Source organism: Schistocerca gregaria, chromosome 9 (assembly GCF_023897955.1).
Source record: "Schistocerca gregaria isolate iqSchGreg1 chromosome 9, iqSchGreg1.2, whole genome shotgun sequence".
In the NCBI taxonomy this organism is placed as follows: domain Eukaryota; kingdom Metazoa; phylum Arthropoda; class Insecta; order Orthoptera; family Acrididae; genus Schistocerca; species Schistocerca gregaria.
Genome location: NC_064928.1, coordinates 243,327,342 through 243,388,138, shown reverse-complemented (window position 1 = coordinate 243,388,138; position 60,797 = coordinate 243,327,342). Strand labels below are relative to the sequence as shown.

Genomic DNA, 60,797 nt, shown 5'->3' with positions numbered 1-60,797 from the left:
GGCACCACAACAATGACAGTGACATTAAATGACCGCTCAGTAGTGGTCTGCATATTGGGTAGCTGATTTTTATGAGAATGGATTTCAGAAGTTGGTCAGTTGAGAAGTGCCTTAAAGTTGGTGGAAATTACACTGAAAGGCACCTTAATACACGTAGGTTTTCAAGAAATAATAAAACTGTTAAAAATGCACTTGGGTGTGCTTAATATGTGGAAACAGTACTTGTTTAAAGACAATGTGTCACACATTGGTACAGAGATCGAGGCTCCTCTTGTCCACTCCACTTGCTGCTATCTCTCCTACACAACTCTGCCACACACTTCCAGTTCCTATATCCTATCAGTTTATCGTAATGTTAATGCCTCACACTGCTTACACTATGTACTTTGTACCACTGTTACTTTCGCCCAGCTACCCACCAGACAAAAGGACCGACATGTAATTGCTGACTCACCACAGCCCTCAAAAGACAGCATCAGTAAACTGAGGTCACGGGGCAAAACCTGGGAATGTCTCTGATATTTTTGTCTGACTGAAAGATGAGGAACTGCTCAATTACACTTTTGAGAGCTTCACAAAATTTTGTTTTTCTGCCATTTGTATCGGTCCAAAATTTGGGATTGGTTGAACCTACTGACATTGCATGTCAACTCAAGCTACAATGTAATGTAGTCGACACCAACAATATTTATTTTGCTTCTATATTATTTCTTGGAAATTGGGCCATGGTGACAGACTGGTCTGTTATGTAGTCTGTGATCTAGGTTAGCACAGAAGGTAACAGTTCAGTTCTATATTAGCAAAGACAATACAGGTGAATAAAAAATCTTAACTTGTATGCATTTATAGTGCAGCTTGACCCATAGGATGAATTGAAAGGTGACAGTTTAGTTCTGTGCCAGCAGAGCAAATGAGAAAATATAGTTCCTGACACAGTGCACGACCAATTTCAATTAGTGGTTTATTTCCACCACTTTGGTGATGTCGGAGGTTGATGCTGATAAGTTGCATCAATAGGCCCAATATTTCCAAAGTACCACTATTACTTGCATGCAGTCCAAACTTTTCTCTCATTTCATTAACAATGGTGCTATTTTTACAAAGTGCAATGGAACCTCACTTATATGGCCCTCATTAATCTGAAAATCCAGTTTGTCAATTCTTTTTCCCAGTACTGTACTGCATCTGATGTTGTGGAAGTAATAGTGGCAACAAATGGTGACTACAATTATTAAATCTAGAGTCAGCCAACAGTCGTACACAACTCCTTGTACGGTATCAACTAACAAGTTAACATCTAGTTGTACAGTACAGCAGTGCCCGTGTTTATTGTGAATGTAAAATAACGTTTGTGGGGGGAAAATGATGCTCTGGGCAGGATAAATAAAGGATAATTGTTAAAAAAACACTGCTGCCAAATTTGGTGTAGTAGCTTCAACAGTGTCAGACTGGAAGAATTACCAATGATAAAACACAAAGAGGGAGAGGGAGATTCCAATTACGGGACCAATTTTGCACGAAAAATGTTTCCAATTGTGATCCTAAATTCATAGTCAGCCCAGGTTGTATACAAAAGTAGGAAGATTGACATTAGTTGTCAGTGACTGATAAAAACCGATTATCTTAGGCAGTAGCTGCTGAAAGTTTTCAAAAGGATTTGAAGATTTTGTGCCAAGTGCAACAAAAATTTTAAATGAAAAAGGTCTTCATCTCAATGTCACAATATTGACTGACAATTTTCTGTCAGATCCAGATGTAGAAGAATTGGTCAATGGCAGGATCCAAGTAAAATTACTATTGCGCAATGTAACGGCACTCTCATAATCTATTGACCGAATAGTTATGGAAAATAAAGCTGCCGAATAAGCTCGTTGATGAAAATGGTGTGATAACACTATTGAAATTTATAAATTTCCCAGACATCATTTATATGACTGCCTCTGCGCAGGATCACATTGCTGAATAAACAATCGAAGCCTCAGAAAAATCTTTGTCCAGCTCTTTGTGAGTCCACTAACTCTGTTTGCACATTGATTGCTGAAACTTGTGATAATGTCAACACATCAGAGTTCACTTAAGCATTTGCCAACATTTCAGGAAGTTCAGACTTAAGTGTTGATCATGTAAATGACTGGCTGCAAAATGGCAGTGACCCTGGCTGTGGTACGATTTCTGCCGATGAAACTGTCATCTTTGGTTCATCTGCTGACAGTGATGATAGTGATTATGGATTAGTCCACAAAGCTGGGACTTCATTTCATGCCATTATGACACATACAGAGGCAACAACCTATCCGTACAACATAATGATTTATTTGGACTGCCAGGCAGAAACAATTCATATCTAACTAATGATGGAGAAATGCCTACATGATCACCCTGAACACACAAAAATAACTTTCTTCTCAATATACGGTCAAATTTGTGTGAAAATAATATATAATTCGTGTTTTTATGTGAAAATGAATATAACATATCTGCTAATGGTATGTAACTTGTATCAGTCTAATGTTCTTCTGAACTACCTGTATTTTCAAAAATCTGCGTGTCCAGATAATCAAGGCTCCACTGTATGCATGAAGGGGAAGATTTGTACTATATGAGAAAATTGATACTTAGAACTAAAGAAGAAAAGACAAGTTACACTTTTTCATATTATTGGGAGAGTCAGAACTACTATGAGTTATGCAGAAAAACACAGAAGCTTGCACAAATAATTTACTCGTCATTTCAAGAGATATGTTACTTCCTTTTTGACATAATGTGTAATTTTTAAAGCTGAAATGTAAACCAGGAGAAAGAATAAATGTCTTACATAAGCTAAAGAGAAAAATGTATATTTGTGTACAATTTGCTATTCGTGTAAATGTGAATACTATTTTTATGTTTCTAAGTCTGTAAGCTTGAGATATCAGCAAAAGTGAGCAATGCCATGAATATTTACCGATGGCCTTTGAGGCACTCATCTTCAGAGCTGGTTTTTGTATTCAGTCAGCATTTGTCACCTGTGGATTTAGTCTTCTTATATCTTTCGAGATAAATGACTGAGAGTTCAATTCACAGTAATATATTCTACATTATAAAGTATAAAATCAGCATGGGAGTTATTGTAAGCACATTTACAGCTAGTTGTTTTTTTTTTCCTGTGCCACACACATAACGAAATAGATTGCTGTGAATTCAGTTCCTAGTTACATCCAATTTTGTTGAACATATGCTATGGAATGCTTCTTATAATGAAGAATGAACATTGCAGACAATATTGTTTGATAAATCATCTAGAAAATGTTAGTTGCTAAAATAATATAAATTATTTCATCTGAGAAGTGCACCTGTAGTATGATTACTGAAAATTTGGAACACGACAAAGAGATTACTGCACACATTTTAATGTAACAGGAATATTATTTATTCATTTTTGGTTGGCATTTGCAGTTACAGGGATTTTAGGCCTACAAGACTGACTTCATGGAGGTGGCATAGTTCCATGCAAGATGAAGTCCTGGCCGAATGTGTGAGGCACTGCTGGGATGAAGTTACTAAAGAGCACAGAAGATTCAGAATTTGGAGGAGAAAAGAGCACAGAAGATTCAGAATTTGGAGGAGATGTTATAGATACTGTTTCTACAATCTCAAAGACAACTGTAGTAGCTGCTGGTAGGCTGGGTAACATAATGTCAAGTGGATGATACATCTAGTATGGATGCAGCATGCAGAGTAGACTGTTTGCCAGTGCTTGAAGAAGCATTACATGAAAGTCATAAAACTGACTTTGATACTGTAGTGGTTGCAAATGTGGCTTTATATGCACTGTTTTAAGTTAGCTGTGGATGCCAGTCCTTTGGGAAATGTCATCCTCCTAGGGTGAATGTGTAGTATCAGAAGCTGACAGTAATAATTTCCCCGCAGATCTTTTCAAACTGTCCCAGCACACATTTTGTGCTCCTGGTATATTGGTACGAATATTTACCCACAAAAAATTCAAAGAGGACTTAAAAATACGTAATCAATTTAGTAGCTTTATTGACTACTATCCCCAAAGAGCACATGCCGATATGTATAAAACATTTTGTCATTTAAATGGGGGGGGGGGGGGGGGGGGGGAAAGACTGGCTCTGATCTGCATTCTTTTTTAAATAGTCGTATTACAGCAACAGACCCCAGTCATGACGTTATATTGACACTGAACTTCATCTCAAATTACTGTCAATCCAGTTTCTGCAAAAGTTTTCACTGTCCTAACATTTACCTCTGGAAATAACATTCTTTTTCCTTTGCTATTATTTCCAAAGACGTAGTGTGTGGTTTCTGAGCTTATAGCACAATACACATTGACTCCTGCAATAAGTTGCCAGCATCAGACTTTCACAACCTTGTAGCATTATGATTACCAGTGAGTAGAGGATATACTGGACACAGTTTGAAGTCAACTGGATATGTTTCTCCTGTACTCGTGCTTCAACGATGATCCAACACTATTTGGCCTTGAAGTTGCAGTCCTTTTCATTTCATTCCTAAACAAAAACAACAAAAAAGCATTGAGGAAAATATGGGGAGAAAAGATACTATAGTAGATGCCACCACCACAACCACACCCATCATTTCTCACAAATTAGTGCACTACTATAGAACAACCACATCATTTATTGAAATGGAAGACAGTCACCAGGCAGGTTTTATTTCCAAAACACGCAACAGGACACGTATTATGATATCGATGAAGATGACAAAGATTTATTTGAGCTGTGATTAAATTAAGCTTTTATTTTTGATTGCTGTAACAAAGTTTTGTAATGAAAACTTCCTGGCATTAAAACTGTGTGCCTGACCGAGACTCGAACTCGGGACCTTTGCCTTTCGCAGGCAAGTGCTCTACCATCTGCGCTACCGAAACACGACTCACGCCCGGTACTCACAGCCTTACTTCTGCCAGGCTGTGAGTACTGGGCGTGTGTCGTGCTTCGGTAGATCAGATGGTAGAGCACTTGCCTGCAAAAGGCAAAGGTCCCGAGTTCGAGTCTCGGTCAGGCACACAGTTTTAATCTGCCAGGAAGTTACATATCAGCACACACTCCGCTGCAGAGTGAAAATCTCATTCTGGAAAGTTTTGTAGTGTTAGAAAGAGCAAACTATACCAATTCTGAATCACAATTTCAGACTGAGACATCAACTGCTATAATGATGACCATTAAAACATCATGCAAATTTCAAATTATGTTAGTAAAATCCTACCCCAAATCTGACAGGTCTGTGTGTAACCTAGCTTAGGTCGTTCAGAATGAAACTACAGGAAAAATGGCCAGGTTTTAATGTTATACTCTGTGACAAGAGATCCTTAGCCTACATGAGCAACTTTCTGGGACAAATAACACTGGGCAACCACCAATAATGACACACAGAAAGAAAATAAAGAGAAGCTGATGAGTTGCATGCAAAGGAAAGGAGAATACAAGAAAAGCACAACAGAAAGGACATACAGAAGGATATACAGAGGGTGGTAAATTACAAACTGTCATCTTGTCTGACAGGTTTGTGTTGTACTTTGTGAAAACTTCACCTTTTTCTTTTCCAAAAGGAATCAGTAGCGAGGTTTCCTTCAATATGTTCACACAGCCATTCTACTTCTGATAGCATTACAAAATCGTCATCTTAATCTCTGTCTTCACAATGCTCATCCAACGTAATGCACAACCCACTAGCTTGTGAGGCAGAGAGGTGAGCCGGACCGGATGGAATTCCTGCAGCAGGTTCACGACAGTGGGCCAGTAATTGGGCTGGCCCAAGTATGATTTTTAGGCAGTTTTCTGAGCCCATTTAGGAAAATACTGGTATGTCTCTCCAATTCCACCTCAGAGAATGCAATTCACAAAGAGTTAAAATACAATGACACGCTTAACACAGTATAAATGTTTCACCAAAAGATGGCGCAACTCCATTCTCTGTCAGAGGTTAGTGTCAGAAAGGGCATCTGGTTGCAAAGTTAAAACAATAAAATAAAATATGCCTTAGCCTGAAAAACTGGGCCACATATGAAGGGTATACAACCTAGTGAAAAGAGAAACAGAATATTTCTTCACATGGCACCAACCTGGATAACAGTTTTACTTCTTCCTCTACTACTATAACTACCACTGCTCCATCACCTGGACCACAGTTTTTCTTCTTCCTCTACTGACTATCACTGCTCCATCTCCTGCAATTTCGTAGTTTAAAAACAATAAGCCCCCCCCCCCCCCTCTCTCTCTCTCTCTCTCTCTCTCTCTCTCTCACACACACACACACACACACACAAATGCACAACTCGCACACATAGCCACTGTTGTATCAATGTGCTGTGGCTCCACTAATGGGGCTACAGGTAGAGTGTGTGTGTGTGTGTGTGTGTGTGTGTGTGTGTGTGTGTGTGTGTGTGTGTGTGTGTTCCCCACCTGAAGGCCTCCTTTATCTGTTGTTTCATAGTTCCTTTAAATAATTATTAATTTGTTTATGTCTCAAATTGCAGTACAAGGTCAATCACAGTACTGATAAAATGCCCAGAAGTGTTTATTTAGGGTTCTTCAGCAAACTGCTGTTTAACTGACAATCTGACATTTCACCAACATTTGTCTAAGAATTATCCTCCACTGCCATGGAGGACTAAAGTCGAGCTTACAGGCTGAGGTTATGTGTAGTTGTGGTGGCAGACATTACAGGGATGTGCCTTCCCACTCCCTCACCAGCAACTGTTGTCCTCTGTAAAACAGAAATCCGACATCTGCTCAGTCAGAGGCTTTGCCCTTTCTCATTCGCGGAGTTATAATGCTCTTAGATCATGACAACTTCTCTGATCAAATAGGTACAGGAACATCTTTATCACAGGTGAACTGATTTCTACAAATTTTATACATTTTTCTGTATAACTTGATGTGACAAATATTTGTGATGAACAAAGGAGTGGGCATCCCACAATCGTCACTGATGAAACGTTGAGAAAGATTGAACAAACAATCAGCAGCAATAGTCAACTGACTTCAGACGAGATGAATACATTTCCAGAAATCGGCAGAACTCTTCTGTTCGAAATCATTACTGGACTACTCGACTTTTGAAAACGGTGTGGGACGTGGGCACCAAAATAATACACAGATCGACACAAAGTCCACAGAACTGCAACTTTCCAGTATTTCTCATGTGCTTCGAACTGGAAGGTGAAGAATGCCTCGACTCTATTTCAAATGGCAATAAGATGTGGGTAGCCCGTTGCATTCTTAGAAAGGAAGACAATTGATGCAATAGCAACATCTCTTCTCGCCATCACCGAAACATCCTACACAGAAATTGTTTCTAGAGTCTACATCTAACAATAATGTACAACTCAATTAATTCCACATAGGTGCTCCTTCATAATGGTATTTACAGAACATGATTGGGGACTGAATTGGAGGGAGATGATGACGATGACAAAAATTAGGTACAGATTTCACATTAAATTTGACGATTCTACCTCACAGGGAAAGATCGACATCTGCCAACACCCTCCACAAGCCACTACATGGTGCATGGTACTTTGTACTACTACTAGCTATTTCCTTTACTATTCCACTCACAAATGAAGTTAGGCAAAAACACATACACCTCTGCATGTGCCCTAATTTGTCGTATCTTATCTTATCTTCATGGTACTCATGTGAAATGTTTGTTGGTGGCAGTATAGTAGTTCTGCAGTCAGCTGAAGGGACACTGTCTTACCTCCAAGAAATCCCATTTCAGTTCACAAAGTATCTCCATAACCCTTCCATACCGATCGAACCTACTGGTAACAAATACAGCAGCACATATCTGAATAAGATGGCTTCTGAACTGGGGTTTCCAAAAAACTCAAGCAATACTCGAGACTGTCTTCTTCATAGATGAGCTGCACTTCCTAAAACTCTTCAACTATTGTCCTTATGTGCTCATTCCATTTCATATCACTATGCAGTGTCACACCACGATATTTAACTGATATGACTATGCCAAGCAGCATGTTATTAATACTGTATACAAACACTACAGGATTATTTTATCAACTCGCCTGCATTAACTTACATTTTTCTACATTTGGAGCAAGCTACCACTGGTCAAACCGACTAGAAATTCCGACCAAGACACCTTCTATCTTCCTACAGTCGTTCAGTGATGACACCTTCCCTTACATCACAGCATCATTAGCAAACAGCACTCTTGCAATACCCCAGTCTCTGATGAGCATTTGTCATTGGAGATAACATTCTGTGTTCTACTACTTAAGGAGTCTTTTGAGCCATACAAATATCTGGGAACCTAAACTATACATTCAGACCTTCGTTAACAGTCCACTGTGGGGCACCGTCTCAAATGCCCAGTAGCAAAATTAAACCACTGAGAAAAGGGAAATAGTGCTGCTACAGCCTTCCGAACATTACAGCTTCCTCTGTCTGCAGAAAATCACCACGACACTGATGGCTTGATCTCTCTCAATGACAGTGTTAAAACCAAAGACTGCTTTTTCACACTTTATCTATCACTTGCATCTTATTCCTCTCCATAAAATAAAGAACAATGGCCTTCAATCACAACTGTGATTTTATTTCAAAGCAAAATATGTTTTTAGTCCTGGGATCTCATCTCCATGTACTTTGAAAGTCTACAAAGATGATCCCCTGTTTTTCAACTATTGAGATCAGCATAGAATTTAAACGTTTCAACTACTGAAACTAAGGTAATGGTAACCAAGCAGCTACAAAGTCTATATTAACAGCAAAACATTGGAGCAAGCATAATTACCAGTATCTCAGCTGCAAAGTAACATGCAAAGAAGACAAGAACAGAAAAATCAGAACAAACAGCTATCAAAGAATATGTGGGTCAACTGCAAAAATATCTGAAGGGGAAATGTTGAAAGTGCTGGAAAGATGTAAGTAAGAAGTGCGGGTTTCCACACTTTGGTACAGAGAAAGAAAGGTCTTTGGCAATTGGAAACAGCAGTAATGAAGTTACTCATATTGTGGCGGCACACCCGTGCAATCCACCATTGCAGCGTTTGTATCCGGCACCAGTGGCAGCTGGGCAAAGCGAGCGTGTTGCCATCGCCCGGAGCCAGTGACCCAGCCGGCAAATACGAATATGTTGGACCGCTTCTAGCGGGTACTCTTCCACTTGCCTCTCCTCCATCGTATGTGTTCTAGTAAAGACTTGAGGCTGTTTTGTCTCACAGGGAAACTGGTGGATCTGAACAACCTCTGTCATATGCACCAAAGATGTTGACAGCACTTCAACATATATAAAAAAGGAAGTGTAGGTAACTATTTACGCAGTCCACATTTCACGTTTCTGTTTCCAAATTGGTGAGCGTGTGCAGCAGGCACTGTTAGAACAAAGTGCATAGAGAAAACCACATGGTAACATCCAGTGCTCCTCAGGTGTCCCATTTTGTGTCGGAAAGTCAGTCTGACCGGCTGCCCACTAAGGAGTAAAGCCCGCTCTGCACTGGGGCATAACTCACACGAAAATACTAGCACGGCATTCTGTCTGCTAGCCTGGAACTGATTCAGTGATTGAGAAGCTTGTCTGCGAGTGCAAACAGTGCTGTACCTCAGGCAGTCCCCCCCTCCCTCGAACTTTTTCTCTGTGGCCCATACACTATCAGCCACAGTCACGTTGATTTTCTGGATCCTTTCTGCCATTCCAGGTGGTTAGTAATGACGGATCAGCAGTCAAAGTACCCATATGTGATGCGTACCACTTCAGGAGTCACTAATAAGCAGGCCTCAAAGTAGATTTTTGCTATCAAAGGACTGCCACAGATGATCATCTCTGATAATGACTGACAGTTTGCCTCGGTGCTGTTTTGCAATTTCTACATCTGGAACGGTTTTAGTCACCTTATGCCCACGCTATTTCACTCCCCAAATCGATGGGTGAGGCGGAATGTATGGTGCGTACTTTTAAGATGCGCCATTCACGATATCCGGTGGGGGATCACTCTGGGTGCGCACCTTCAGTCGGCAACCAGTATGGGCACTGGCTACAGTTTGGTAAATGCATGGCAGATGAATGTTTACTGTGGTCACTGGCGGGTTGACACTCTCCTGCTATCAGCAGCAACTACGCTCTCGGTGGGGCACAACCTCTACAGCCGCAACTAATGCTGTCGGAGAACCCTCCTGCAAATGTCGCCCACTCCCAGGGACCAGACACTGCAGAGGCTCCTTCCCTGGATGTGCCACTGGGCATCGGCAACATCGAGGTGGAGCCGTTGCCTGATCTGGACCCTCAACCAGTGTCTGATGGCAGCTGCCTGGATGCTGCCCGTTCGTCGGAGTACTAGCCGGACATTACCCTGCTGTCACTGTCTCTTTGGTGGAAATGTGTTTATTTTGCTGGAGAAAAGTATTATCAAAACTAGACATGATTGTCTTATTTGGGAGTTCACTTATGACAGTGAACCATGTGTTCTGTGCGGACAAATTACTCTGTAACTACAACATATGATCTGAAGATGGGCAGCTAGCCCGAAACCAGTAATTGATTGAAAATAAAGAATAGCGATCGAAGACTGAAATGCCATATATTAGAAAAGTATTATCTAAATTCCTCTTTTTTGTGCAAAAACAATTTAATAAAATAACACACATATACGAATCCTGGCAAGATGGGCACCACTTTCACCAAAAATATCTGCTTGTACCAACTGTGGCCCAGATCATAATATATTGTAGTTTGAGAGTAAGGTACCTAATGGCAAAGAAGAAAGCGTCACCTTGGATTTCTCAAAGAAAAGAAGAGGCAAGAGGAAGTGTGTGTGTGTGGAGGGGGGGGGGGGGGGGGGGCGGCTGGCAATCAAACTTTACAGACTAGTAAGCAACCAGTAGAACCACATGTATACAAACATCCAGTGACACATATAATGGAAACAGATCATAATATAATACAAGAAAAAGATGTAATGAGAAGGTAGAGGTGATAAAGAGGCTTTGCAAAATACCATAAATTTTTATAGACAGTTGCAATTGTTTCATCATATTGTTATTCTTTTATTTGCAAGTATATGCAGCCTAACTTTCATATACTTATTTTGATAAACTTCAATTATAATTTTCTTGCTTCTAATAATTTTAAACTTTCTTGCACTTTGCAAATTTATAAAATATCTCAGTTTTCCAATAAATATTCTTGAAATATACAATCTACTATTTAATAATAGTTAGACAAACAACTGATGGATAACTAGATTTTTCTCACTGAGCAAAGACAATTGTTGAGTGCTGTTAAAGAACAAATTTACTCCACATGCAGAGAGTGAGGAAGTAAGCAGACTTACGGTGTCACATCCTCAAACCAGTTTAGCGTGAAGTCAACAGAAAACAAGTTTTTGTTATTCTGAGTACCCAACAACACTAGTAAGTGAGGCAGTGCAAATAGAATAGGTATAGTGAGAACTCACCCCTGCCCCAAATGTCTGGACAGCTGATGTGGCGACATCAGCGACTGCCTGGCAGTATTTGTTCCGCACGGTGGCAGCAACATCCTGCATGTCAAAGAAGATACACTTACAACAGCAAAACTGAGATGTGTGTATGTGTCAAAAGAAAGCTGACCTGAAAAAACTGTAAAATTATGAAGAGGCAGGTTAGATGGCCACCACATAGTACTTTTAGGGAGTGAAATCCTAAATACCACCGATATACACTCAAGAAAGTACAGTACATTCGAGATACATGGTGTCTTCTCCATGAGCAACACACTGCGATTTTGCTGTTACCCTCTTGCCCGATCTTCCAATCATGTGAGGACTATAATTAATTTTCACAGCTTCAGCAGTTGCTCGTTGCTTTGAAAGAATCATCATTTTGTAGCTCTCCAAGTTCGTCGGGTAAAGTATGCCACAGTGTTCACAGTTGGAGCTTAGATCAGTTCCGATTCATTTAGGAGGACTTGTGTAGTTTTTCATGAACGATTCTAGACATCAATGTTCCTGCAAAAAGCAGTGTTCAGAACCAGTTAAAAAATGGCGGCCCAGTGGCAATGTCTTTTATTCTAAACGTTCCTACACACCTACATCTGCACAGATACTCCGCAAGCCACCCTAAAGCACATGGTGGGGAGTACCCTGTACAACTCCTTTTCTTCTCCCCTCCTGTTCCACTCGCAAATAGAGCGAGTGAAAAAGGACTGTCTGTATGCCTCTGTATGAGCCCTAATTTCCTGTACCCTGTCTTTGTGGTCCTTACGCACTATGTATGTTGGCGACAGTAGAATTGTTTGACAGTTAGCTTCAAATGCCAGTTCTCTCAATTTTCTCAATAGTGTTTCACGGAAAGAACGTCGCCTTCCCTCCACGGATTCCCATCAGAGTTCCTGAAGCATCTCCGTAACACGTGTTGTTCGAATCTACCGATAACAACTCCAGCAGCCTGCCTCTCAACTGCTTCAGTGTCTTCCTTCAATCAGATCTGGTACACATCCAAAAGACTCGAGCAGTACTCAAGAATAGATACCACTGTGTCCTATATGAGGCCTTTTTTCCGACGGTGGTTTGAAAAGTTCTCGGAATCACCATGAGAGGTCAGCACTAATGCAACGTGTTGTTCACATTATATTCATTGGACCACCTACAAACACGCGCCACATCAGTGCTCTTGGAAGAGAGCTGTGGCGGTGATGTAGCTCTGTTGTTCCCATGTAGTAATTTGAAAAAAAGAGATTCGAGCAGTGATTAAGTACTTCACAAAGAAAGGTATGAAAGCAAAAGACATTCATGCCAATTTCCAGAATACACCGGGTGATGATGATCCATGCAGTGGTTGGCCAAGATGTGTCACTGCTCCAGAAATCATTGCAAAAGTGTGCAAAATTGTCAAGGAGGATCGCCAATTGAAAGTGTGTAAGAAATTGCTCATGTTTGCCAGATGTCATCTGAAAGGATATATCACAGTTTACTGAAGATATTTGCAAGATGGATTGCCGCGACTCTACATGCTGCATCAAAAACACACGAGAATGAACATATCAGAACAATGTTTGGCCTGTTTTAGAAGAAATAGACAAGATTTTTTGTGCCAGTTTGTGACCACAGATAAAACTTGGATGCACTACTATACCCCAGAGACAAAACAAAGGTCAAAGCAGTGGAAACATGCCGACTCTTCGCCACCAAAGAAAACAAAGACAATTATTTCGGCGGGAAAGGTCATGGCATCAGTGTTCTGGGGTACGAAGGGGATTCTGTTTGTAGATTATCTCCACACTGGGCACACGATTACTGGAGAATACTATGCTAACCTCATAGACACATTGCAACAAAAGGTATGTGAAAAAAAGGCCAGGTTTAGCAAGGAAGTAAGTCATCTTCCATCAAGACAATGCGCGCTCACACATGTGCCATCGCTATGGCAAAATCTCATAAACTAAGGTAAGAATTGTTGCCACACCCACCTTATTCACCTGATATGACTCCATTAGACTTCCATCTCTTCCCAAAACTGAAAATTTTTCTTGGTGGACGAAGAGTCACTTCAAATGAAGAACTGATAGCCAGAGTTGACAACTATGTTGCAGGCCTGGAGGAAACTCATTTTTGAGATAGGATCAAGGCACTGGAATGTCGATGGACCAAGCGTATTAATCTACAAGGAGAATACATTGAAAAATTAAAAAAAGTTTCAGTGATGTAAGTGCTTTTTTCTATTCTGTTCTGAGAACTTTTCAAATAACCCTCTTATCTTGCTACTCATCCACATTAACTTACATTTTTCCACATTTACAAGGCTAGCTGCCATTCATCACATTAGCTGGAAATTTTGTTTAAGTCGTCTCGTATCTTCCTACAGTCACTCAACTTCGACACCTTACCTATAGGCCAACAGTTCAGAAGCAGCTGCAAATATGAAGCAAAAATTACTGCTACCCCAAAATATTTGTCGAGCAGGATTCACAACAGGCTGATGTCACATACACATCTCAACTTTCTGACTTGAGACCTTACAACTGAAATCTTGCAGTGTTTCGCATGTTTAGGTACTTCCTCTGGCTAGTACACAAAGGAGATTTAAGTACTGTGAATCATAGCTTGAAAAGACTGTGGGTGGAAAATCTGACACAACACTATATTTTATGAACAAGCTCGGTTCCACATTTCTGGCCCGACGAATAGCCAGACTACTGGTCCACCGAAAACCTTCGAAACTGTGCATCAAATTCCTTTGCGTGATGAAGTAATTCGAGTTCAGTGTGTAGTTTCTGGCAATCAAATTATCTGCACAACAGTTTTCCAAACCACTGCCAACACGGAGAAATGGTACTCTCAGTTAAGAGATCTTGAAAAGCAGTACTGATTTCTCTAGCAAAATGGAGCTACGTGCCACACGGCTCGTCAATTGTTTTTTCGTATTTGTGAAGCCTGCGCAGAAGAAAATACACTAAGCAAAGTTTTGTGTATGCTTGACATATCTTCTTGTGCTTTTTATCTAAGGGGACACTTAAAAGTAAAAGTGCTTGAAAACAAACCTAAAATGACAGACCAACTGAGGGAAAACATACCAGAATGGTGAACATATCAGTAATACAGTTCTGCGTGAAGAGGGTTCAATTTTGATTTCAAGAACACAAAAATGCATAAAGGTGCTATATGCCTATTTCCCCATGCACCCACTTTCTACCAGTTGCTCTGATTGCACCACCAGTAAATCAAAGGCAGTGGCAGTGTAACATCTGAAATCACATGCGTACGTACTCCCAGAAGCAATTTTTACCCTGCAAAATGGGTCTACTGTTTTGTGTCTATCTGACAGATTAAAGCTGTGTGCCAAACTGGGACTCGAACCCGGAGGCAATAGACGAGGTACTGGCGGTTCCGAAAGGTTCCGAGTTTGGGTCCTGGTTCTGGCCCACTGTTTTAATCTGTCATGACATTTTCACACGTGTTCCCCCCCAACCAGTGGCCAGTGAACTTGGTAATGCTTCACATTCACACATACAAAATTTCTCCTCTCCCTACATTTCCGCCCAACTCCTTCCAACTCAGCCCCCCCCCCCCCCCCCCATGCATCACCTCCTCCTCCTCGTTCTCTCTGCCCATCCCATCCTCCCGCTCTCTATGTCCATTTCCTCTCACCCTCTCTCTGACCTTGAGCCTCATTTCTTGTTGTTGCAAACGAAACTGCAATTGGTAGCTGAATTCACTTAAAAAGAATGGGAGCACCTGCTACTGCCCTGCCATATAGCACGTTTGGATCCTCACACCCAATACTATTTTCTCTGGAACAAATCAACGTCTTCTCTCACACTCCTGGCTTAAGCCTCCATTAACAAATGCCCCCTCCATCACCCTCAATTGGTAAAATTTCACTATTTATTCCATGATTTACAACATCTTATTAGATATGTATCTTAATATTTTCCCTCTTTTCAGTTTTCCCATCTCCTTATCTGCTTTCCTTCTAATTCTTATTTGCACTACTTATTCCACTTCTCAATCCCTTTTTTTTCACTCACTTTAGTTGCAAAGTGCTCAAACCTGACTTCCCAATCTTCCTGACGATGTGGGGGCATCTACGTCTCCCCTCATCCTAACAACAAGTGGTTCCCCCTCAAACTGGGATCCAAACGACTCCTCACTCCTTTTCGATTTTCCCTGATCTGTCTTCCTTTCCCCGGTGACAGAGGGACAGACAATTCTAAAATCTAGCTAAGTTTGTCAGAACTATTTGGAAGTATGCCTCCTGAAGATGTGCACGTCTTATCCTATGCGACTGATGAGAACAACGAAGTGTACCGAAAACCAGACATCGGGGTCCTCACCTTGGCCTGCACGCCCCGGGTACAGAGTTCAGGGGCCGTCTGGCAGCACTCGTTCTCCACAGTGCCACGCACACACTGGGTACCCACACTCGTCACGGGCTGGACGTCCGTCTGCACAGACGTCTCGGGCATCTGTCGTGACGCCGTGGCACCGACGGCAGGTGCCGGCTTCACTATTTGGCGAATGAGAGTATCGCAGATGAACAAGTTACTCCTCGTATCCTGTGAAATAGAATTCGGATCACACACTACTCAATAAAAATAATAATAATTAGTGTTATAGAGTGCACCAATCAGTCGTCCTTTTTAGATTTTATTATGCAAATCCAGATTTCGGTTAGCAGCTAGCTGTTCTCAATGTGCTATTTTTTATTCTCAATGCTGTTGTTCGGGTGTCAGTCACAGTTCCGTCAAAGAACTGTGACTGACACCCAAACAACAGCATTGAGAATAAAAAATAGCACATTGAGAATGGCTAACTACTACCTGAAATCTGGATTTGCATAATAAAATCTAAAAAGGATGACTGATTGCTGCACTCTATAATTTATGTCACATACAGTCTCTGAGTGCATCCACTTTCCGAATGGAAGGTTAACCTGATGAATAATTAGTGTGTGAGAGACACCAGGGGAGGGGGATTAAAGACGGCTATCGACATAACAAAATCACATCGACAGACGTGTTTGATACTGCACAGATTCTACGATACTGAGGAATAAGCTTGAAATCTTACTAGCTGTAGGATCTTCACTTGCTCTGTTACAACTCCGAGAGAAAACAAGTGCTAACTGTTTTGGTTTTGTTATTTTGTTTTAAACTGCAATTACTTAGTAAATTCCAAAATTAATGCACAGATCATGTTTCCCAAACCTTTATTATTCAGAAAACTCACTGTGTTTTGCTAATAACTGCTGGTGAATTTTTAAGTTACTGAAGCGACAGTAATTTAAAATTTTAACAGCATCATGTGCGTCAAAAATTTTGACAGCTCTACAAACGTTTTGCTATATCAATGATCTATGCTGCTTTTAGGTACAAAGTTTCCTGGTCACAGAAACAGGTTTAATTTTACTTAATACACAATAATTTGCAAGTTGTTATAGTTTAAAAATTTCATAGTTTCTATAAAAATTTAAAACTAAATTACGCTAAAATTATCTTATCTGCTTACTTATATTTACACATGAATCTGGATTATTAAGAGGTAGAAGGAGATGTGTGTTGTTATAATACAATATGTTTGTGTCTAAAATGTTTGCATATATTGTGTGGAACAAGCCTGTTCAAATAATTTTTGAATGACTGATATAATTCTGCTTCAACTTGGACTGTACACAGCACCACAAAACAAGGTTGGAGTGTGACAAAAGTACTACTCAAAGACAGGCAACTGTTCAGTTGATGCGAATTTTTGATACGGTATTGTCAGGAGTCTAACTGATACCAACACACGGTGTTCTGGCCTGTGCTACTTGCACATATGATAATTACTTTATTTTCTGACAGAGTCAATATTACCAACAAAATCTTAAGGATCTTCACGTATCATGCTGTTTAATTGAGGGTATGATATTGGTGAACTGGACCACCTTCTACTTACTGCATGATTTTTATTAATTAGAAAACAGTTAAGTCTCCGACAAGTCCCAACCCCTTGTCCAAGTCGTGGGAAATGGGCAACGGCATGAAGCAGGGGATTGCCAGTAGGAGTTAGGTACAGTGGGGACTGTGTGTATCCCGGGACCACTATGGTAGCTGTGAAGGTTCTGCAGGAACCCTGAAAAGTGACCTCTAATGCGGCTCTGTTGAAGCTACGACAGGCCAAGCAAGCCAGTAGTGGATTAAGATTTCTACTTTCAAAAACAGAATAGGCCTTGATGACAAACTGGCTATAAACAAGGACTAAGATTTGGAACATTAAATATACAAACATTGACTGGAAAGGTGGAGGAGATGGTAGACATGATGGAAAGAAGTAAGTTAAGACCTATTGGGGTTAGCTGAAATGAGATGGAAATGAAAAGGAAGAACAGAACTGAGGAAAGGCTACCGACTATAGTGGAGTGGAAATGAGGATGGTAGGACAAATGGACTGCGAATTGTAATGAAGACAAAGTGAAGAGAATAAGTGATAGGATGATCAAGATAAAATATCACTCAAGGGGACGACCATAGAGGCAAAACAAGCATATGCGCTGTAGGTGGGCTGCACTTCTGAGGAGAAGCAAGATTTTGAAGAGGAAATGGAGAAGCAACTGGGAAGGAAAAACGCGATAATAATGGGGGGTTTAAATGTGCATGTTGGGAGAGAAAGACAAGGCTGCGAAAGTGTGCTTGGACCAGAGGGTTGGGGCTGCCGAAATGCGAAAGGTGAAAGACTATTGGAGTTCTGTCAAAGGAATGGCTTGTCGGGAACTCTTGGTTCAGGAAACGAGAGAGCTAAAAGATTAACTGGTACAGTTAAGACTTAAAGAGAAAGTCAATAGTTGACTACTTCCTGTACAATAGTGAGATGAATAGGAACATCTCCGACATTACAGTAATACCATCAGAGGCCTTGGATAGCGACCACTATTTGCCGGTAATAAACCTGAGAGAGACTAAGGATAATAAAGGGACAGAAAACCAGGAAAGATGTACAAGGGTAGGGAAGTTGAAGGAGGAAGAAAGCAGACTACAGTACCTACAAGTAGTAAAGGAAAGCATCCCAAAGGAAGAACCAAAAACGGCAGAAGAGGAATGGGGTAGATTCAAGGGAACATTAGTAAGTGCGGTGGAAGCAATATCTGGTGCAATAATAAAACAAAGGATATAGTACAGAAGAAGAATAGAGCCTCTAAGGTGTGATTCCAGAAGAGAACGGTAGAGACAACAGAAGAGTATCAAGCAAGAAAGAAAGAAGAAAAAAGAGTGGTGGCAGAGGAGAGAAGGAAGTGGATGGAATAGTGGACCAGAATGATGGAGGAGGATAGTAAAGGTTCCAAAAAGGGATGATAAAAAGTAAGAGGAAGAACAGTACGGCAGATTACGCCCAAACGGTGATCAAAAGTGGTCAAGATGTAGAGAATAAGTAGGAACTCAAGAATATGTGGAAGGAGTATTTTGAAGATCTTCTGAACCTGAATGGAGACCTGGATGAGGAGGAACAAGTTGAGGAGGAAAAAGGCGAGGAACAGCAAATAGAAAAAGACCTTACACTGGGAGCAGGGGAAGAGGCATTGGGTAAGATGAATGGAGGGAAGTCACGAGGTCCGGAGGAGCTAAGTGTAGAGATGATGAGAGCACCTGGAGATGTGGGGATACAATGGCTATATCGAGTAATGAATATTGTGTGGAGACAGAAGATGATCCCAGAAGACTGGAAGAAGGGAATAATTGTCCCAATCTTTAAGAAGGGAAATAGAAAAGTGTGCAAGAACTATCGGGGGATAACACTTATGAGTCACTGCGCAAAGATTTTTGAGAAATTTTTGGAAGCACGAATTCAGGCAAAATTAGAAGGAGGGATGAGAGAAGAGCAGCATGGCTTCAGAACAGGAAGGTCGCTTGTGGATCTAATTTCTGCTGGAAGACAACTGAGGGAACAGCATTATGAATATGGAATATATCTACTTATGACTTTCCTGGACATTGAAAAAGCATATGATAGTGTACATAGAAGCAAAGTGTGGAAAGCCCTGGAAACAGATGAGTAGCAAAACAAATAATAAGGGAAATTTACCGTGGAAGTACGAGCTGTGTGAAAGTGGGAGGAGAGAGATCAGCTTGGATTGAACAGAAGAATGGCTTGGGGCAGGCAAGTGCACTTTCACCATTACACTTCATTGTAGTGATGGATGCTATAATGAATATAATAGCACTAGTAATTGGTGAAGGAAAGATGAAATCTATGGTGTTTGCAGATGATCTGATGATTTGGGGGAATAAAGAGGAGGAAGTACTAGAGCAGTTGGACGTATGGCAACAAACAGTACAAGAATGGGACGAAATGTAGTATAAGTGAGAGTGAGATGATTACCACAACAAAAATGAAGGAGAGAGGAACAATTGGAATAACAATTGGTGGGGAGCGATTGAGGAGAGTGGAGAGTTTCAAGTACCTAGGAAGCCTGATACAGGAAGGTGTACAAAACTACAGAGAAATACACAAGTGGGGGGATAAAAGCAGAAGCATTTTGTAAGAGTCTCAGAGGCCTGATATGGAGCACGGATGTACTACAAATCAGTAAAAAGGTTATATACCAGTCATACTATGTCCCAATCCTGACATATGCATCCAAAACCTGGGTTATGAAAGAAAGAGAGAAAAGCAGAATACAAGCTAGTGAGATGAAATTCTTGAGGAAAGGTACTGGAGTGACAAAGGTATACAGGTTAAGAAATGAGAGGATCAGAGAGTTAATGAAGGTGGAACCATTACAGGAGGAGATAGAGAAATCAAGGCTGAGATGGTACGAGCACGTTAAGTGAATGGAGGAGAAGAGGATATCCGGGAGGATATACGAGGTGAAACTGGAAGGAAAGAGACCAAGAGGAAGACCAAGAGACAGAGGACTGAAAGGAGTGGAGGAATGCATCCAGAAGAAAAGAGAAGACTGGACCGACGTGAAGACAAAGAGAGAGTGGCAAGACAGCAGAAGAACATCTACACCTACGTGATTACTCTGCTACTCACAATAAAGTGCCTGGCAGAGGATTCAATAAACCACCTTCAAGCTGTCTCTCTACCGTTCCACTCTTGAACAGCATGCGGCAAAAACGAGCAGTTAATTTTTTCTGTGCGGCCCCCGATTTCTCTGATTTTATCATGATGATAATTTCTCCTTATGTGGGTGGGTGCCAACAATGTTTTCACAATAGGAGAGGAAAACTGGTGATTGAAATTTCATGAGAAGATCCTGTTGCAATGAAAAACGCCTTTGTTTTAATGATTGCCACTCCAATTCACGTATCATGTCTGTGGCACTATCTCCCCTGTTTCACGATAATACAACACGAGCTGCCCTTCTTTCTACTTTTCCAATGTCATCCGTCAGTCCCACCTGATGCGGATCCCACACCGCACAGCAATACTCCAGAACAGGGTGCACAAGTGTGGTGTAAGCAGTCACTTTAGTAGACCTGTTGCACCTTCTAAGTGTTCTGCCAATGTATCGCAGTCTTTGGTTTGCTCTACCCACAATACTATCTATGTGATTGTTCCAATTCAGGTGATTTGTAATTGTAATCCCTGAGTATTTAGTTGAATTTACAGCCTTCCGATTTGTGTGACTTATTGCGTAATCGAAATTTAGCTGATTTCTTTTAGAACTCATGTGAATAACTTCACACTTTTCCTTATTCAGGGTCAATTGCCTCTTATCGCACCATACAGATATCTTATCTAAATCGTTTTGATCATCTGATGACTTTACGAGACGGTAAATGACAGCATCATCAGCAAAAAATTTAAGACAGCTACTCAGATTGCCTCCTATGTCATTAATATAGATCAGGAACAATAGAGGGCCTATAACACTTCCTTGGGGAACACCAGATATTACTTCTGTTTTACTCGATGACTTTCCGTCTATTACCATGAACTGTGATCTTTCTGACATGAAATCACGAATCCAGTCGCACAACTGAGGCATTACTCCATAGGCACGCAGTCTGATTATAAGACGCTTGAGAGGAATGGTGTCAAAAGCCTTCTGGAAATCTAAAAATATGGAATCAATTTGACATCCCCTGTCGACAGCACTTATTACGTCATGAGTATAAAGAACTAGTTGTGTTTCACAAGAATGATATTTTCTGAAACCGTGCTATGTGTCAATAAATCGTTTTCTTCAAGGTACTTTATAATGTTCGAAAACAGTATATGTTTCAAAACCCTACTGCAAATAGACGTTAGTGATATAGGCCTGTAATTCAGCAGATTACTCCTTCTTCCCTTTTTGGGTTTTGGTGTGAGCAATTTTCCAGTCTTTAGGTATGGATCTTTCTGTGAGCGAGTGGCTAAATATGGAGCTTTTTCATCAGCATACTCTGAGAGGAACCTGACTAGTATACAATCTCGACTGAAGGCTTTGCCTTTATTAAGTGATTTAAGCTGCATCGTTCCACCGAGGATATCTACTTCTATGTTTCTCATCTTGGTAGTTGTTCTTGATTGGAATTCAGGAATATTTGCTTCGTCTTCTTTGGTGAAGGAGTTTCGGAAAACCGTGTTTAATAACTCTGCTTTAGTGGCATTGTCATTAGTAACTTCTCAGTTATTATCACACAATGAAGATATTGATTGTGCCTTACCACTGGTGTGCTTTATGTATGACCAGAATCTCTTTCGGTTTCCTGCCAGATTTCGAGACAGAATCTCGTTGTGGAAATTATTAAAAGCATCTTGCATTGAAGTACGCGCCATATTTCAAACTTCTGTAAAACTTTGCCAATCCTGATCCATTTTGTGCACCATGGGGGATCAGTACTCACCACTTATTAATTTAAGTGGTGTATATCTCTCAACTGCTGTTGATACTATCTCTTTGAAAACGTTCCACAACTTTTCTACACTTACCTGATCAGATCGGAAGGAGTGAAGACTGTCTCTTAAAAAGGCGTTACAAGCATTTTTATCAGCTTTTCTCAATAGATATACTTTGCGTTTCTTTTTGATGGTGTTATGGTATTCAGCCTAGCAGCAACTGTCTTGTGATCACTAATCCCCATTTTCCTCACAATACACACTATTTGTCCAGGATTATTTGTTGCTAAAAGGTCAAGTATGCTTTCACAACCATTTATGCTTCGAGTGGGCTCATGAACTAATTGTTCAAAACAATTTTCTGAGGAAGCATTCAGTACAATTTTTGAACGACGTTTTATGCCTGCTGTCGGCTTTAAATGTATAATTTTTCCAGCATATTGAGGGTAGATTAAAGTCATTACTTATTTGAAATGAGACTCAAGTTTTCTTTGAACTGTTCAACAACTATATCTTCTGAGTCGAAGGGTCGGTAAAACGATCCAATCAATAGTTTAGTTCGATTGTCAAGTATAACGTCTACCCATACGATTTCACACGAAGTATCTAATTCAATTTTGCTACAAGGCAAACTACTTCTGACAACAATAAATACTCCACCACCAACTGTATTTAATCTATTTTTTCTGAACACTGTTAAATTGTTTGAAAAAAAATTCGGCTGAACGTATTTCCGACTTTAGCCAGCTTTCTGTACCTACAACTATTTGAGATTCAGTGCTTTCTATTAGGGCTTGAGGCTCTGGTTCTTTTCCAACACAGCTACGACAATTTACAACTACAATACCAATTGTTTCTACAACCTGCCCACTTTTAAACTGACGTCCCGTCCCCTCTGTGGTTCCCTGAGACCCTCTAACCTAAAAAAAATCACCCAGTCCGTTCCACACAGCCCCCGCTACCCGTGTAGCCGCCTCCTGTGTGTGGTGGACACCTGACCTATTAAGTGGAACCAGGAAACCCTCCACCCGATGGTGCAAGTCAAGGAATCTGCAGCCTAAACAGTCACAGAACTGCCTGAGCCTCTGTTTCAGATCCTTCACTCGGCTCTGCACCAAAGGACCACAGTCGGTTCTATCGATGATGCTGCAGATGGTGAGCTCAGCCTTAATCTCGGAAGCAAGACTGGCAGTCTTTAACATTTCCGCTAGCCGCCCGAAACCAGACAGAATCTGCTCTGATCCAAAGTGACACATGTCATTGGTACTGACATGAGCCACCATCTGCAGGTGGCTGCACCCTGTACTCTTCATGGCATCTGGAAGCACTCTTTCGACATCCAGAATGACCCCCCCCCCCCCCCCCCCCATAGAATGCACATGAAGTGCACACTGGCTTCCTTTCCCTCCTTGGCAGTCATGGCTTCCTTCCCCTCCTTGGCAGCCACGTTCCTAAGAGGTGCAATTACGCACCTAACATTGGAGCTCCCAACTAACAACTCCATCCGGCTCAGATACATCGTCAACCACAGATAACACTCGAAACCTGTTTGTCAAACGAACTGGGGAGGCCCCACAATTGTCCCCTCAGAAAGTTTTTCGCTGCCTGCCAGACTTTGGAATGATCTCCCACTTGACCATGGGTGAGGGGTCAACCTCAGTGCAGGCAGTACCTGGGTGGTCACGGCAGTGGACTGATCGGAGGTCACGTGGGACATGCTCAACGTCCCTTGCATCCCCGCATTCGATCCCCCACAGTGACGCCCTTTGGCAGCAGCCTCAAGCTGTGTGACGGAAGCCAAAGCAGCCTGGATCTGTGAGCGAAGGGTTGCCAACTCAGCTCGCATCTGTACACAACAATCTTTTAAGCAGCCACTCCTGTTTGAAGCTCCTAAAAATATGCAACAAGCGAATGGTGTACGCGTCTTATTAGTAGCAGTAACAAGCGGTACGCTCTTACTGACGGTCTACCGACACCGAGCTGTTCTAACCAACCAAACAGAAGCCTGTACGATACAAAAGGAGAAGTCTGGACCAAGGTGAAGATGGCGAGAGAGGGGCAAGGCAGAAGACGATGGAGAGGCTTACGTTCCAAACAGACCCAGCCAGTAGCTGGAAACTGTCCAAGATGACGATGATGATGATGATGATGAACACAGGTAAGTAACTCATCGAGTGTTTTTCAAGAAATTATTTACAGCTAGTATTTCATCTATGTTAACCAGTCTCTGAAAAATTCTGGATCTACTCTACGTTACCATCTGCTGCCCAGTGTCAGGGAAAAGCTGAAGAAAAATTATCAAATGCTCAAATGCTATACTAAAGCTTTACAACCACTGCTCACTGAATGCTGCCAGGTGGCACTGCAGGCAAGTGACTCAGTAAGGGAGCATATTAAAAGAGCACAGACTAACGGGCAATCATTATAGTGACGATAAGGGCCACAAATGGAGAAAATCACCGATTTTGTGAAAGGGCAGTTTGTTAAGGACCAGTATCCGGGTATGATTATCTCGGAGACAAAGCCAATCGGCTGTTTGTCTGCTACTATTGTAAGTACCTACAGAAAGTGGCCAAAGGATAACTAAACTCCAGGTATGCAACAGTTGTCGTCAGACGTTCGCATCCCATCACACAGTGTGGAGATCTGCGGCCGATCTGACAACAGAATACAATGCCGGTGCACACACGAGTGATTTGGAGCATTCAATTCTGCACAATTGTCGAACGCGGGCTCCACGGCAGACGAATCCTACACGTTCCCATTTCGATCCGACGACACTGTTAATTACAGCCGCAGCTGGTGCCGCACAATCGAGACCGAACTGTGGATCGATAGAGACTCGTCATCTGGTCAGACAAATTGCAGCTCTCGTTACACAGAGCTGACGAATGTCTCCAGATATGCCACCGTCCAGGTGAAGTGCTGCTCGAAATATGTACCGAGTTACAATTTAGGCCAGCCAGGACAACAGTGTGCTAAGGAGAAGGGAGGGAGAGCATTCACCTGGACTTCGAAGTAACCGAAGGCACCACGAAGCTGAGGCCGCACGAACATTACTGCCGAGCAGCCACATCCCTTCATGCTCGACGGCTCCTCTGGCAGTGATGGCACCTTCTGGAAGGCCGATGGTGTGTGCCACGAGACCAGACACTCGCTACAGAAGTTTGAGAAGCAAAACAGAGAACTCACACCGTGATGTCTCTGCCACCAAATTTGTCTAATCTGACCCTGACAGAACACATCTGGGTCCAGCTTGCGTGCACAAACCACCATCCTGTTATTTACAGGCATTGTGTAACATGGGTAGATATCTGGGGCCACCTTGTTAAGTCTGTTCCATGTACAACTGCTGCTATATGACAGAAGTAGGAGGTCACAATGTTTTGGCTCTTTAAAGTACAGTCAAGGAGATAGTAGCGACATGTGTACGACTATTGGCGGCAGCAAGGCCGTCACTATTGAAGGGTGACAGTTTTTTAGTTCACGTGTGATTCTGGAGGTAGTCAGAATAGGAGAGCACTTAAAATCTGAAATGTATAATGATGTTGAAGGGGAAATGTAATTTTACAAACATTTTACCACAAAGGTTCGATGTGTTTAAAGATTGAAGAAACCAACAGGTAGCCTGTCACCGTACATGTCTGCAGCACATAAAGACGAGTGAGAGGGATCCTGAAGTTTTTTCACTTCTGGTAAAGGGTATCCATTTTAAGTCAGTACCGTATGACCGAATAGCATTCTCCACGTAAGAGACAGTCTCACTGAGCAATATATCTAAAAATTTGTATGTTATTGATATCTGCATGTGCAGTACAGAAGTTTCAGTTGTAGCTCAGTGGGTAAGTGTAACACTAAAAAAATTGAAGCTCCGAGATTTGATCCCACTTCTGTCCAAATATTTTTCAGTCATTCAACGTTTCATTTGTCTCTAGCAATGAGTCGCATATGTGGAAAATGCCAATTCGTACCAAGGTTTGGTGTCCGGTTGAAATGTATGATGCCGTGCAACTGGTTGGCAACAACGTGTACTGCCTCCTCCAGTACAACAATTTAGTAACCCTAACTTGATCTGCATGTACCTGATAGTGCAATAGAGTTTTATTACTAGTATTTTTTTAATCACCCAGGGACGAGTAGATTGAAGCGAGATGGAAATATTAAGCTTGACAAGCCCTCGATGCTATTCTGGATGGGCACACTTGCCACATCTGGGTTTCACACTGCCCCATCCCTCCCACTGTCTTTGACAACATGGAACACCTAACTCTACACACAAAAGCACGCTTCAAAAACAAAGAGACACCAGTCACGCGACCGACCGAAGTCGAGTCAAAACATCTGCATCACTGTGTAACATGCACGAGATCCTCGTGCGGAGGTCGCCTTAGTGGGGATATGAAATTTCCGTGTTGGCACCTGTCTACAAGTTTCAGGTTATGCGATTCACAGTCTATTACGATTGGAGAAATTGGTTGCTTAATATGTTGATCGTGTTTTGGCACCACTTTTGTTGCGTTATGTCAATTAATATTTATAGCTATTCATTTCATTGTTTGCAACTCCAGATCATTTAGGATTGGTTACTGTCCAATTTTCTTCACCAATTAGCTGGTCACATGTGCTGTAGATGACTCCCCTTATTTCTTTTGAAACGATGTGGAATGAGTCTTCCTACAGGCTATACAAGATCTGATTAAAAAAAAATTCCGGAACTTTGTCCACAAAATTTTTCTATGCTTACCTTTTACTTATCGTGCATGGTTTCCTTCAAAGTACTCTCCTCCACAAATGATACACCACTCCCAACGCAATTTCCACTTGTGATAGCAGTCTCAGTACACCCCTAACTGCATGCTGTCTGCAAATTTTCTTTTATCTCGTCTACTGTTGCAAATCTTAGTCCTTTCAGTGGGGTTTTCCACTGCAGAGAGAGAGAGAGAGAGAGAGAGAGAGAGAGAAACCCGCAGAGGCCAGGTCTGAAGGGTATGGAGGATGAGGCAGCACAGTAACTGTTTTTGAATTCATGATGAACTAATCCTTCATAGTCAAAGAAAACTATCAGCATGGCTTTGATATTTGATTTGACCTGCCAAACTTTTTTGTCTTGGGTAACCTTTCCTGACCCATTGTGAAAATTGAACCTCGGCCTCAACATCATAACTGACTCATGACTCATCATCAGTGATGATTCTCTTAAGGAACATCTTGTTCTGATTTGCGCAATCCGTAAGCTCTTCACACAATGCAATGAGAATGTCTTTCTGGTATTGAGCTGTGGGACAATCTTGGCAGCAACGCAATGCATTCCAAGTTACTGTGCCAGCATTTCACGACATGATGAAACTGGAATGTTACAGTCTTTTTCAATCTCTTGGACATTTAAGTCTTTGACTGAGACGTACAATTTCGTTGACAGTCCTGAAATGAGGGTCGTTGGTAGACATCGAAAGGTGGAGGGTCATCTTTAACTTCTGTGCAATCATTTTAAAAGCATGTGAACCATTCGTAATACCCAGTACAGCTTAAGCATTCATTACCTTAAGATTCCTACATCATTTGGTGGGTCTCAGTAAGGTTTACTTGAGTTCCACACAAAATTTAATGAATTCGCATTGCTCCTCTGACTCTGTCATCTCAAAATTTGCAAACTGTGTGCCACAATGTTCTACTCAATACTGCACTGAACGGCGACTAACAACACACAACAAAGAAACTTCCAGCAGTTACACATTAAACACAGGCATGTGCAGGGGGGTGTCTTTTACAGATTACTAAATAGCTCACAGGCTTCAATTTAACACTGAACATGATTACTACTACTCATGTAACCAGTGATGTGCATGCTTATCATTAAATTTTTGCCTTTGGAATAGAAGTTGGTTTACAGATGAATTGATTTCAGGCTAGATTCAATATTTTCTTTGCTACCTGTAATGACATTTTTTGTTTCTAAGAAAATGACTGTAGGATTTTTATGACTGCATAATGAGCTCCTTTCTGGGCCACTGACAGCTCGATAATGAGTAATAATTGTAATTTTTTTCTTCTAGTATTAGGCTGTGACTACTATTCTTTGCGGATTGCAATGGATCATTATTGATGATCCTTTAGTGAATATACGTATAACGTTCAAACAGATAAAAGCTACGACCTTGAAGATGTGCCTAGATGATATCTATAGCCAAATGTTACAAATTATTTCTGACTGCTCGCTTTGGTGTGACAAACTCTGAGTTACTGCAGAAAATTATGGTGTAAGACATTAATGAGCGGAAATAAGCTATATATGTCGTTATGTCCATGTATTTGTTTCCAAACATAGCAGTTGTCCTAAAGAGTAAATATTGATGAACTTAGTTATTGGACATCATCATCATCATCATCATGTAAAGCAGACCAAGATTAACTACTGCACTAATAAATGAGTTCCCCTGCACAACACTGGGAGTTTCATCACACAAATATGCTATGTTCCAGAAAATAGGTAGGTATCTATATTAGTTCTTGTGGACATGTACCAGTCTTAATTAGTGCAAAAGACACAGTTCAAGAAGAAGGGAGATTTGCAATGAGTGTAGCTTCTGGTGAGACTGCCTACTGACCTGTAGAGTCTTCCAGACAGTTTGTATCTGCTGCTGCAAAGCCCGATCGCCTCTCGTCTTGCTGCCAACCGCTGCCCCGGACATCATGTCACCATTTCCGTCTGTCAGCTGCCCCTGCGATGATGAAAATTTAACTTTCTTATGCAAATTCATGTAACATAAATGTGGCTTGAAGCACAAGCCTCTTCTTCTTAGCAGAATGGAGAAATTAGTTGGAGAAGGTGTGGGCTAATGCCTGTATCAGTGGTGTCTGTTTAGGACATTTCATATGGTGTGCTGGTATATTCTGAAAGGAAACAAAGGATGTTAACAGGAAAGATATGTGTATTAAGTTATAAAGCATCATCCAACTGGGAACTAATTACATGTGGTGTCCCAAAAGATTCTACCTTAGGGGCCTTACTTTTCCTTGTGTATATAAATGATCTTGTATCAGTAACATTACCAGATGCCCAGTTTCCTTGCAGGTGATGCAAATATTGCAATAAACAGCAAATCAATTATAGTCTTAGAAAAATTGGTTAATGACATTTTTGTGGGCATCAATAAATGGTTCTTAGATGATTCTTTGTCATTAAACTTTGAAAAAAGACATTACTTGCAGTTCAGAATTTGCAAGGTACAAACACCTGCAAGATACAAAAAGCTGACAGTGTCATATTCTTGGGATTACAACTTGATAATAATTCAGTATGGAGAAGCATGCCACAGAACTGATGAAGTGTATAAAGAAATTTCTATTTGTAATGCAAATTCTGTCAGACATAGTGACATAATAATAATAATAATAATAATAATAATAATAATATTAAAAACTACCACAGTATGCTTACTTTCAGTCCACAGTGTCATAGGGGATTATATTTTGGAGTAACTTGTGAAGCCAAACTAAAGTTTTTAGTCCAAAAATATGTAATAAGAATTATTTGTTGTGTAAACTCAAGAAGATCCTGCAGAGGCCTGCTTATGGAACAAGGTATACTAATTGTTGCTTCCCAATATATTTATTCCTTAACGAAATGTCATTAAAAAGATATCTCTCTTACAATAAACACCTCAGTTCATGGAATCAATACTGTTCAGGTGATATTGTTTTCACCAAGTTTTTCTCCGTATTCTTAAATATATTTGAAAATAACACCCCTCTGAAAAAATGTACAGTGAATATTAGTAGTAATTACAAGAAAAGGAAAACGAAGGAATGGTATACTCCACAGTTAGGGCAACTGAAAAATACTGTCATGCTGTATTCTAGTCTGTACAAATCCAGTAAATCAGAACTGCATAAAGAACTCTATGCTAAAGCTAAATACAAGTATAGGAAGGCAATAAATGAAGCAAAGAAACTGCATAACATAGTAAACATTGAAAAATCTAACAATAAATGCAAAAAGGCGTGGAGTGTAATAAACTCCATTGCACACACTAAATACAAAGAGGAAACCGCCATTACCCCAGAAGAATTTAATAAATATTGCATCCAGTCCATTGAAGAAATTAGTAGTTCAATAAACAAACCCCCTGAAAATGCACTTAGCATTATGGACAGCTGTTTTGAAAAGCTTCCCGCGAGCACCTTCACTTTCACGGAAGTGAGCCCAAATAATATCCTAAAAATTGTAAAAAATTTCAAACCTTCAGTTAGTGTTGATTACTATGATATGTCAGTTAATTTGTTGAAAGATGTTATTGATTGTGTGATTTATCCTTTAACCTTTTGTGTTAACAAATGCCTAGTTGAAAGTAAGTTCCCTGACATACTAAAAATTTCTAGAGTTGTGCCCATATATAAAAAAGGGGAAAAGAACTGTCCCGCTAGTTACAGACCTATATCCATAACCCCAGTTTTTTCAAAAATTTTAGAAACAATTATGTATGAGCAAGTTAGTGTCTACTTGGGTAAACTAAATATAATTAGTGATAAACAGTTTGGATTTAGAAAAGGTAAATCCACAACGGATGCAATGAACTCCCTCGTAAAATTAGTCCTAGATGTGTTCGAGGCTAGGGACTATGCCCAGGCTACATTTTGTGACCTGAGCAGAGCCTTTGACTGTGTAGACCATGACACTGTGCTGAAAAAGCTAGTTTACTATGGTTTTGATGACAACAGTATAAATATGTTCAGGTCTTTTCTAGAGAACCGTCAACAAGTTGTGTGCATTGGTAGGGAGAAATCAAATTTGGTTAATGTTAGGTACGGAGTGCCTCAAGGGTCGGTGCTTGGACCTTTACTGTTTATACTAATGATTAATGACCTGCCCTTATTCATAAATTCTCACACAATATTGTATGCTGATGACACAACTTTTATACATAAAAGCTCTGATCTAGGTACACTAAAAACACTGACTGAAAATACCCTTGCTCAGTCCTCATTATGGTTCAAAGCTAACGGCTTCCTACTAAATGAAAACAAGACCCAGACACTTTACTTTAGCCTCAAAGAGATTCCCAATTACCAAGAATTAGAAACTGTTAAATTTTTAGGTGTTACTATTGACAATAAATTAACATGGGAACCACACATTAAAAATATATTGGCTAAGCTTTCAAGAGTCATTTATCTAATTAGAAATTTAAAAAGACATGTCCCCAATGACTACGTGAGATCAGCATATTTTGCCTTCTTCCAAAGCATCATCTCTTATGGAATCTTACTGTGGGGTAGTAGCTGTCATATAAATGACATTTTACTTTTACAGAAGAAAGTGATCAGAATAATAACGGTTTCTGATAAAACAGAACATTGTAAACCTCTGTTTATTAAATTGCAGTGTCTTACAGTAATAAACTTATTCATCTACAATGTTTTATTGTACATTAGAAACAATGTCTCTAATTTTGTGTTGAGAAATGATATTCATAGCCATAATACTAGAAAAAGAACATCTGTAGACGTACCATATCGTAGATTAACAAAATCGCAGAACTCCTACCTAGTTCTCGGACTAAGGATGTTTAATAGACTAAGTGCTGACTTTAAAGAACTGCCTGTAAATATTTTTAAAGCTAAATTATACAAGCTACTAGTGAACAATCCGTTTTACACCATTGATGAATTTTTTAAAGATGAAAATACTGTATTCTAATGTGTACCTATTTTATGTTTAAACCAATTTACATCGATATAGTAGTTTATGTAGAAATATAAGCTCTTGACTTTGTCTATTGCTGTAACCAGCTGAATGACAATAAAATTTTTATTATTATTATTATTATTATTATTATTATTATTATTAAATAAAAATAACTTTCACAAAGATTTAGTCACTTACTTTGGCCCAGAATAGTGTCCATTACTCTGTAACACACAATTTCAATAATTTGACAGTAGTCAAAAATACTTTAACTACTAATAAAAGTTCAGTTTAAGAAGAGCCGCCTAAAGGATTTATTGATGGCCAGCTCCTACTTCACTGATAAATTTCTTAGTAGAACCAATTGTATATGTGTTACTAATAATATCAAAGAATGCGAGTATTAAGTACAATCTGGTGTCTGTACAAATTCTGTATAGTAATGTTATCACTATAAATAGGTGTTGCAAAATGATTTTTCTGCTTGGTTAAGATTTTTTTAAACCTGCCCCACAGTGACAAGGATAATTTCACTGCGCATCTGTGGAAGACACATTAGCATTTTTTTCTAAATGTTTCTTGTGTATTTTTGTTTTCTGACATGTTCTCCATGCTGGACAATCACCTCACTATGGATCAACTGGAACAAAATAAGCTTCTAATCTAGTCTGTTCTCCCGATTAACTTAATACAAAGAGCCACAGAAAATCAGTTCTAACACAGTGCTGAAGCGTTTCTGGGCCTGTATGCATACAACACATACTGATCACCTGTGTGCAAGGAAGGCATCCTAGAAGATTAGATGCATCTTTTCATTACACCCTATGTCATCTATTTTACATTCTATGCTGGATAAAAACTTTATACTTTTCCAGGAATTACAATAATCAGCTTACAGATTTTATGCTGCTCCAGTGTACTTACTACTGCCATCTGCATACTTTCTGTTAAATATCTCTCAATCCAGCACAGAATTTACTGGTTCCACCTACCATCCACTGGCCCCACTACATGTCCCACTAACATACATTTCATTTCCATTAATGTCATAATTGTGTCTTCCCCTCCAGTTCCTGTCTCTCCTTGTAGTTCCTCACCTTTTTTTTCCAAAGTATCTCCCTCCCCCCCCCTCTCTCTCTCGCGCTGTGTGTGTGTGTGTGTTTTACATAACACAATCTATACTATGTGAATCATTAAAGATATGCACACTACATTACCACTAAATTATCTAACCTTATCAGTTGTCACAGATGCAATAGCTTCTCTAGAAGACTGTTGTGGGTCTGTAAGTGATACTATTTCAGAATGTAAGTCTTACACAGTCACACTTTATTTATAATATCACAACTGATTTCATGGCTAAAACTTCATTGTTAAGAGCTACTGCGTAAAAAAAAAAAAAAAAAAAAAAAAAAAAAAAAAAAAAAAAAAAAAAAAAAAAGAGGGCAACTCATTTTAACAGAAAGATACACAGCTGTAAAAAAAATAATTTAATTGACGTACTTATATCACCGTCATATAGTGTAAACAAAACAAATTAAGGTAAAAATTTCATCTGGAAATGTGAGACAGTAGGCATAGCATTACATGTCTCCCAAATATTTAAAAATGAACAGAACCAGAAGGAAATTCTTCACATTAATTATCTCTAATCACTGGGATCAGGGGCACATACCCAACAACAACAGAAAGAATGTGAAAATGTTGCTGCATGCAGCAGAATGTGGCCCCCCAATGACAGCTACCAAGTAACAATCGACTGATTAGCAAATGACACATAAAGATGTCAGACTTTGTACATCTACCTTGAAGCATAATACTTAAAACATTTACCAGTTTTAGGAAACATAAATTTTAAGACTTGAAAAAGCAATAACAAAACACTGATTCTTCATGAGCACAAGTTTCAATATGAACTCAAAACATTATCTAGAACGACAAACTGCATAGTAATTTAGGAAAGTATATAGGACACCTCCTATGCTAACCTCTACATCTCACATATTAAAGTAACACAATCAACAAAAAATGTAAGTACCATAAGTGACATGAAAACTTATTAAATAAACATTCACCTCACAGAAAGCTCAAAAGACTGCAATATTGTTTGCTTCATGTGATCTAATTACTACGTGAATCATTTTTTCCATGTCTTTCAAATGTTATCCAACTTGAGGATTATTGTACCACTACACTATAGAATGTGTTACTGCCACATCCATTTATGTTCTTAGAAATAGTCTGGTGAATGAGTCTTACAAAGTGATGTTAACAGTCTGCTAAAATAGGTGACAAATATTTTACTGTGTAACAGCAGATCTGTAACATTTTAATGTTTCTTGTAATGAAGCAGGTGATTAAAACACAAAGTATTCCTTATATTTGCCCAATACAGATCCACTATTAGGCCTACATGATGAAATGTTTGCATATTTGATGCCATATTGCCAATATTGTTACACATCAATTCCTTGATATTTGTTTCGAAGTACTTTGTAATGTCATGTTTGACATATCTACCAGTATGTTGACAAATCAAACAGTCTTTCGTAAGAAAGTAAACAGACGTGCCAATAAATCACACTAAGAGCAGCAGCTGAGACTGTTCCCTGAAGTTCATACTATACACAGTGTATTAATCACCACAGTTTATTGCTTGACATGTATGGAAGGCAGTGATATGTACTACCAAACAACCACGAAAGATGATGGGAATGAATGATATCACTGATTCAATTGAGAAAGCAAGTGACATTCTGGATCTGCAATGCTTGGGTTTGATGAAAATGTTTGCAGGCAGTGCTCTAGTTATATCACACATTAAAAGCTGATACAGAAATTTGTGATTTGTCTAACAGTAATGACTCTCACACAGAAACATGAAATCATTGCAAATGCTTAAACCTATCTTGGCCCACACCAAGAAAATATGTGTACAATGACTCCAATGCCAAGGACCCCATGTGACAACAATAACTATTTTATAAATTAGCAATCTTAGAGACCGTATACAAGTTTGTTTATTATTATTAACAGTGCAATGTCTTTTCAAGGGCTGTCGGACAACATCTGTCACACCACCATGCTGTGTAACTACTGGTGGAACATGTTCAGTTTGACTATGAGAATTGAGTCGTAATCTTATAAACAATTCGCTTTCCCCTATTAGTGAGCGATATTACAGAGACAAAACTAAACGGCAAACAAACCCAAATATGAAGAACCATGTCTTCACACAGCACACTGCAGCTTCGTTGTGACATTTCAAAACATGCCACATTTGATTGATGAAAACAATGGGTATGTGACTGACCCTAAAACAAATGTGGAAACAGAACGGCAATTCTCGTGTAAGAGATATAAACCGCTATTGTACAGCCGTCACTTCGTTAATATCGCTGTGCCGAGTCTGTCAATTGAAAGGGTGTTTTTTTCGTATGGTAAAATAATTTTCTTGTTGTAAAATAACGCTTCTCTGATTAATAACGGAAGCCACGATACAGGAAACAGAAACGCGAAAAAAAAAAAAAAAAAAAAACGCTGAAGCAAAGTTTTACTCACTTCAACACAAGAATCAGCAGCTTGTATTTTCTTTTAATAGCTATTAATCGTTGACGCCAATGTGTAACAAAATTCTTGCAAAAGTCGGAAAAACTTGCTTCTAACGAAGCCTTGTGTATAATTTGTTTGCGCCAGGACGGCACCTTCTAAACGAAGCTGAAGATCTCGCGTTGTTAACTGCTACGCGAGGTCTCCATTAACGATTTATTAAATCACGCACAGAACGCCGTTACAGACCCATTACTGAACGTAATGTGGTTGCTAGAACCTCCTTTGACAACTGCCTCCTTAGCTCAGTGGCAGAGCACTGGTCTTGTAAACCAGGGGTCGGGAGTTCGATCCTCCCAGGGGGCTCGCTTATTACTTTTTGCTCGGCAAAATTATACTCAAGATTCACAACCTGACACAGTACACACATTTGAAATGTCTGCGTAATCACGGCTTACCGTTAATGAAGGTAGCAAAGTACAGATCACTTTTAAAATTTATTATCCAGATTCGCCCTCTTAACAAGGTCCCATGGTGTAACGGTTAGCACTCTGGACTTTGAATCCAGCGATCCGAGTTCAAATCTCGGTGGGACCTTAATAAATTTTTTTCCCTTGTTTTTTCACCGTGCAATACGGTTTCAGTTGTACCTTAAATGTCGACTCCTAGTTGAATATGTGACACAGCAATTAATCAAAACGTTTCCGAGAATTACCGTTCCTGTGTCTCATCGACGGATATGCCGTGGCACATTATTCGTTGCTGTTGTGATCTGCTAACGAAACTGCTTCAATCACAATCTGAAATGAGGCAGAAGGCAAACAAGTCAACGCTTCCTAGTATACACCTACGAGTACGACCTCTGGACGTGTTCCCCAGTGGCGCAATCGGTTAGCGCACGGTACTTATAATCAGTATACTGAGCTATGCCGGGGTTGTGAGTTCGAGCCTCACCTGGGGAATGATTTTATATTTGTATACAGCAATTGCATTGACGAAGACAATGCGTAATCGATAGTCAAAACATCGGCCAATGAAAGTACCTATCGGCATTTCCGACATCAAACCGTGAACTTTAAACCACTTCAGGGCCAATAATATGGAGAACAATAAAACTCAAACTAACTTCCTAATCGCTACTCAAGAGTACATCTGCTATTGAAATTTCGTTAATACGGCGGGTATTATTTTCCTACTGTTAGCGCAAACGTAAAGTTTTCACCGCTACACGACTTGCATGTTTCGCCCATACACTACAACCCTGCCAACAAATGCGAATGTGCTCATGCGGGTGAGGCGCAAGTTTTGAACACACAGAGACATTGAATAAGTCTAAATGAGAGAATGAACAGTAATCAGGAAGAGCAAATAAGGGAATTTAGTAGTACGTACTCAGAAATTTAGTCAGACAGGGCGAAAAAAAGCAAACACGTAGACTAATATTTATGATCACATTAACATAATTCAATGAAACGGAATATCTACACAAGCTGCGGAGTTCTACGAAACTAAATAAAACGAAAAACAATAAAAAGAAACGTAACGGTTGCGAACGACATGAAAGAAGCCAGGAAAACAAAACGGGAAATACATGGTAAGATTAGATTAATTTTTCGTCCCAATTGATCAACAATGAGAAGTTCCACAAGGATAGAAGACAGCTGAAATATTCGTAAAATTTACCACTGGACATGCACAGAAAACCACGCGCCGGTGCTCTTCATAACAACGAATGGGCATTATACTAGTCTAGAGATACATGCAGATGAATATTTTAGTCTTTAAATCAACAATAGTTGTCTGCTTCAATTAATTGTTTCCGCATTTATAAATGTCAGGATATGAGATTCATAATCTTACCTGCGAGAAGTATCAGTCCATGAAGCAATCCCCCACGAACAAAAATTAGTGTGTTGCATAACCCAAGGATCAGTCAGAAAACCTCTCCTGCTTCGTATGTCAATGCTATAGGATGTGACCACTGTGTTAGTACAGTTCGCTGATGACACCACCCTTTTTGCCACAGGAAAAATTTCTGCACAAGCACTACAAGCAACAGATATGCTTCTTTTTTTTTTATTAAAAAAAAAAAACCACCGTCATCTGATATGCAGCAATCTAGGACGCCAGAATAATAATCGAAGCTCTCAAACTGCTGGGCTTCATGATAGTCAGCAAACTATCAATGAATGAGCTCCCAATATATGTGTGCTCCAAGCTCTTCCATGTAATATACCTCCTGTGGAGACTAAAGGCTGAAGTAACTAACCAGTACCTTTTGTTGTTGTGGTCTTCAGTCCAGAGACTGGTTTGATGCAGCTCTCCACGCTACTCTATCCTGTGCAAGCTGCTTCATCTCCCAGTACTTACTGCAACCTACATCCTTCTGAGTCTGTTTAGTGTATTCATCTCTTGGTCTCCCTCTATAGTTTTTACCCTCCACACTGCCCTCCAATACTAAATTGGTGATCCCTTGATGCCTCAGAATATGCCCTACCAACCGATCCCTTATTCTAGTCAAGATGCGTCACAAATTTCTGTTCTCCCAATTCTATTCAATACCTCCTCATTAGTTATGTGATCTACCCATTTAATCTTCAGCATTCTTCTGTAGCACCACATTTCGAAAGCTTCTATTCTCTTCTTATCGTCCATGTTTCACTTCCATACATCGCTACACTGCATACAAATACTTTCAGAAACTACTTCCTGACACTTAATATTATACTCTATGTTAACAAATTTCTCTTCTTTAGAAACTGTTTCATTGCCAGTCTACATTTTAAATCCTCTCTAATTCGACCATCATCAGTTATTTTGCTCCACAAATAGCAAAACTAATTTACTACTTTAAGTCTCTCATTTCCTATTCTAATTCAAGCAGCAACACCCGGTTTAATTCGACTACAGTTCATTATCTTCATTTTGAATTTGTTGAAGTTCATCTTGTATCCTCCTTTTAAAACACTGTCCATTCCGTTCAGCTGCTCTTCCAGGTTCTTTGCTGTCCCTGACAGAATTACAATGTCATCGATGAACCTCAAAGTTTTTATTTCTTCTCCATGGATTTTAATTCCTACTCTGAATTTTTCTTTTGTTTCCTTTACTGCTTGCTCAATATACAGATTGAATAACATCGGGGAGAGGTGACAACCCTGTCTCACTCCCTTCCCAACCACTGCTTCCCTTTCATGCCCCTCCACTCTTATAACTGCCATCTGGTTTCTGTACAAATTGTAAATAGCCTTTTGCTCCCTGTATTTTACCCTTGCCACCTTCAGAATTTGAAAGACAGTATTCCAGTCAACATTGTCAAAAGCTTTTTCTAAGTCTACAAATGCTAGAAATGTAGGTCTGCCTTTCCTTATCTATTTTCTTCGTAGGGTCAGTATTCCTCATGTGTTCCAACATTTCTACGGAATCCAAACTGATCTTCCCCGAGGTCAGCTTCTACCAGTTTTTCCATTCGTCTGTAAAGAATTTGCGTTACTATTTTGCAGCTGTGACTTATTAAACTGATAGTTCGGTAATTTTCACATCTGCCAACACCTGCTTTCTTTGGGATTGGAATTATTATATTCTTCTTAAAGTCTGAGGGTATTTAGCCTGTCTCATACATCTTGCTCACCAGATGGTAGAGTTTTGTTAGGCCTGGATCTCCCAAGGCCGTCAGTAGTTCTAATGGAATGTTGTCTACTCCCGGGGCCTTGTTACAACTCAGGTCTATCAGTGCTCTGTCAAACTCTTCACGCAGTATCGTATCTCCTTTTTCATCTTCATCTACATTCTCTTCCATTTCTATAATATTGTCCTCAAGAACATCGCCCTTGTATAGACCCTCTACATACTCCTTCCATCTTTCTGCTTTCCCTTCTTTGCTTAGAACTGGGTTTCCATCTGAGCTCTTGATATTCATGCAAGTGGTTCTCTTTTCTCCAAAGGTCTCTTTAATTTTCCTGTAGGCAGTATCTATCTTACCCCTAGTGATATGAGCCTCTACATCCTTACATTTGTCCTCTAGCCATCCCTGCTTAGCCATTTTGCACTTCCTGTCGATCTCATTTTTGAGACGTTTGTATTCCTTTATGCACGCTTCATTAGTACATTTTTATATTTTCTCCTTTCATCAATTAAATTCAATATCTCTTCTGCTACCCAAGGATTTCTATTAACCCTGACCAGTACCTTATGAAAGTGTATTATGCTCTTCGTTATAGCCACATTAATTCTGGACCACTGTTATGAGGGCACTCTTCAGGTTACAAGGATGTGAATGCTACGAAAGAAAGCTGTCAGGGTTATCCTTAGCAAAATACTAGAGCACTGCAAGCCTATATTGAACTGGCTAGGAATAATGACCATTTTCAGCCAGTATGTGTTTCGTCTGCCTCATCAGTGTAAAAGAAAACCTAGGAGCTTTTGGCACAAGGTAATGAATATATAATTATGACACCTGCAATAAAAGGAACACAGAAATATCAACAAGTCAACTATCTGGAACACCAGATAGGTTTCCAATAGTCGGTATATAAATGCTCAACACAGTCTCAAGAAGAGCAATGTCTGCTGCTAGGATTATTCAAAGGGAAAATTACACATGACTTTAAACAGCATCCATTCTACTCTACTGGAGAATTTTTTAACAGTGATCAAAGTGGATTGGAGAAAATAATGTTGTTTCATCTGTTATATATGTCCTTATTGTGAACAGTTTTCTTTATACACTGTGTGCAAAATTTTAAGAACTCTTATGTTTCTATGCAATCTTGATGCAATCTTTCCAGTCACTACTAGTAAATGGCACAGATTCAGTAATAAAGGAAATATACAACATAGTGTGGATAAGGATTCCTCCTGAAACTTTTGAATGGTTTGTGCCCATTCTTCAGAGTGGCAGAATGGCATACCACTTTTCTTTTCTGTTCATTTTCATTATCACAAAATGAGTACAGTCACACTCAATTTTTCTGTGACCTATTTTGAAAAATACATGATCAATTGATTGTAAGTTTTGATGGCTCTCGGACTAAGCAATTACAAGTAGACATGAAAGTAGAGTTGTTCTGGTGACTCCCACATCCATCAGACACACTCCAGTGTAGCTTCTGGTACATGGTGTACTCATAGACACACGTGGCAATTTAAACCAATCTTCTTTTACTGTGTCTCATTGTACAAGTAACAAGTGCCATATTGATTATTTAAAAATGAGACTGGCATACTGGCACATGTTTATACTATTTACATTTGAATGACAAAACAAGATGCTTTTGCTGAATATAGTTACATGTATTCTGTAAACGAATACACTTATATGTATTCTGTAAACAAAGTGTTTTCTTATGCCTGTTAAGAAAGGTGAAAATGAATTAAAACTTTCCAGAATTTTCTTGTGATAATACTGCACTTTTTTACATTTGGTGCTCCTTTTTCACAAAATATTAGAATCATTTCTTTTCTTTTTTTTATACGCCTCCTGGCCCATACTAACTACTCTTCTCGTTCTTTTACTCATACTGTTCAAAGTTACCACATACTCACAACTAAAGAATAGCAAATAGCATGTAATCTTATTGCCAGATACACTGTTAAAATACTTTTGTGTTCAGCAATAATGTTGTGTATAATGAACTGAGCTCTTAAATGAACAGTTGAAGTGTTAGAAGTATCAGTCATATTGTTACATGCAATGGACATAAACAATGAAGTACATAATTATAATAGCACTTAAGAACATTTGCAAGGGTATCTAATTAATGTATGTATGGACTGGTATCCCCCCTCCCCCAATGCACTTAGGATTTTAACAGCATGCCAAAGTCATGAAAATGACATATTTGCTGTTGCGGCATTATGAAGTACACTCATTCTACATATTTTTGAGGTAATAGAACTTGCATTTGTTTCCTACACTACCAAGAGAATTCATATGAGTTTTTGCCTTAACAAGGAACATGAAAATTGAAACTCAATGATGTACAGTATGTAAACCAAAATTGCCATTTTTACACATTCATTGTGTCAGCATAAGAGGAGCATACAATTGTTGCTACAACCATACAATGATTTCCAAATTGCAATTAAACCAAGGAGAAATATTTGTATTTTCAGCAAACTAGAAACAAAAGCAGTAGCACGATATCCCAAGGAAGAAATTGATTAACTCTGGGCAGGAGCATGCAGAACATCAGATCAAGTTTAGAACAATAGCTGACCAAGCACTGGATACCTATGTACCTTTCAGAAAAGTTCATGGTGGGGGGGATCTGCCATAGTATATAGTCACTATAAGCTATTAAGTAACTTCTAAAAAATATGTCTAAAATAAAGCACAGGGCTATATATAGAAAAATGGTTGTGTGAAACAGATTTGGCTGTCAAGAAGACAATGCACAACTGCAGACTTCCTTCAATGATTACTGCAGCAGAATCTAATTGAAAGATCTCTCACAAAAACCCAAAAAATGACTTTCAAAAAGCACCCAGCACACATTAAATGGAAGTATGATAATACAGGGTACCAAATTAAACTTGTTACGGCACAGAATAGTACTAGAAAACTTTAATAAAACATACTCACATTGCCACAGCCAAATTCAAATCATGCCAGAGACAGAGGCGGAAGTGGGAAGCAAGCCGTATGCTGCAAGTGGGTCAGGTCAACGACACTGTCTGCTGATTAAGGATGCGCATTCAGCAGAAAGGGGACTGTGACAGGAACCTGAGGGAAGCAAAACGAGCGTATCTGTTACCTCATAAGACATGTTGCAAGAAACTGTCTCTCTTCCACAAGGGCACATTGCACGGGCCGATATGGCAGTTAGCCTGTTAAGTGAATACAGCAGAATAAGGACGACACATTTGGTCTTTATGAACTGAACCTTACGTGATAGTCTCACACAAGTCCCTTTAAATACTCCAGCTCCTGAACTCTTATCCTCAGCTGACCACTGGGATCAATGGCATTCAAAGTGATAACTCTCCATTCCATGATTATAATACTGTAGTCAACCTATGTCCTAGAAGCTCCAGCAGAATATATAAACTAGCCAAAGATGTGCTTGAGATTATGGCCATCAATTCACAAATGCCAAAGATGTGCTTGAGATTATGGCCTTCAATTCACAAACTTCATGCTGCTCACCACCTACCAAAGGAGAAATCAATTGCCTTCTGGCAATATCGCATCAGAGAGTGCTGCCAATACCAGACTTCAATACTGAAGCCAACAACAGTGTATCTCAGGGCCCACATTCCTGTTGAAATCTGTTAGGGATAGGGAGAAGATCAATCAACCACACGACTACCGTTCCAAAGCGTGGCACGCAGCGAAAGGCGTCCCCGGAGGCTGATCAGAAAGCCTCCCCGGTGCGTCTGACAAACCGGTTTCAGGCACTATCTCTGGCTGAGCCAGATGCAGCTGCCTGCCCTGTTTCAGAGGATCATTCTCAGCCTTCAAGGTCCGGGCAATCGCAGAGGGTGGGCTTACTGGTAGTTGGGAGCTCCAATGTTAGGCGCGTTATGGGGCCCCTTAGGGATACGGCGGCTAAGGAGGGGAAGAAATCCAGTGTGCACTCCGTGTGCATTCCGGGAGGAGTCATTCCTGATGTGGAAAGGGTCCTTCCGGATGCCATGAAGAGCACAGGGTGCAGCCAGCTGCAGGTGGTGGCACATGTCGGCACTAATGACGTGTGTCGCTTTGGATCTGAGGAAATTCTCTCTGGATTCCAGCGGCTATCTGATTTGGTGAAGGCTGCCGGTCTTGCTTACGAGATGAAGGCAGAGCTAACCATCTGCAGCATCGTTGACAGAACCGACTGCGGACCTTTGGTGCAGAGCCGGGTGGAGGGTCTGAATCAGAGGCTCAGACGGTTTTGCGACCGTATTGGCTGCAGATTCCTTGACTTGCGCCATAGGGTGGTGGGGTTTCGGGTTCCGCTGAATAGGTCAGGAGTTCACTACACTCAGCTGGCGGCTACACGGGTAGCGGAGGCTGTGTGGCGTGGACTGGGCGGCTTTTTAGGTTAGAAGGCCTCGGGAAAGTGCGGGATGGGCTGCAATGTCAAAGGGTGCTTGGCAATTACAGGACGTGCTTGGATCAAGGAACAGTCGGAATTATAGTTGTAAATTGTTGTAGTTGCGCTGGAAAAGTCCCTGAGCTTCAAGCGCTAATAGAAAGCACAGAAGCTGATATCGTTATAGGTACAGAAAGCTGGCTAAAGCCTGAAATAAGTTCTGCAGAAATTTTTACTAAGTCTCAGACGGTGTTCAGGAAAGATAGATTAGGCAGAATTGGTGGTGGAGTGTTGGTGTCTGTCAGTAGTGGTTTATCTTGTAGTGAAGTCGAAGTAGATACTCTGTGCGAATTGGTGTGGGTGGAGGTTATACTTAACAGCCGAATTAAGTTAATAATTGGCTCCTTCTACCGACCCCCAGACTCCGATGATACAGTTGCGGAACAGTTCAGAGAAAGTTTGAGTCTCGTAACAAATAAATACCCCACTCATACGGTTATAGTTGGTGGGGACTTCAACCTACCCTCGGTATGTTGGCAAAAATACTTGTTCAAAACCGGTGGTAGGCAGAAAACGTCTTCCGAGATTGTCCTAAATGCTTTCTCCGAAAATTATTTCGAGCAGTTAGTCCACGAACCCACGCGAATTGTAAATGGTTGCGAAAACACACTTGACCTCTTGGCCACAAACAATCCAGAGCTCATAGAGAGCATCATGACTGATACAGGGATTAGTGATCACAAGATCATTGTAGCTAGGCTCAATACCATTTCTTCCAAATCCATCAGAAACAAACGCAAAATAATTTTATTTAAAAAAGCGGATAAAGTGCCACTAGAAGCCTTCCTAAAAGACAATTTCCATTCCTTCCGAACTGACTATGCGAATGTAGACGACATGTGGCTCAAATTCAAAGATATAGTAGCAACAGCAATTGAGATATTCATACCCCATAAATTGGTAAGAGATGGAACGGATCCCCAGTGGTACACAAAAAAGGTCCGAACGCTGTTGCAGAGGCAACGGAAAAAGCATGCGAAGTTCAGAAGAACGCGAAATCCCGAAGATGGGCTAAAATTTACAGACGCGCGAAATTTGGTACGTACTTCGATGCGAGATGCCTTTAATAGGTTCCACAACGAAACATTGTCTCGAAATTTGGTAGAAAATCCGAAGAAATTCTGGTCGTATGTAAAGTACACAAGCGGCAGGACGCAGTCAATACCTTCGCTGCGCAGTGCCGATGGTACTGTTATCGACGACTGTGCCGCTAAAGCGGAGTTATTGAACGCAGTTTTCCGAAATTCCTTCACCAGGGAAGACGAATGGAATATTCCAGAATTTGAAACACGAACATCTGCCACCATGAGTTTCTTAGAAGTAGATACCTTAGGGGTTGCGAAGCAACTCAAATCGCTTGATACGGGCAAGTCTTCAGGTCCAGATTGTATACCGATTAGGTTCCTTTCAGATTACGCTGATACTATAGCTCCCTACTTAGCACTCATATACAACCGCTCGCTCACCGATAGATCTGTACCTACAGATTGGAAAATTGCGCAGGTCGCACCAGTGTTCAAGAAGGGTAGTAGGAGTAATCCATTTAACTACAGACCTATATCATTGACGTCGGTTTGCAGTAGGGTTTTGGAGCATATACTGTATTCAAACATCATGAATCACCTCGAAGGGAACGATCTATTGACACGTAATCAGCATGGCTTCAGAAAACATCGCTCTTGTGCAACGCAGCTAGCTCTTTATTCGCACGAAGTAATGGCCGCTATCGACAGGGGATCTCAAGTTGATTCCGTATTTCTAGATTTCCGGAAAGCTTTTGACACCGTTCCTCACAAGCGACTTCTAATCAAGCTGCGGAGCTATGGGGTATCGTCTCAGTTGTGCGACTGGATTCGTGATTTCCTGTCAGGAAGGTCGCAGTTCGTAGTAATAGACGGCAAATCATCGAGTAAAACTGAAGTGATATCAGGTGTTCCCCAGGGAAGCGTCCTGGGACCTCTACTGTTCCTGATCTATATAAATGACCTGGGTGACAATCTGAGCAGTTCTCTTAGACTGTTCGCAGATGATGCTGTAATTTACCGTCTAGTAAGGTCATCCGAAGACCAGTATCAGCTGCAAAGCGATTTAGAAAAGATTGCTGCATGGTGTGTCAGGTGGCAGTTGACGCTAAATAACGAAAAGTGTGAGATGATCCACATGAGTTCCAAAAGAAATCCGTTGGAATTAGATTACTCGATAAATAGTACAAATCTCAAGGCTGTCAATTCAACTAGGTACTTGGGTGTTAAAATTACGAACAACTTCAGTTGGAAGGACCACATAGATAATACTGTCGGGAAGGCGAGCCAAAGGTTGCGTTTCATTGGCAGGACACTAAGAAGATGCAACAAGTCCACTAAAGAGACAGCTTACACTACACTCGTTCGTCCTCTGTTAGAATATTGCTGCACGGTGTGGGATCCTTACCAGGTGGGATTGACGTAGGACATCGAAAGGGTGCAAAAAAGGGCAGCTCGTTTTGTATTATCGCGTTATAGGGGAGAGAGTGTGGCAGATATGATACACGAGTTGGGATGGAAGTCATTACAGCATAGACGTTTTTCGTCGCGGCGAGACCTTTTTACGAAATTTCAGTCACCAACTTTCTCTTCCGAATGCGAAAATATTTTGTTGAGCCCAACCTACATAGGTAGGAATGATCATCAAAATAAAATAAGAGAAATCAGAGCTCAAACAGAAAGGATTAGGTGTTCGTTTTTCCCGCTCGCTGTTCGGGAGTGGAATAGTAGAGAAATAGTATGATTGTGGTTCGATGAACCCTCTGCCAAGCACTTAAATGTGAATTGCAGAGTAGTCATGTAGATGTAGATGGATCACCGTAAAATTCTAAGCGGGACCGAGTACACTCCAGTGGCCAGCCTGAAATGGCTGCACTTGCTCGCCGGCAGTCCAACGCAGTGCCAGGGTCAGTGACATCTTCTCCTGGGCACGTAACCACTGAAATGACTCGAGGGACGTAATCTAGGAACAGACGCAGAGCCGAATGAGTAACAGCCAGAGCCGAATGAGTAACAGCCCAGGCTGGTAAAGAACTAGCAACAGTTGAGGCCGGTGCGGAAGAACAATGACTCTTAAACATTGCGAATAAATAACTCGACTCTAATAATGCTTTACTAGTGCCGTGACAGCCCACAGAGATGTCTCCGCTTGGCCCTCTGTGAATTTGTGAATGGAGATAGGAAGGATGCAGGTGGTGGTCTTATATTAAAAAAATCATCAATTGATGTACAAAGGAACGTCAGTAGTGCCCCGCAAAAGAGTGCTGGAATTCTTTCTGTTCATGTCATACATTAATAACGTGGAATAAGTGAACATATACAAACACGTGGGTGTAACAATTTGTAGGGATATGGAATGAAATGATAACACTGGCTCAGTTGTAAGTAAAAAGGGGGCACACTTTGGTTCACTGGTAGGGTACTTGAAAAATTTTATCAGTCTAAACAGGAGAATGCTTACAATACAAGAATACAATTCACTTTAGGATATTACTCGAGTGTGTTGGAACCATGCCAAATAGGACGAAAAAGGGATAGTGAACTTATAGAAGGATAGGTAAGTAAATTCCTCTATCACTTCCTGCTCCTCTCTTCCAATTCTCATTCTCAGAGGTCTATATTCTGCTGTACTGCATACCATCACTTTAGTCTTTTTCTTGTTTATGGTAGAAGCCAGAAAGAAATTTTTAGCAGAATACAAAAGGCCAAAATTGCATTTAATCAGAGAAGGAACTTACTCACCAGCAACAACATCAGTATGAAAACAAGGAAATGTATCGAGAAAGGTTTCGTTTGGAGTGTGGCCCTATACGGATGTGAAACTTGGACAATTGGAAGAGAAGAGAGAAGATGGGTAGGGGCTCTGGAGATGTGGTGCTACAGAAGGATGAAGAAGATCAGCTGGAGAGACAAAGTAATAAATGAAGAGGTGCTTAGAAGAGTGCAGGAAACCGAACGTCTGTGGAGGCACATCCAAACAAGAAGAGAAAACTCATAGGGCACATCCTCCAAACACAACAACATCATTGGAACAATAGCAGAAGGAGCTATTAAGGGAAGGATTCAGCGGAGGCGATCAAGGATATCATACATGCAACAGACCACGAATGGCGTTGGATGTAACAAACGTGGAAATGAAGAGGAAGGCAGACAGAAGAGAGGAATGGCGCTCTGCTGCAAACCAACCTCAGGGTTGAACACTAGAAGAAGAAGAAGAAGAAGAAGAATAGGCAGCAAAAATTTTCACAGGTTTACTTGCTCATGGAAATGCCACAAGAAGTGATCTTGTAAATAGATGGCAGCTGTCCTGCGACACCCTAATTAAAATGTTTCGAGAACCACTTCTGACTGGGGGAACTAGGAATACAGTACGACCATCTACAACCAGTATCACCCCTGAAGGCACATACATCTGTGATCTAGTAATCAAAATGTCTTCAGTTCCAGATTTGAACCTCACCACTGCTCAAATTTTGAACAAAAATCATCGGCAATGAGAGTGGAGGAGAGGGATGAGGCTCAAGGCACTTTCCTGGCCTTGGTGTGGGAAGCAGCTCCTAAAAGGTGGTAGAATCAGCAATGATCAACAGCATGAGGGCTCAGAAGGAAATGGAAACAACTGCATTACAGAAATATAATATGTAATACAGGATATGTGACCTGTACCTGAAATATAGTGTCACGAAGATCTCTCAATTTCCAAAAAATTCTGGGCTAATCACCTTTTTGGATCTCCAGGAGGAGACTGCCAAGGGGAATGTACCCATGAGAAAAAGATTGAATAACCAACAAAAGGTTAACATTCTATGAGATGGTTGGTAGTTTGAACACGGTAGGGAAGACAGAAAATCTGAATAGCGAGATATTGTGCCTCTATCTAGATATAGTGGGGATCAGTGAAGTAAAATGCTAAGAAGACAAAGGATCTCCGGTCATTTGACTATAGAGTAACATCAACCTGGCAGAGAACAGTATAAGGATTTGTTACGAATAGCAAGGTAGGACAGAGAATGAACAGTTCAGTGATATGGTTATTCTCATCAGAACTGACAGCAAACCAACACAGACAACAATAGTTTTGGTATTCTTGCTATCTCACACAACAGGAGATGAAGAGTTAGAAAACCTTTATGATGATACTGAACAGGAAATTCAGTACACAAAGGGAGATGAAAATTTAATGGTCATGGCAGATTGGAGTGTGGTTGTAGGGGAAGGAGTAGAAGAAAGGGTTACGGGAGATTGTAAATGTAGAAAGACTAACTGCATTCTGCAATAAATTTTAGCTATATTAGCTAATATTCTATTAAAGACTCACAAGATGAAGAGAGATACTTGTATGCGAAGATTTCAGTTACATTACATCACAGTCAGTTAGGAATTCCAAAACCAGATATTACATTGTAAGGCATATGAAGGAGTAGATACAGACTTCAGTAATGATGAAAAGCATGCTGAAGTTTAAGAGACTAGCCGCGAAGAATCAATGTGCAAAGAAAAGGTACACAGAAATACTATGGAATGAAGAGATAAGCTTGAAGTTCCTTGAGGTTAAAGATACTGTGATAATGAATAGCTCAGTAGACAGTTGTGTGAAGGGCAATCACAAATGTTGGAAAGGGAAACATAGGCTCAAGGAATGTAACTGTGAGGAAAGCAAGGGGACAGAAGAAATACTTCAGTTGTTCAACAGAAGAAGGGAGCACAAAAATGTTCAGAGAAATTCAGAAATACAAGTAACATTAAGAATGCAATGCTGTTAAATGCGAAGGAGATAACAGATATGTGGAAAGATTACAATGAATACCCTTAAGAGGTGGAGGCCTTATCTGATAAGGTGTTTGGGGGGTGAGGGTGGAGGGGGGATAGAGTCAACAGGAAAGAAAGTGGGGTCAGTACTAGAAACAGGATTTTGAAAGAGCTTTGGAAGACTAAAGACTAAATAAGGCAGGAGGGATAGATAACATTCCAACAGAATTTCTAAAAGCACTTGCGGAAGTGTCAACAAAATGACTATTCACGTTGGTGTATAGAATGTATGAAACTGGGGTTATTCTATGTCCAAACATGCAATAATTCAAGGATTTGTAATCCTCTATCTCGTATTTTCACAAAACCTTGCACATTTGCTTACTCTTATAACATAAGAACACCTGCAAAATCTTTTTGGTCTCAGACTACAACTTTATTTTACACCGAATTTTAAATGTAATGATATTCTTATAACTGGGTTCTGCTAGAATGTCAATACAAAATTTTAATTATCTACATAAATGCCCGTAACTCAGGTGTTTATCAAGCTTTCGATTTGGAATTTTTTTAGTAGTTAGGTAAGGCATACACACTGTGTGTATCTGGACAGGTACTACATATCAGTGACCTCAGTAGTCATTAGACATTGTGAGAGAGCAGAATAGGGTGCACTGTTGAACTTGTGCAGACTTCGAACGTGGTCAGGTGATTGGGTGTCACTTGTGTCATACGTCTGTATGCGATATTTCCACACTCCTAAAAATCCCTAGGTCCACTGTTTCCCATGTGATAGGGACATGGAAACGTGAAGGGACACGTACAGTACAAAAGCGTACTGGGCAACCTCGTCTGTTGACTGACAAAGACCACCGACAGTTGAAAAGGATTGTAATGTGTAATAGGCAGATAGCTATCATCCAGACCATCACACAGGAATTCCAAACTACATCAAGATCCACTGCAAGAACTAAGACAGTTAGGCGGGAGGTGACAAAACTTTGATTTCATAGTTGAGCAGGTGCTTATAAACCACACATCATGCTGGTAAATGCCAAATGACACCTCACTTGCTGTAAAAAGTGTAAACACTGGATGATTGAACAGTGGAAAAATGTTGTATGGAGTGATGAATCACAATACAAAATGTGGCAGGGTGTGGGTATGGCGAATGCTCTGTGAACATCATCTGCCAGCGTGTGTAGTGCCAACAGTAAAACTCGGAGGCGGTGGTGTTATGGTGTGGTCAAGTTTTTCATGGAGGGGGCTTACATCCCTTGTTGTTTGGCATGTCACTATCACAGAACAGGCCTACATTGATGTTTTAAGCACCTTCTTGCTCAGCCACTGTGAGCGATTCGGGATTGGCGATTGCATCTTTGAACAGGATTGAGCACCTGTTCATCAAGCACGATCTCTGGTGGAGTGGTTGCACAACAATAACATTTCTGTATTGTACTGGCCTGCACAGAGTCCTGACCTGAATCCTATAGAACACATGTGGGATGTTTTGGAATGCTGACTTCATGCCAGGCCTCACCAACTGACATCGATACCTCTCCTCAGCACAGCACTCCTTGAAGAATGTGATGCCGTTCCCCAAGAAACCTTCCAGCATCTGACTGAACATATGCCTGCAAGAGTGGAAGCTGTCATCAATGCTAAGGGTGGGACAACCCCATATTGAATTCCAGCATTACCAATGGAGGACGGCACGAACTTCTAATTTTCAGCCAGGTGTACAGCTACTTTTGATCAAATGGTGTAGTTGACAGATATCCAGTTATTGAAGTAAGTAAGTTACAAACGAAGTTTTTTAAAAATATTAATGTGTGTTAATTTTTTATTTAAAAAGAAGTGTGAGGATGTGGAAAAATGCTTATATCACATTTCTCCAAGCTGCTGGGAACCTGATTTTGGTCTAAAATAATCCCCTAGCTTGTAAGCTTTCTAATAAAATAAATATTTTAATGGGTCTTCTGCTAATTGACACATACATCTGAAATCAAAATATTTTTTGCTGGGATGGAAAAAAAGTCGTTTTAGGTTAAGTTTATGCATTCACTGTCTCACTGCTTCAGAAGCAAGGGTATCAAATCAGCATATTTCAAGTATAACTCATTCTAGGCAGGCAAGTTAACTTTAAGGGTGAAAATTTATTTCATTTCACTAATTCAGTAATTTTTTAAAAACTATAATATATATGATTTATGTGCTCAACTTATCACCTGTTCACAGTGATAAAAAAAAGTGTTCTTACAAATACAGATGTTTTATTCCACCTTCGAGCATATTTACATGCAATTGGTGTAGTTAGTGTTAACACAACAACAACAACAACAACAGTAATAATATAAACTTGGACAAATTCCATTAACTACAATATAATAATCAAAAATGGATACAATACATATTTATGCAAATGTCAATAACAACAAAAAGTTTCCTAACAGCAGTAGCTTGTTTGAAACCTTTATAGGTATTCAACAATTGTCCGCCCCCAGTAGCTGAGTGGTCAGTGCGACAGACTGTCACTCTTATTATTATTATTATTATTATTATTATTAATGCAACAATTGCTCAAATTCATTGTTGAGAACAACTGGCATGCAACAATTAGTCTACTTGTCCTCAGTTGCTCTTTGTCTTTCTGTGTGACAGGTCATATCTGTCTGTGCTGCAGCCCTATCATTCCACTTGTATAAAGTATGTTTTAAGCGAATTAGCACTCAGTTAATTGCAATAGAAAATGAATTCATGCACTGCTGGAAAATTACTAAAAATATCATGTCATTGGACAACCTACACCTTAGTAAAAACTCTACAAAAAATAGAAGGGCTGAGTCAAGACAAATGAAATTTGATACTCCTGCATTCCAATATAAGTTTTCCACAAGATCAAGAAAGTGCTACTATATGAGGGCATCACAGATAATATTACTTAAACGTTTTTGGAAGTAATCAAAGAACTTGTTGTGAGCCTTTCAAAAATGCAGACAAACAGTTAAAAAATCTTTGAGGTCAGTTTACTTGTCTTTGTCTAAAACATTAAATGTTAAAAGAATCTACATAACCTGGAGGCGACATTTCACAAATCAGTACTAAAAAATCAAAGTATAGAAGATGCAAATAAAACTATAAATAATTTGGGGTGCTCTCCCTTAAAATGTATCTCCATTCCAAATTACAACAAGGCTTCATAGGGCAAAAAGAACCTATAACAAGTGAAGCCATGTTTTGGAAAAAAAAAGTGTACTGGGAATTAGATTGCAGTATTGAAGATTCTGACCATAGAGAAGAAAAATTTGATGATGAAATTGTTGAGAAAGCCAAAGATTTTAATGCCATGATATTGCTAATGAAAGAAGTGATCATTGTAAGAGTGCCTGAGAAACTTCAAATTTTAACTTTAGCTTCCACCCTCTGTTGAAAGAAAACATGTCAGAATTCAATGTTAGTGAGTATGTGATTTAACAAGGATGGAAACTGAAAACAGAAATGGGTATTTTATAAATTCCTAAACCAAAAAGGGGGAAAGTTATTTCTGATGAAGTGGTAAAGATTGTCACTGATTTCTACCAAAATGATGAATATATTTGAACGTAACCAGTAGCAAAAGACAAAGTTAGCATTCAGAAGAATTTGTATATGTAAAAATGACACATCCTTTGCAACTTAAGAGAAATGTACTCTTGCTTTAAATGGGAGACTCCAAACATTAACATTAGTCTTTCTAAATTTTGTTCACTTAAGACCGAAGTGGGGTATTGTAGCTGGTGCTGCCGGTACGCGTTCAGAGAGAGAGAGAGAGAGAGAGAGAGAGAGAGAGAGAGAGAGAGAGAGAGAGTGTGTGTGTGTGTGTGTGTGTGTGTGTGTGTGTGTGTGTGTGTGCATGGAACACATTGAAGAAACATACAAAGAACTTATAAAATTTCTTGTACGCCGCTTTGAAAACTACAACTGCAGGCTTATTCACTGTGATAAGTGTCCCAGTGATGAGAAACTGTCAGAATTATTAAAACAGGAAGTAGCTTACAAAGATGCTGATGATGAAACTGAGTTCGGCCAGTGGATAAACACAGACCACCATTGGGCAGATTTCTTACACAAGAACCTCGAGAAGAGATTTTCGACAACCCATATATATATAGGACCGTTGCTATTCACACTATACATAAATGACCTTGTGGATGACATGGGAAATTCACTGAGGCTTTTTGCAGATGATGCTGTCGTGTATCAAGAGGTTGTAACAATGGAAAATTGTACTGAAATGCAGGAGGATCTCTTGCGAATTGACGTACGGTGCAGGGAATGGCAAGGAATTTGCCCGTCTTCAACACAGGGGCTGCACTGAGAGGGGAGAATTACACGATCAGCACAAAGAAGTGCTGACACATTTCGAGCGGTAGTATAAGTTTCTCCAAGCATACTCCATGTGGAGTGGGTTTGGAAATGATAGTAAAGGAACAAAGAAATTTTTTATCGGGCTATGGCCACAAGGCTATTAAGATCGAGATTCGGGCTTTGGCTACGAGTTGTGTGTGCCATCTGGGCCCTTCCCACTGACACCAGCTTTTCTGAAATGCACAGGTGGGAACTCTCTATGCAATATACCTACGTTCCCGTAACCCTCTTGGCCTCAACCTTCGTTAGTCTTTGTCTTACCCTCTCGCCCCTTCCCTGTTCCGATTCCATTTACTTGTCTCCTTTTTCACTACCACCCCCCTCCCCCTCCCCCCCCACCTCCTAGACAGTCATCTAACCTCCCGACTGCACCTAGCTGCCCTAGCCTCTACCCACACAACCTCTCTTCACCTCGTACCCGTATGTTCCCCTGGTTGCACTTCCCATCATACACAGCTGCTCGCAGGGTGGCCTCAGCAGCCAGAGGCTGAGGTCACGTGTGGGTGAGTTACATCTGCATGAGTGCATGTGTGCACGTTTGTTCTATCTCCAACAAACGCCTTGTTGGCCGAAAGCTCATTTTCTGAAAGTCTTTTTGCTGTGCCCATCTGCAACTCGGCTTCTCCACTATATGGTGAGTAGCAACTATCCTTTTCATAATACTGTGCAATTCAATTACCAGTAAGCTTTCTAATACAACAGGATTGTGAACATATAGAACTGCAGTAGTTGTAGCTGCTGGCACAAAGTTTAAAAATACGTATTTCTTTTTTCAGCTGAATATTTGTGTGTGTGTGAGTGAGTGTGTGTGTGTGTGTGTGTGTGTGTGTGTGTGTGTGTTTGTATAAACTATAGGCAATTGATTCTGTTCTTGTAATGAATATGGTAGAGGGTCACATGAATGATAATGAGAGTGTGAAGAAAATAAAAACAGAAAATTCTGTAGTATGAAACAAGGCTAAATTGAAAGGTAGTAGAGTCCAGTAATGATTGATCAATTTTCTTAGAGAACATTCAGACAGAAGTGGTGACAGTATGGATAAGACAGTGTCAGACTGTGAGGAACTGAATGTTGTGTTTGATGACAGTGAAGGCGAAGGGTGGAGTAGATTCTCGACATGTTGATGCTATAGTACTTCAGCAAGGGTTAATGATAAGTTTATTCTGACACATAACTGATGACGCGCAACGAGTTCATGCGCATTAATAAAAGAATGGGTAAGAATATTTAAACCAAGCAGAAGACAGGAGGCAAAAGGAGTTAAAGCAGGAAAAGAGAGGAGGCAAAAGGAAGAAAAGATAAGGCAGAAAGAAAGGAATTGGAGAAAAACACATTCAAAATCAAAGACGAGGTGGCATAAACTAAACAGAAGGCAGCTGAGTCAAAAAATGAGAAAGGAAAGAAACAGAAAGTGAAGAAACATGCGAAACAAGCTAAAAATGTAATAAATCAAATGAAGATGGTTCTGGATAAACTACAGGAACAGGGAAGAACATAATAAATAAACACAGGAAGAAATATCAAAAAAATTGAAGTGAATAGATAAATTAGAACAGCAGTGGGAAAATCTGTCAGAATTGGAGGGGGATCACTTGCATTTTAGTACAAAGCAAAAATAAATAATTAAAAATGTCAGAAAAACATGGAATCACATACGGCACATGGGAAGTCAAATGAGCAAAGAAATTGAAGTAGAGCAACGATTTGTCTAAAATGAATGGAGCAGGAAGTGAGTGATGGCAGATCTCCTCCTGTACTTACAGTAAGATCCCCAAAAAATATTGACCAGCTGCTGTGCATCTGCCACAAGTGAGTGCACATCCAGATGCAAGCCATGACTCTGAGCCTGAAATGTCTCACAATTGTGTGCCACTCTGTAGATGTGGCTCACACATTAGTGATGAAGACAGTGTGGGAAGAAGTAGCAGTAACTTGTGTAATGGGGTTACACTTCGTATGGAAGAAATATGATTATCGGAATTAAGGAAAAGAACGAGTGCAAGTAATAACTTGGGATTCGACCATAAGCACATCATCTCACTGATGATGGCTTTTATCAATAAAGGAGAGCTGAGAACTTTACCTAGCCACATTTATATACACCAGAAGATGCAGCTTAAAAGTTGGGACACTGGTTGTGTGGGTCCGTAATCAATTTAAATAAACACAGCTGGACTCGAATATTGGACTTTCCATTCGGTTTTATATTTTAATAGTTTTGACAGCTATTTTTTAAACATCTGTTGTGCTTTATGAATTTGATCAATCACATAAATTTTATCTGTCTTCAGAATTTCCAAAACTATCTAGATATGGCAAAACACTGCATCCAAAACCTTGGATTGCTCAATATGGTTAGTCAATGCCACTCTCCTGGCCATTAGTAAACAAACTGAAATTTATACGTGGCAGTAGCAAAGAAAATGTGAGGTATTGTGGCTGCCTGTAAATCGTACAAGGAATTCAGAGATACATTCCTCACCAGCTCTGGTCACATGAGAGTCAGGACAGAACCAAACAAGAGATCATGACATGTAGGGATCTCGAATTATCAGGACTCAGGAGCTCTGTGAAACTCTTTTAATCTTTGGTCAAAAAGAAAAATTCCTGAACGAGCTTTGTACTACAAGCGAAATATTCCATTTCTGCAACATGAAGTTACCATTCAACTATCAAGGGGTTCATGCAGGTAAGCACAGAGCAGACTCAACACACACCCGCATCTGCAATCCAAATGAGTCGAATACATTTGTTGGAATATGAAGACACATGGCAGCTACTGTTAGGAGAGAAAGAGGAAGCCACAAGACAGAATTTGCATCCAATCATAGAGATCACAATACAAAATATTAGGCAGAAGGGCATTTTGGACAGCAGTAGCCATATCACCACCATACCAGTTACATTCAGAAAATCATTATTGGCCTGTTCTGTAACTTAAGAAGACAAAGATAAAGGGCGTATTAGCTGGTAAACACATGGAGGCACAACTCCAAACTCGTGTAGTGTTCAACTGTCACAGAAATACGCTTGAAACAAACTTTTTGATTGAGCCAAATTCAGCCACTGACTTATCCTTGGGCATGGATTTCCTGCATGATGCTCAAGCACTGTTAGATCTCTGCAGGGGTGTGGTCATTCAAGTGCAATCTGAAGAGTGCGCTATTACAGCACATATTCCTGATACTTGTCTTAACCTGAGTTATGCCAATAGAAAAGATGAGGAAGAAGTCAAATCCCGACACTGCAATTGAGAAGTATGCAACCAAGACGAGGAAGAGATGAGGGAAGATGTGAAGGATGCAACTGAAGAAAAATACAAAAACTACAGCACATTACGTGGAAAGAGATAGATGAATTACAGTACATTCTATTAACCAATGAGGAGCAAGTTTTGCTGAAGACCAGCACTGTAAAACAATCCGCGTACGCATTCAGTGTCTGAGAGCATGGCAAATCTTTGCACCATCGTACACCATGCCCCTAATGTACAGGTACAAAGTACTACTTGAGATTCCCAAACTGTTAGATAATGATATAATTGAGCCTGCCACATTAATATATAATAGCCCACTAACAATGGTGGAGAAGCAAGATGGTTCTGTATGACTTGCTTTAGACTCATAACAGATAAACACCATAATCGAGCTGGAGACAGACAGGCCAGAGAAATTAGAACAACTTCTACAAAATTTTTATTAGGTGACTGTATTTTTGTCACCTGACTTGTGGTCTAGTATCTGGAAAATGTCACTGCTCCCAGATTGTCAGAAGTATATGACATTCCTGCTATCAATTTAAGCACCCAACATTTTTCGTTAAATGTATTTCACTTGCCTTTATACATGGGTCAAACAGTATTCTGAATGATTCTCTTAAGCAGCACGTCACCAGTTAGGTGGACAATCGCTTGATAGCAAAAGCATCTTAGGAGGACCATAATTCTGAGCCAGGTCCTACATACTTTCAACTAGCACAGTGTGACAGCAAACATCAATAAACCATATTTCAAAACTTTGACAGTCAAATTTCTTGGATAAATTATTACAGAAGTGGTATTTCTGAATATGGAAAAGTATAGATAGAGGCTATTTAAAAGTTTGTGGGGGAAAAAAGAAAACACCTCAGAGGATTCCTGGGGGTAAACAATTTCTACAAGAGATTTATAAATGTGACTAACTGCAAGGTGTATAACTTTGTCTCCACCAATAGGTGACGACAACAGTAAGTAGCGGTCGAAAGGAACAGATCGCAGACGTCAGGAACTTAGCTTGGATCTCAATCAACATAACCTCATTCAAACATTAGTCGATTTGTGTCTGCATCATAAAGTTGTTCTTGATTGAAAATGTCAGTTTATGAGCCTAATTCTCGTCATTTGCAGGAGGTGTTACTATTTTGTTTCAATATGAAGAAAACAGTGGCTGAGCCTCATCGAATGTTCTCAAGTACGTATGGTAATGACGCTAATAGTGAAAGAAAGTGTCACGACTGGTTTCAGTGCTTCAAGAATTGTAATTTTAACATCATAGTCTGGCATAGTGGTGGAAGAGAGAATGTTTTCGAAGATGCAGAATTGGAGACATTGCTGAGTGAAGACTCGCGTCAAAGTCAAGAATAATTGGCACGATTAGTGGGAGTGACATAGGAAGCAATTTCAAAATGTCTCAAGGCTATGGGCATGATTCAGAATGAAGGAACTTGGGCCCCGTGTGAGCTGAAACCAACAAATGTCCAACAGCATTTGTGTGTTTGAGAACAGTCGCTTCAGAGGCAAAAACGGAAGGGATTTCTGCATCGCATCATGACCGGGGACGAAAAATGGGTTCACTACAATTACCCTGAAAGCAAAAAATCATGGGGATATCCCGGTCATGCTACCACGTCAACGGCCAAACTGAATATTCACAGCTCCAAGATCATGCTCTGCATTTGGTGGGACCAGCTCAGCGTTATGTACTATGAGGTGTTAAAACCAAATGAAACTGCATTTGGTGGGACCAGCTCAGCGTTATGTACTATGAGGTGTTAAAACCAAATGAAACAATCACAGGTGCTTTTTATCGAACACAATTAATGCGCTTGAGCAGAGCACTGAAAGACAAATGGCCACAATACAACGAGAGGCACGATAAAGTGATTTTGCAGCACGACAGCACTAGACCCCAAATTGAAAAAGAAGTCAAAACATACTTGGAAACATTAAAATGTGAAGTCCTACCCGACCCGCCTTATTCTCCGGACATTGCTCCCTCTGACTATCGACTGTTTAGATCAATGGCGCAAGGCCTGGCTGCTCGACACTTCCGATCTCACGAAGAAGTCACAAATTGGATCGATTCATGTATCGCTTCAAAAGATGAACATTTTTTTCTATGCGGGATTTGTACAATGCCTGAAAGATGGAGAAAGTAATGGCCAGTGATGGAAAAGACTTTGAATGATACTTGTGTAACTAATTTCTTTCATTAAAGCCTTAAATGTTGGGGAAAAAATGGCGGAAGCGAACAATGAAGGCTTTCACGACCGGATGTTTCAGGTGCCAAGAATTCTTCCGAGTTGTATGGCCATGGCCGTGAAACTCTTCTATCCCTGACGTTTTGTCCAAAGCTATGTCGGACATCTTCGGAGATGATCCTGTGTACATGTGGTACGATATACAATGCAACTACAAAGAGCAGTGTGAATACACGGTTGAAGGGACAGAAAAGTCTTTGCTGACTAGGGAAAATAGTCAAGTTGGGCACAGTGGAACGTTCTCTTCAGTCGGGCGAACACATAGTGAAATTTCCAGAAACTGAAGTTTTATGTACTATTACAAACTATTATCCACGGCTTTATAGAGAAGCCATCAAAATATATAAACATGTGGATAACTTTAACAGAAAAGAAGAAGCCACGAAACTCTGCGATATGTGGACAGTGGCACTACAGAATCGATGAGAAGTTTTTATCTTTGACATACTATAATCAATAGTTATATTTTGTCTTCGAAAAGGTTTATCTCTGCTATCACGTGAAATCCAGACCACGTCCACTTTCCACAGTGTTTAGGCTGCTCTTCGACATCCGACTCGTCAGGCGGCAAGACTCAGCACAACCAGGAGCACCTCCGAATATGTCCAACTTAGTTTTGGACGAAACGTCAGGGATAGAAGAGTTCCATGGACCACGGCCGTACAAACCGGAAGAATTCTCGGCAGAGGAAGCAAAGTTGTACACATTGTAGAATTGCCACAACTCTGCTGATTTACTGGCAAGAAGACATCAGATGTCATGGCAGAACAAGAATTTCAGTCCTTTAGTCAGTTTCAATAGGAGCACTGGTACTGTCACACGCAAATTTGTCAGCAAAATTCTGTATGGCCACAGGAATGTCATAATACTTAAACAATACGTGAGAATGGAAATTTTGTCCACGTGACAATTGCATCTCAGTTCAAATCGCATGTGTACCAGGAAAAATAAATATCACTGTGAATGTGTTGTCAAGTTGACCTGTCCATTGATGGTGTGAATGACGAGCTGGAAATGGATCCCTTCAGTTTGTTCTACATGAGCAAAATAGCATTTGAAAGTTACATAATGGCCAGCTCGAAAGACAATGGGAGAGAACAAGACAAGGAATGGCACTTCCAATGCTGAAAAGGAGCTAAAAACATCAATCCCAAGCAGCCATTATGCAGTTTTACCTATTATGTAAGGGAATTCTTTTCTACCGGAGCAGTGCACGACATTCAATGTGGTGGTTGTGCATAACCGCAGAACCCACGCGGTACACACATCAAAGTTATGTGACTTTGGACCCAGAAAGTTTCTTGAAACTACAGATGCTCCCCTCCCAAAGCAAACTGAAATGGAACGAGCGTGTGAGGACTGTGGATGCGAAGGCGAATGGTCAAATTTGGTTTATTGGAGGGATCTGGGGAAAGTGTGGTTCATCTGTAAATGAGACTATATATAGGACACCCATGTGACCTATTCTTGAGTACTGCTCAAGTTATTGGGATCTGCACCGGGTCAGATTAAAGGGAGCCATTGA

General features: G+C 40.2%; 1 protein-coding gene and 3 non-coding genes across 4 annotated transcripts; 3 read left to right on the top strand and 1 right to left on the bottom strand.

The window, feature by feature from the left end:
• Nucleotides 1-4,092: 4,092 nt before the first annotated feature.
• On the bottom strand, nt 4,093-33,235 carry LOC126291843 (uncharacterized). Its single transcript, XM_049985557.1, has 5 exons — nt 33,186-33,235; nt 28,873-28,986; nt 15,799-16,020; nt 11,444-11,527; nt 4,093-4,514 (listed from the first exon to the last, which is right to left on the bottom strand). Exons 2-5 carry the CDS (start codon nt 28,957-28,959, stop codon nt 4,509-4,511), a joined length of 399 nt encoding a protein of 132 aa, XP_049841514.1. The 5' UTR covers nt 28,960-28,986; nt 33,186-33,235; the 3' UTR covers nt 4,093-4,508.
• Nucleotides 33,236-35,795: 2,560 nt separating this feature from the next.
• Nucleotides 35,796-35,867, top strand: Trnat-ugu (transfer RNA threonine (anticodon UGU)). The gene has a single exon. It is a non-coding gene; the product is annotated as a tRNA-Thr (tRNA).
• A 159-nt stretch (nt 35,868-36,026) lies between these two features.
• On the top strand, nt 36,027-36,098 carry Trnaq-uug (transfer RNA glutamine (anticodon UUG)). Its single transcript has one exon. It is a non-coding gene; the product is annotated as a tRNA-Gln (tRNA).
• A 275-nt stretch (nt 36,099-36,373) lies between these two features.
• On the top strand, nt 36,374-36,463 carry Trnai-uau (transfer RNA isoleucine (anticodon UAU)). Its single transcript is given in 2 exon segments — nt 36,374-36,411; nt 36,428-36,463. It is a non-coding gene; the product is annotated as a tRNA-Ile (tRNA).
• The last annotated feature ends 24,334 nt before the right edge of the window (nt 36,464-60,797 follow it).

Bases quoted from the DNA above. Each gene is read 5' to 3' on its own strand.
- LOC126291843 (XM_049985557.1), bottom strand. From the start codon at position 28,959: ATGATGTCCGGGGCAGCGGTTGGCAGCAAGACGAGAGGCGATCGGGCT. The intron at 16,021-28,872 runs GTCAGTAGGCAG...TCTATTTCACAG, and splicing joins CTGTCTGGAAGACTCTACAG to GATACGAGGAGTAACTTGTT. The intron at 11,528-15,798 runs GTGAGGACCCCG...TTTGACATGCAG, and splicing joins CCCGGGGCGTGCAGGCCAAG to GATGTTGCTGCCACCGTGCG.